The 72089-nt window shown below is 40.7% G+C and overlaps 2 protein-coding genes and 4 long non-coding RNA genes across 8 annotated transcripts; 4 read left to right on the top strand and 2 right to left on the bottom strand.

The window, feature by feature from the left end:
* The first annotated feature begins 23216 nt into the window (after positions 1-23216).
* On the top strand, positions 23217-24348 carry LOC143412803 (uncharacterized). The gene is made up of 3 exons (XR_013093336.1): positions 23217-23290; positions 23978-24066; positions 24265-24348. It is a non-coding gene; the product is annotated as an uncharacterized LOC143412803 (long non-coding RNA).
* A 28-nt stretch (positions 24349-24376) lies between these two features.
* Positions 24377-26892, bottom strand: LOC143412804 (uncharacterized). The gene is made up of 3 exons (XR_013093337.1): positions 26806-26892; positions 25548-25642; positions 24377-25428 (listed from the first exon to the last, which is right to left on the bottom strand). It is a non-coding gene; the product is annotated as an uncharacterized LOC143412804 (long non-coding RNA).
* A 5609-nt stretch (positions 26893-32501) lies between these two features.
* LOC112436001 (uncharacterized) lies at positions 32502-33972 on the top strand. Its single transcript, XR_003024861.2, has 5 exons — positions 32502-32763; positions 33194-33272; positions 33471-33588; positions 33698-33759; positions 33912-33972. It is a non-coding gene; the product is annotated as an uncharacterized LOC112436001 (long non-coding RNA).
* Positions 33973-35145: 1173 nt separating this feature from the next.
* On the top strand, positions 35146-36910 carry LOC112436006 (uncharacterized). The gene is made up of 3 exons (XR_013093244.1): positions 35146-35241; positions 35337-35430; positions 35837-36910. It is a non-coding gene; the product is annotated as an uncharacterized LOC112436006 (long non-coding RNA).
* Positions 36911-37029: 119 nt separating this feature from the next.
* On the top strand, positions 37030-40234 carry LOC143412371 (uncharacterized). Its single transcript, XM_076873594.1, has 8 exons — positions 37030-37563; positions 38120-38237; positions 38312-38403; positions 38505-38619; positions 38986-39087; positions 39289-39456; positions 39582-39737; positions 39972-40234. Exons 1-8 carry the CDS (start codon positions 37030-37032, stop codon positions 40184-40186), a joined length of 1500 nt encoding a protein of 499 aa, XP_076729709.1. The 3' UTR covers positions 40187-40234.
* Positions 40235-42911: 2677 nt separating this feature from the next.
* On the bottom strand, positions 42912-47525 carry LOC143412802 (uncharacterized). Of its 3 annotated transcripts, none has more exons than XM_076874580.1 (7): positions 47342-47525; positions 46699-46905; positions 46083-46248; positions 44535-45116; positions 44331-44398; positions 43777-43820; positions 42912-43046 (listed from the first exon to the last, which is right to left on the bottom strand). In XM_076874580.1, the coding sequence occupies exons 3-7, from the start codon at positions 46117-46119 to the stop codon at positions 42995-42997; spliced, it is 783 nt and encodes a 260-aa protein (XP_076730695.1). In that variant the 5' UTR covers positions 46120-46248; positions 46699-46905; positions 47342-47525; the 3' UTR covers positions 42912-42994. The 3 variants fall into 3 exon arrangements, 2 of the variants coding, with proteins under 2 accessions (XP_076730695.1, XP_076730694.1); XR_013093335.1 differs by having other exon boundaries at positions 42917-43046; positions 43172-43820; XM_076874579.1 differs by lacking the exons at positions 46699-46905; positions 47342-47525 and having other exon boundaries at positions 46083-46633.
* Between the last annotated feature and the right edge of the window lie 24564 nt (positions 47526-72089).

Below are 72089 nucleotides of genomic sequence, written 5' to 3'. Positions count from 1 at the left end.
AGACCCCCATGAAAAGAATATCGAGGGAACAGTTTACCCTGCCCGGGATAGGGTTACCGGGGCCCCGCCCTGGAGCCAGGCCCGGGGAGGGTGCCCGAGGGCGAGCGTCTGGTGGCCGGGCCTTAGTCCATGGGGCCCGGCCGGGCACAGCCCGAAGAGGAGACATGGGCCCATCCTCCCGCAGGCCCACCACCCGCAGGAGGCGCCATAGGGGTCGGGTGCATTGTGAGCTGGGTGGCGGCCAGGAGCGGAGGCCCTGGCGGACCGACCCCCGGCTGCCAAGACTGGCAATAGGGACATGGAATGTCACCTCTCTGGTGGGGAAGGAGCCTGAGTTGGTGCGTGAGGTTGAGAGGTACCGGCTAGATATAGTTGGGCTCACCTCTACGCATTGTCTGGGCTCTGGAACCAGTCTCCTGGAGAGGGGCTGGACTCTGTCTCAGTCTGGAGTTGCCCCTGGTGAGAGGCGGCGGGCTGGGGTGGGTATTCTTATATCCCCTCGGCTTGCTGCCGGTACGTTGGGGTTTTTCCCGGTGGACGAGAGGGTTTGTTCCCTGCGCCTTAGGGTCGGGGAACGGGTCCTGACTGTCATCTGCGCTTATGCGCCGAGTGGCAGTTCGGAGTACCCAGCCTTCTTAGAGTCCCTGGGGGGGGTGCTGGAAGGTGCTCCACCTGGAGACTCTGTTGTCCTGCTGGGAGACTTCAATGCTCACGTGGGTAACGACAGCGAGACCTGGAGGGGCGTGATTGGGAGGAACGGCCTCCCTGATCTGAACCCGAGCGGTGCTTTGTTATTGGACTTCTGTGCTAATCACAGTTTGGCCATAACGAACACCCTGTTCGAACATAAGAGTGTCCATAAGTGCACGTGGCACCAGGATGCTCTAGGCCGTAGGTCGATGATCGATTTTGTAATCGTATCACCAGACCTGCGACCATATGTTCTGGACACTCGGGTAAAGAGAGGGGCTGAGCTGTCAACTGATCACCACCTGGTGGTGAGTTGGATCAGGTGGCGGGGGAGGACGCTGGACAGACCTGGTGCACCTAAACGCGTAGTGAGGGTGTGCTGGGAACGTCTAGCAGAGGCCCCAGTCCGCGAGATCTTCAACGCACACCTCCGGCAGAGCTTCAACAACATTCCGAGGGAGACTGGGGACATTGAGTCCGAATGGACCATGTTCAGCGTCTCCATTGCCGAAGCTGCTGCATTGAGCTGCGGCCGCAAGGTGGTTGGTGCCTGCCGTGGTGGTAATCCCCGAACCAAATGGTGGACACCAGAGGTGAAGGGAGCCACCAGGCTGAAGAAGGAGGCCTATCGGGCTTGGTTAGCCTGTGGGACTCCGGAGGCAGCCGACAGGTATCGACAGGCCAAGCGGAATGCGGCTCGGGCAGTGGCTGAAGCAAAAACTCGGGTGTGGGAGGAGTTCGGAGAGGCCATGGAAAAAGACTTTCGGACTGCCTCGAAGAGATTCTGGCAAACCGTCAGGCGTCTCAGGAGGGGAAAGCGGTGCTCTACCTGCACTGTGTATAGTGCTGGCGGAGCGCTGTTGACGTCGACTGAGAAAATTGTCGGGCGGTGGAAGGAATACTTCGAGGACCTCCTTAATCCCACTGACACGTCTTCCGGGGAGGAAGCAGAGTCTGGGGATGAGGGGTGTGACCCACCGATTTCCGGGGGCGAGGTCACTGAGGCAGTTAAACAACTCCTTGGTGGCAGAGCCCCTGGTGTCGATGAGGTCCGCCCCGAGTTCCTGAAGGCTCTGGACGTTGTAGGGCTGTCTTGGTTGACACGTCTCTGCAATGTTGCGTGGAGATCAGGGGCAGTACCTGTGGACTGGCAGACCGGGGTGGTGGTCCCCATCTTCAAGAAGGGGGACCGGAGGGTGTGTTCCAACTACAGGGGGATCACACTCCTCAGCCTCCCCGGGAAAGTCTATGCCAGGGTGCTGGAGAGGAGGGTTCGTCCGCTAGTCGAACCTCGGATACAGGAGGAACAATGCGGTTTTCGTCCTGGTCGCGGAACACTGGACCAGCTCTTTGTCCTCTCGAGGATACTTGAGGGTGCATGGGAGTTTGCCCAACCAGTCTACATGTGTTTTGTGGACCTGGAGAAGGCATTCGACCGTGTCCCTCGGGGCGTCCTGTGGGAGGTGTTGCGCGAGTATGGGGTGTCTGGCCCATTGCTACGGGCCATTCAATCCCTATACAACCGTTGCAAGAGCTTGGTTCGCATTGCCGGCAATAAGTCGGACTCGTTCCCGGTGGGTGATGGGCTCCGCCAAGGCTGCCCTTTGTCTCCGGTTCTGTTCATAATTTTTATGGACAGGATTTCTAGGCGCAGCCAAGTGGCGGAGGGCTTTCGCTTTGGTGGCCTCAGAATCTCATCTCTGATTTTTGCGGATGATGTGGTTCTGTTGGCTTCATCGGGTGAGGGCCTCCAGCTCGCACTGGAGCGGTTCGCAGCCGAGTGTAACGCAGCGGGAATGAGGATCAGCACCTCCAAATCTGAGGCCATGGTTCTCAGCCGGAAAAGGGTGGAGTGCCCACTCCGGGTCGGGGATGAGTTCCTGCCCCAAGTGGAGGAGTTCAAGTATCTCGGGGTCTTGTTCGCGAGTGATGGGAGAAGGGAGCTGGAGATCGACAGACGGATTGGGGCTGCGGCTGCAGTAATGCGGACGCTGCACCGGTCAGTCGTGGTGAAGAGGGAGCTGAGTGTAAAAGCGAAGCTCTCAATTTACCGGTCGATCTACGTCCCTACCCTCACCTATGGCCACGAGCTGTGGGTAGTGACCGAAAGAACGAGATCGCGGATACAAGCGGCGGAAATGAGCTTCCTCCGAAGGGTGGCTGGCCTCTCCCTTAGAGATAGGGTGAGAAGTTCGGCCATCCGGGAGGGGCTTAGAGTAGAGCAGCTGCTGCTCCACATCGAAAGGAGCCAGCTGAGGTGGTTTGGGCATCTGGCAAGGATGCCCCCTGGGCGCCTCCTGGGCGAGGTGTTCCAGGCATGTCCCACCGGGAGGAGGCCCCGGGGCAGACCCAGGACACGCTGGAGAGATTATATCTCTCGGCTGGCCTGGGAACGCCTTGGTATTCCCCCGGACAAGCTGGAGGAGGTGGCTGGGGAGAGGGAGGTCTGGACCTCTTTGCTTAGGCTGCTACCCCCGCGACCCGACCTCGGATAAGCGGATGAAGATGGATGGATGGATGGACAGTTTAAAATATTTTACCTATAAGTAGTAAAAATTTACTTTGAGAAACACACAAGCTTTTGAAAGAAGTTTAACCCTTTGGGGTCGACCGACGCGCCGGCTCTTCAAATTGATGTCAGCAATTAAAGATGAATTATCGATTAATTATATTCGGCATACTTTTTCCCGTGCACTGCTGTAACGTTTACTGCAAGACGAGCCGATAAACACCGGATTTTCTAAAGAAAGCGCTCGCATTGCAAGTGAATCCGCACCCACCCACACCCCACCCAACAACACAGCATCCCCTTTCCTATTGGTGGAAAAATTAACCACATCAACCAATCAAAAAAAGATATGGCAACATTTGGTTGCTGAGGCTGAGAGGAAGATTGTGGGAGTTAAGGCGGCAAGCGATTGACAGCGATATTGATTTTGAGTTGTGAAAATTTGAGAAATTTAGGATATTTAGCGGTTTTGGAGTGTGTAGTTAGTGTCTTCTGTAGTTGTTTATTTGTTGTTGTTTGACGTGTCACGTATCAAAACAATGAGATGGCTACTAAATGTTGATCAGGCACTGAAACTCTTTTTTGAGCTGGAAGAAAATGTGGAGGCACTCTGAGCCGGAGAGTGACGAGTGTGACGATGAAGTGGATGATCCACTTTTTGTTCTAGAAGAGGTAAAGAGAGAAGGAGAGGAAGAGCAGCCTCTGACATCTACACAGAGTGTTAGTAGGAGGTCTGCAGAGAGATAGGGAAGGCGTGACACGCCCACCAGGTCCAGATCTCCACTGCCTCAGGCAGCGGAGCCACATCTCAGCTCTGAGCCCTGGAAGTCAGAGGGGGATGCTGACATTACCCCAGAATGTAGCAGGTTTCAGCCACGGAGAACACCAGGAGTCCAGATAGAGACACTTTGTCCCCAAAGCCCAAAATATCTTTTCTTATTGTTTTTTGTTACTGACACAGTCAGTACAATTTGTGCAAACACAAACAAAAATGCTACCAAAACAATCAGCATTTAGGCAAAAAATACAAATGGACTGGTGTAGAGACAGAACATCTCTATCAGTTTTTTGGTCTCCTGATTTACATGTCACTTGTGTCACTTCCAAGTCTCAGAGATCATATCTTGTCTGTGCCCCTTCCATCCAAAGTGATGATGAGAAACAGGTTCCACGGCATATTTTGGAACATCCACCTCAGTGATCCTGAGGAGGATCTAAAAAATGACGCAAAGAAGGGAACACCAGGCCATGACAAGCTTTTTAGAATCAGGCCTCTGTATGATGAGATCCTCAGTGCCTGCCAGGCTTATTACCACCCAAGGAGGGAGTTGTCAGTAGATGAAAGGATAGTGGCAACCAAAGCAAAAACTGGGATGACACAATATATGAAAGACAAACCGACTAAATGGGGGATGAAAATGTTTATATTGGCTGAATCGAGAAGTGGCTACACCATCAGCTTTACCATATACACTGGCAAGAATCAAGCTGCAAGTGAGCATGGGCTGGCCTATGATGTAGTGATGAATCTTATTCAGCCTTCCTGTCTTGGCACTGGATACCATATTTACATGGACAATTTTTATACAAGTCCCAGACTGTTCCTGGACCTGACAAGCGTGAGATTTGGTGCATGTGGCACCTACAGGGAAAACAGAAAAGGGTGTCCCAAAGACAGGGCAAATGCTCTGAACAGAAAATGTCCAAGGGGATCTATGAGATGGATCAGTGAGGGCCCACTTGTTTTTGTGAAGTGGATAGACACACGGGAGGTGTCTGTGTGCTCCACCATCCATCCTGCATTTTCAGGGGAGACGGTGAGGAGAAAGGTGAAGGATAGAGATGGACACTGGGCTACGAGAGAAATCCCCTGTCCCACTCCAATCATGGCATATAACAAAAATATAGGTGGGGTTGACCTGTCTGACCAGCTCATTCAGTATTATTCCACTCACAGAAAAACTGCCCGCTGGTACAGGACCATGTTGCTGCATTTTTTGGACATTGCAACCACAAATGCATTTATCATGCATCATGAGATGTGCAGTGCCAAGCAGGTTCAGCCCATGGCACACAAAGATTTCATGGTGGAGCTGGTGTGTGAGCTTTGTGGCATGGATAAGACAGGTGTTCGCCACAGCAGGAGAGCTGAACACATTCCTGTTCCCATTCTCACAGACACATATGCTGTCCAGAAAGCCACTAAAGGCAGACTCAAATGTAAGCGCTGTCTCCAGGAGGACAACAGGAGGAGTGACACACCCTGGAAGTGTCAAACCTGTGGTGTGCCCCTGTGTCTTGTGGTGGACAGGAACTGTTTTCTTGAATGGCACAAATTATTTGTGTGAAGTCTTTTTGTGACACCTGGTCATCTTGTAAATAGATGGACAAAAACACCTGAGGCATTGGCTGCATTTTTAGGCAAATAGTTCCATATAAGTTTGTTGTTTCAAAAATTGTACATAGGTTTTTTAAAGTTTACTATTTATATTTGCATTTTAAGTTCTGTTTGTGGTTTTTACAATAAAAAATATCACTTTTTTCCTACTCTGATTTTATTTTATTTTTTGTCTGATTTTATATCAATTGTGCCAATACAGTTATTCAAAATGAAAAACTAACTGTAAATTCAGACACGTGAGGTTGTGCTGAAAAAAAGATGCCAAACAAGGCAAAGTAAATAGTTAAAGGTGAAATATAGAGGTAAAATCAAAAGTAGGTAAAAACGGCCAATTATACCCTGGACCCCAGAGGGTTAAGAAAAGACCTCAATGTAACCTATATTAACATAATAAATAATAAATGTCAAGCATTTCTCTATATATGTTATTTTCTTTATTTATTCTCCACTACAGTCTTATAGTCAGTATATGACAATAAAATACATACATGAACAAGATTTGGAGTTTTTAAAATGGTAAATGGCCTGTATTTGTATAGCGCTTTTCTAGTCCCTAAGGACCCCAAAGCGCTTTACACAACCTGTCATCCACCCATTCACACACACATTCACACACTGGTGATGGCAAGCTACATTGTAGCCACAGCCACCCTGGGGCGCACTGACAGAGGCGAGGCTGCCGGACACTGGGCCCACCGGGCCCTCTGACCACCACCAGTAGGCAATGGGTGAAGTGTCTTGCCCAAGGACACAACGACCGAGACTGTCCAAGCCGGGGCTCGAACCGGCAACCTTCCGATTACAAGGCGAACTCCCAACTCTTGAGCCACGATCGCCCTTTTAAAACTTTTTAAAACTAAACTGTGGTGGTGTATAGAGACAACGTAAAAATGTGTTTCACTTTCCAAATACTCAGGTACCCACAACTGTAATTTTATTTATTTATTTATTGTTCTAGTTGTTTGTTCTTCACTGAAAACATGAGTGCCTATCCACAAAACTGCTGAGTGATGCTGAAGATGCAACAGAATGACCTGAATGTCAGCAGACTGAACTGAACTTTACAGCTATATGGATGAGACATCTCTACTGGAATTAGTGTGTTTCCAATCTCTTCTGGGTGAATTCTCTCCCGGGACAAAATTGGGCCACGTTTCACAACTCTGAAAACAAATGTCATGCCTCCCCAGTTTTAAGCAAGAAAGCAATTATAAATAAAAGCAATTCAAAAATATTAATGTAGGGAGCATTTTAAGAAGTGACTGTATATCTCACAGTCAAATTTAGATTTAATCTTCACCTTTTGGATCAAATCTACCCATATGGAAAAGAAATAGTAAAAACTTATATGATTTACTCATGAAAGCGGCCACTTTCATGAGTAAATCATATAAGGCTTACATGATTTACTCATGAAAGTGGCCACTTTCTCATTACTTTCATATATTGTTTCATTAAGTATCCAAAACATACAAGTTTCCTTATATAAGTTTTGTAGGGATCTTATATCTGTTTTCCCTCTTGTATGCTTTTCATACAAGTTTCACACAAGACAGATACAAACTTTATAAGATTTATATATATCTTTTCCATATGGGTAAGCTTGAGCACACTTTGACTGGTGACTCCAAAGAGCGCTGTTTGCAGCACAGTATCACACAGTCACATGGCAAAAGAAACTAGCTGAGACAAAGCCTTAAAATAAATAACCACAACCAAAATATGGACATTGTCTACGATACCTGTGTGTATTTGGTTGTTGGCTGTCGTGCTCCACTGCTCATTTGCATAGCTGAATGACTCTAGAGGACTTCAGGATTTATACTGTGGTCAACCAAAACTTTCTGCTGCAGGCTTCACTGCACTGTACTTGTGTATTTGCAGCCAAGGCAACCATCCAAGAGCTGTTGTACTGCAGCAGAGCAGATCCTCTCAAACATACTGTAAATATAATTCTAAAAAACAACAACAGATAGCACTTAACTGTACTCTGATATATTATTATTATTATTTGTACAAAAACTAAGTTTGCTGAGCACAAACTTCTGATTTATTTTCTTCAGATACTCACTTTGCAGTACAAATTACACCAGGGTACTGGCTGCCATAGCCACTGCTTTAGAGTTTCCCTATTTTATAGTTTTCACCGGAGCAGTTGGAGGCTTATTTTCTTTTTATAAAGGAGAACTCCTTCACAACCCAGATTGTGATCCTAGGGAATTAAACCAGCAATCATTTGATCAGATACTACTTAATCTTCAAGCTTCTGCTGCTTTAGGAAATTAAAAATGATGCATTATACAATCATTGTCCTATAAGATATTTCTGGTTTACAAATATTGCCCTAGTGCATGCAAATAACACTTGGGGTACACAGTCTGCCATCAGGGAATGTTCTGTGGCAAACTTTTCTAATCAAAAGCAGGCAGGTAAAAAAACAACAACTAACAAATAGAAAGAAGTTACACATTACTAAGTGATGAAAATGTGGAACTGTGATGTTTGCAGCACTGTCATAAAAACTGCTATGTATCAGTTCTGTATCTGTCGCACATGAGTTAATTATAACAGCCTTTGAGGAGGCTGTGGGGTCCACTCCCCTTTCCTCTCATTGTGTCACATTCAATTTCACTTTACCAAACATTTAAATGGGTAATATTCTTGTTGTCTTTGTAGCTTTGGATCACTGTCGTCTTGCCAAACAAGCACAACAAATGCACTCTTCTCCCAGTCCCGTCCAGCCCAAGCTGTGTTTTGCATCGACACAAACTCAATTATTGTCAGTAATTACAAGTATCTTGGGGTGTTTGAGTGGAAGCTGAATTACAAAAGCTACAAAACAAGGATTAAATTGCTTGAGCTCTTGATAGGAGCAAAGGGAGCCATAAAACTGTCTCTCAGATACAACTGGCCCAATCTGTCTAAAGCTGCTGGTATAATCAGTAGTGTTTGGTTTATTGTAAGTGCTCTTGTGGTCAGTTTGTACAAATATCCCTTTTCTTCTTCACCCAGGGGTCATGAGAAAAGTCAAGTGTGGATGACATTAGCTTCATGCTCCATATGCCCCTTATGCATACATAAGAATCCAGCCAACCATTATCCAGCCAACATACTTTCTCCCGTTTAGCTACGACAGGTTATGAGGTGCTTTTAATGTCTCTCTGTTAATTTGATTTTCCATGAAACCATGATAAACAGGTTGTTGTTGTTCTTTATTACTATACCAACCCTTTTTAGCTATGTAAGTATTGGTTATATTGAGAGGTCGCATTTTATTCTTACTTCATTTTGCAAATTTATTTGAATATTCCATCCAATTGAGATAGATTTTATATTGTTGGTTGTAAAGATCTGGATGGATATTTTCTTTTATTGTTTATTTCTATTTTTCAGTTTTATTTTTCAAGACTTTGTAAATTCTCATTTTTAAATAACTGGGCCTACTCTTTTTTAGTTTTGTTAATATTTGCAATAGTGAGAAGTGTTATTGTTGGTTTTGAATATATCCGATATAGGCTATCCAATTAAGGTAAATGTTCTGTTTTTAATTGTTAGAATGTGATTAGCAATATTTCATTTTATTATTTGTATGTTTAGTTTTTTTTGCTTTTCTGTTTTCCCCCTGAGGGATTGCCATTGGTCAGGGGGTTTGCCTGCCTTAGTGACCATAAAAGCTAGACCAGAAGAAGCCTAGCCTTCAGGTGGGATACCGAAGTTTGTCAGGTCTTAGGGTAGTGGCCTAAAAAATTGCAATCCAGTTACATGACAAAAACAGTTATCCAGAGTAGGGCAGCCACAATTAGTCCAATATTCATGATTACGTCGACTATAAAAATCATCAATGGCTAATTTAATAGACGGCGCGTCGTTTGAAGCTTAGTAAGATCCTGAAAGATGAGGAATAAGCAGTAGGATTTAAGAGTGTAATAAGGGACAAAAAAAAAAAAAAGATGGCAGCAATGCATGTACAAGGATGCCAACTGCCGTTAAATGCCAAAGAAGAAGAAGCGGTCTCCGGTATCGTAGCTATGTCCAAATTTAGGGGCTGCATCAACATTACTCTTTCTGGTCCACAAAATAAACTTTCAAGATATTTTCAGGCAAGAATGTAACTGTGTAAATGTCAAATATCTGCTTGATTTATCAAGACATCACATATGTGCAACAGTGCTCCGACGTTTTCAGAGACGTCTGTTACCCACCAGCTCAATAGCTAGCCGGGGGTTCAAGGCTCACTAGAGCCGGCAAGAACAGTGAACTCCTGGCACATTGTTTTCAGACCTCCGCGGTCTTTGGCTACTCAGGTTAAACATGATATATAAGTCACTTAGATAACTTAAACATGTTATTGTTTGCCTTTTTTCTGTGTTTTATTTGTTTCTGAGTAAATCGGTTTGGGTGATATTAAAGTTATTGTTTTCACACAGCTGAATAAACGTCACACAGAAAACTGACTAAACATAAGTCTGAGATGGTCGAGAATTTACTCCAGTGTCCTGTATGTTATATTTTAGATAGCAAGGAGCGGACGGCTGTGTTTATTAAACTCCAGCGAGACAATCTACAAATTTTATTAAAAATTTAATAAACTATCATCTTGTCTTTATTTTTAGTTAGCACATACCTTAAACACTTCAAGCTGTAAGCTAATGATATTTATACAAGTACAGATGCATGCTAGTGCAATAAGGTGTACGTTTTACGTCCAATGGATGCATGATCTGATTAGTCGACTAATCGCAAAAATAATCGGTGACTAGTCAACTATCAAAATAATCATTTGTGGCACCCCTAATCCAGAGCACCTCATCCAACCCCCACACCTTTCTCGCTTCCATTGCCAAAGCAAGTCATAAATATACTAAATGAAAATGCTTCCTTGGTTATCTGTCCTAGAATATGTCACTTTACCAGACTTTACCAGACAGATTTTTAGTTACTTGTCTCCAAAGTACGGGCCAATGCTCGGTATCACAAGAACAGTTGACAAGGTCTACTACAAGCTTCTAACGCATAAATCTCATACAGGTTAAAAACAACCCTCAGTATCAAAGTCCACATTGACCAAAGTAAAATATTTTTCTCTAGGTGGATGTCTCTTCAAGAGGGGGCTACGACACTGATCGTTACAATCTGCCTTTAGAAAAAAAAAGGTTCAGTACACCACTCTGCAGGAACTGCCACACACAGTTTGATGTTCAATCAAAAAGAAGAGATAATTACCTGCACCTGTGCTGATAAATATAAAAAAAAACCCCACCTGACTCTGCCTACAAGAAACAGCAGTTAGACCCATGTTTCACTTCTTACATTACCCCTCCAAATTCAAATTCATAGTCCTTGCTATAATAGTGGATGTGGGACAAAGAACTCTGGGTGCCATAAATCTGTAGTGAGTTGGACGGACAGTCTGCTGTTGACTTTAGCTGTACATGTACATGCCTATTTACTATGAAGCATGCTGTAAAACCACAATATGTCCAATACGAGTCAATATGTCAGTCAACTCACAAATATCCAAATTGCTAATTGTAGTCACCTGAAATGGTTTTCACTTCAGGTTTGCCTTGTCAGGGTTCATTTGTGGAATTTCTTGCCTTAATGGAGTTGGGACCATCAGCTGTGCAGAAGTCAGGTTGGTATACAGCTGGCAGCCCTATTTGACAACTCTTAGAATTCATATATTCAAAATATGACTATCCAGAGTTGGGACCAGGAAGCAGAGTTGCAGTCTTACACGCCTCTCTGCAGCTTCTCTCCTCCTGCTACCCCCCCAAAAACCCATCTCCATAGAGACTGTGTCAGCTTCCAAAAAGACAAAAAACAAACTAAAAACCAGCAACAAACAACTTAAACATAAACAATTACAAAGAAAGAACAATACAGTATCCACATCTGAACCAAAGAGTAAAACAGTGAAATGTGGATTATTAAATATTAGGTCTCTCTCCTCCAAGTCTCTGTTAGTACATGACTTAATAATTGATCAACAAATTGATTTACTCTGCCTTACAGAAACCTGGTTGCAGCAGGATGATTATGTTAGTTTAAATGAATCAACACCCCCGAGTCATTCTAACTACCAGAAATCTCGAAGTACAGGCCGAGGGGGCGGTGTGGCAGCAATTTTTCACACCAGCCTATTAATTAATGAAAGACCAAGACAGACTTTTAATTCATTTGAAAGCCTGATGCTTAGCCTCGTCCACCCCAGCTGTGAAACTCAGAAACCAGTCTTACTTGTTATCATCTATCGTCCACCTGGGCCTTACACAGAGTTTCTGTCTGATTTCTCAGACTTTATATCTAATTTAGTTCTGAGCTCAGATAAAATAATTATTGTGGGTGATTTTAACATCCATGTAGATGCTAAAAATGACAGCCTCAACATGGCATTTAATCTGTTATTAGACTCAATTGGCTTCTCTCAAAATGTAAAAGAACCCACCCACCACTTTAATCACACTCTAGATCTTGTTTTAACATATGGCATAGAAACTGAACATTTAACAGTGTTTCCTGAAAACCCTCTCCTGTCTGATCATTTCCTGATAACATTTACTTTTACAATAATTGATTACACAGCGGTGAAGAGTAGACTTTATCAAAGTAGATGTCTTTCTGAAAGTGCTGTAACTAAGTTTAAGAATATAATCCACCCACTGTTATCATCTCCAATGCCCTGTACCAACACAGAGCAGAGCAGCTATCTGAATGCTACCCCAACAGAGGTCGATTATCTTGTTAATAATTTCACCTCCTCACTACGTACGACTCTGGATACTGTAGCTCCTGTGAAAACTAAGGCCTCAAATCAGAAGTACCTGACTCCGTGGTATAATTCTCAAACACGTACCCTAAAGCAGATGACTCGTAATCTGGAGAGGAAATGGCGTGTCACAAATCTAGAGGATCATCATTTAGCCTGGAGAAATAGTTTGCTGCTTTATAAGAAAGCCCTCCGCAAAGCCAGAACATCTTACTATTCATCACTGATTGAAGTAAATAAGAACAACCCCAGGTTTCTCTTCAGCACTGTAGCCAGGCTGACAAAAAGTCAGAGCTCTTTTGAGCCAACCATCCCTTTAACGTTAACTAGTAATGACTTCATGAACTTCTTCACAAATAAAATTTTTATCATTAGAGAAAAAATTACCAATAATCATCCCACAGATGTAATATTATCTACAGCTACTCTTAGTACCATTGATGTTAAGTTAGACTCTTTTTCTCCAATTGATCTTTCTGAGTTAACTTCAATAATTACTTCCTCCAAACCATCAACCTGTCTTTTAGACCCCATTCCTACAAAACTGCTCAAAGAAGCCCTGCCATTAATTAATTCTTCGATCTTAAATATGATCAACCTATCTCTAATGATCGGCTATGTACCACAGGCCTTCAAGCTGGCTGTAGTTAAACCTTTACTCAAAAAGCCATCTCTAGACCCAGCAGTCTTAGCTAATTATAGGCCAATCTCCAACCTTCCTTTCATATCAAAAATCCTTGAAAGAGTAGTTGTCAAACAGCTAACAGATCATCTGCAGAGGAATGGTTTATTTGAAGAGTTTCAGTCAGGTTTCAGAGCTCAGCACAGCGCAGAAACAGCTTTAGTGAAGGTTACAAATGATCTTCTTATGGCCTCTGACAGTGGACTCATCTCTGTGCTTGTCCTGCTAGACCTTAGTGCAGCATTCGATACTGTCGACCATAATATCCTATTAGAGCGATTAGAACATGCTGTAGGTATTACAGGTACTGCGCTGCAGTGGTTTGTATCATATCTATCTAATAGACTCCAGTTTGTGCATGTAAATGGAGAGTCCTCTTCACACACTGAGGTTAATTATGGAGTTCCACAGGGTTCAGTGCTAGGACCAATTCTGTTTACATTATACATGCTTCCCTTAGGCAGTATCATTAGAAGACATAGCATACATTTTCACTGCTATGCTGATGACACCCAGCTCTATCTGTCCATGAAGCCAGATGACACACACCAATTAGTTAAACTGCAGGAATGTCTTAAAGACATAAAGACCTGGATGGCCGCTAACTTTCTGCTTCTTAATTCAGATAAAACTGAGGTTACTGTACTCGGCCCTGAAAATCTTAGAAATATGGTATCTAACCAGATTCTTACTCTGGATGGCATTACCTTGGCCTCCAGTAACGCGGTGAGGAACCTTGGAGTCATTTTTGACCAGGACATGTCCTTCAACGCACATATTAAACAAATATGTAAGACTGCTTTCTTCCATTTGCGCAACATCTCTAAAATTAGAAATATCCTGTCTCAGAGTGACGCTGAAAAACTAGTTCATGCATTTATTACTTCCAGGCTGGACTACTGTAATTCATTATTATCAGGATGTCCAAAAAACTCGCTGAAAAGCCTTCAACTAATCCAAAATGCTGCAGCAAGAGTCCTGACAGGGACTAGAAAGAGAGAGCATATTTCTCCTGTTTTGGCTTCCCTTCATTGGCTTCCTGTTAAATCCAGAATTGAATTCAAAATCCTGCTCCTCACATACAAGGTCTTAAATAATCAGTCCCCATCTTATCTTAATGACCTTGTAGTACCATATCACCCTATTAGAGCACTTCGCTCTCGCTCTGCAGGCCTACTTGTTGTTCCTAGAGTATTTAAAAGTAGAATGGGAGGGAGAGCCTTCAGTTTTCAGGCCCCTCTTCTGTGGAACCAGCTTCCAGTTTGGATTCGGGAGACAGACACTATCTCTACTTTTAAGATTAGGCTTAAAACTTTCCTTTTTGCTAAAGCATATAGTTAGGGCTGGACCAGGTGACCCTGAATCCTCCCTTAGTTATGCTGCAATAGATGTAGGCTGCCGGGGGATTCCCATGATGCATTGAGTTTTTCCTTTCCAGCCACCTTTCTCACTCACTATGTATTAATATACCTCTCTGCATTGAATCATATCTGTTATTAACCTCTGTCTCTCTTCCACAGCATGTCTTTATCCTGTCTTCCTTCTCTCACCCCAACCGGTCGCAGCAGATGGCCGCCCCTCCCTGAGCCAGGTTCTGCCGGAGGTTTCTTCCTGTTAAAAGGGAGTTTTTCCTTCCCACTGTCGCCAAAGTGCTTGCTCATAGGGGGTCATATGATTGTTGGGTTTTTCTCTGTATCTATGAAGCGCCTTGAGGCGACTTTTGTTGTGATTTGGCGCTATATAAATAAAATTGAATTGAATTGAATATTATAGTAAGAACAAATCAGCTAAGTAAAGAGAAACAACAGTCCATCATTACTTTAAGAACTGAAGGTCAGTCAGTCCAGAAAATTGCTAAAACTCTGAAGTGCAGATGCAAAAACCATCAAGTGCCACAATAAAACTGCTCACATGAGGACCACCCCAGGAAAGGAAGACCAAGAGTCACCTCTGCTGCTAAGGATAAATTCATCCAAGTCACCAGCCTCAGAAATTACAAGTTAAAAGCACTTCAGATTAGAGCCCAGATAAATACCACACAGTAGCAGACACATCTCTCCATCAACTGTTATATATATTAGTGCTGTCAATAGATTAAAAAAATTAACTAATTCATCTCACAATTTTCTGTAATTAATCTGTAATTAATAAACACAAAGAATGTATGCTTAAATTCAAAGAGAATTTGATTAGTTTTCTTCAAACTTTAAACACAGGTTTTCTCCTGTGAAATACAACTTTTTAAAAAATCTATATACTAATAGATAAGTATACAATAATATATTAGTGCTGTCAAACAATTAAAATGTTTAATCAGATTCATCACAGGATTACTGTGGATTAATCACAATTAAATATCATTCATTTTTATTCTATATCAATCACATTTCATTTTGCATGAGCAAAGAGACTCAAGAAAAAAGGAAAATATATGCACTTAACATGTTTATTGAACATTTTGTACATTCATGTTTTTTTTAAAACATAAGATAAGATAAGATAAGATAAGATAACCTTTATTAGTCCCACACGTGGGAAATTTGTTTATTGACTTTTATATTACAGAACAAGCAAAGAATAATAGTACAGTTAACATGAGATTTATATTAAAGAACATAGTCCCCAAAATAAACAAATATAAATTAAAAGAAACAACAATAATAATAATAATAATAAAAATAAATAAATAATAAAATAAAACAAAACCGATGCACAGCATGGGTAAAACAAACAAAGCAGGACGCGAACGAAAAATAAAAACAACAAAAAAGATAACAAAGAAAACAACAACAAAAAAACAAAACAAACAAAAAGAAAACCACACACACACAAAGAAACCCAAAACTCAGCACCAAGTATCACTTTCTAAATTAATTCCCTTCATAATGTCTCAGAAACTCAGTTAAAGGTAACCATATTTCTTCAAAATCTACTCCCTTTCCTCTGACAATATAAGTAAGTCGTTCCAATACAATACATGATGCCATCTCCTTCACCCACATATGACTTGAGGGTACATCCACTTTCTTCCAATACAAAGATATTAAGCACCTAGCTTGCAGGAGGCCAAAGTCAATTAATTTTAGCTGTCTGGTGCTAAAGTCACAGTTCTTTGGATATATACCCAACACACACATTTTTGCTTCAACAGGTATATTTACTCCAACAATCTTAGATAAAGTTTGCGTGATTAATTTCCAGTACTGTTGTAATTTTGGACAGCTCCATACACAGTGGAGCAGAGTGCCCTTCTCGTCTAAACATTTACTGCAGCTATCTGGGATGACAGGCGACCAGCGATTCAGTTTGACTGGGGTTATGTAAGTTCTCATCAACCACTTATATTGGAGGAGTTTCATCCTTGTATTAATTGATTGTCTTTGGGCTTTTAAACATGCAGTTTCCCAGTCCACCTCGTGTATCTCCTCTTGGATGTCAGCCCTCCAACTTGTCAGTGGCAGAATCCCCATCATGTGTTAACAGAGCTGTATAAACTGAAGAGATATGACCTCTGCCCACTGGCTTTTGAAGTATGACATTCTCCAAGTGTGATAATGGTGGCTCAGATACAATCTGTTTATATTTTGACATAATGAAATGTTTAACTTGTAGATATTTAAAAAAATGTTTTTTGGGGATGCTGTATATTTGGCATAGCTGATCAAATGTAAGAAGGTTGCCATCCTTATAAAGATCTGCCACCTTCTGTACACCTTTATCTGCCCAGATTTTGAAACCCCCATCCGCTCTTCCTGCTTTAAAACATGTGTTGCCCCAAATAGGTGAAAAACGAGAGATAGAAGACTTATCTCCCATATACTGATGGGCCCTATACCAAACATCTATTGTGTTTTGTAAAAAAGGGTTATTTGTCATTTTTTTTAATTGCTCAGGCTTGCAGAATATAAATACAGATTTAACTGAAGATTTGTTACTGATGTTTGTTCAATTTGTAACCAGGTCGGGGGTGACTCAGTGGAAAAGCAGAACATGGCTGAGCGCAGCTGTGCAGACCAGTAATACAGTCTAAGATTAGGGAGTTGTAACCCCCCTCTTTCATATGGTAGGTACAACAAGCGAAGTCTTAGTCTAGGTTTTTTATTATTCCAAATAAATCTATTAAAGATACCGTTTAGTTTATCAAAGAATTCTTTTGGAAGAGGCAGAGGAAGTGACTGGAAGAGATATAAAAATGTGGGCAATATATTCATTTTAATCATGTTTATATGGCCAATCACTGATATGGGCATTGTCATCCATTTATTTAAAGATTCCTCCACTTCACTAATCAGAGGATCATAGTTTGTTGCTACAATGGTATCAATGTCTGGGGTGATTTTAACTCCAAGGTACACAAATCCTTCTTTTGCATTAATAAACAGGGTTTGTATAATAGGATTTAGCCTTTCATCCTTGTTCAGAAATAGGATGGAGGATTTTGAATCGTTTATATTATAGCCAGAGAATTGTCCGAATAACTCCATTTGTTGCATTAATTTTGGTATACTAATGGACAGCCTAGTCAGAAACACTATCAGGTCATCAGCATACAGAGCCAATATATGCTCCTGATCTCCAAACTGGACACCAAATATGTCAGTTCTCATTCTAATTGTCATCGCCAGGGGTTCTATAGCTAAGATAAATAGCATTGGAGATAATGGACACCCCTGGCGAGTGGAACGCTCCAATGTAATAGGGTTAGAAACTATGTTATTTGTTAAAACACTAGCTTTGGGATTTGTATACAAAAGTTTAACCCATTTGAGAAAATTGTTTCCAAATCCATATCTTGGGAGAACAGTAAATAAATATGACCACTCTATCCTGTCAAAAGCTTGACAAGCGTCAAGTGATAATAATGCTGTATCTTTAGCATCAAATTTCTCGTGAATTATATTTAGAACCATTCTTATATTGTGAAACCCTTGACGTTTTGGCACAAAGGCATTTTGATCATTATGAACTAAATGTGATATATAGGGGTCTAATCTCCTTGCTAAAACTTTACAAAGTATTTTAGTGTCAACCCCCATCAGACTTATTGGTCTAAATGGTGAACGCTCATTGTACATTCATGTTAACAAAAAACTCTGTAAACATTTATCCACTCTCTCTCTGTCACGTATGGGGAGGCAGTTCAAGTCCTTGAAGCACGGAACCAAAGCTATGTAAACCGGGTGTTCTCAACGATATTAATAGGTCTGCAGTTTGTTGCAATCCACTTGGCAATTGTGTCAGTCAATATGTCCGAGGTAGACTTACTGAGCCCCCGATGCTCCGTGAGTGGTTTGTAGCAAGCTGGGTGACGTGTTAGCCAAAGTGCTAGCAGCATCCCCAACTAACGTACAGTATGCTTCGCATCAATGTTATATTTTAAGCTGGAAGTGCTTCGGTGAAAAGAAAATTTGTTCTTGCACAATGTTTCGGTGTCGGACGACCGATGTATTAGTGCTGTCAGCATTAATCTCGTCTGTGTACAAATGAACAACATAGTAACTTACATATAATTTGGAAAAAATAGAACTTCAAATATAAAACAAGTAATAGAAGTCAATAAATGGTAAATGGCCTGTATTTATATAGCGCTTTACTAGTCCCTAAGGACCCCAAAGCGCTTTACATATCCAGTCATCCACCCATTCACACACACATTCACACACATAAGAGATACATATAACAATTATTATATTAAATAAGTATAAACGGAATATACAATTAAAATAAGGCATTCCTAAATTGCAGAATTAACATGATTGTACAACTTATATATAATGAAATGCTTGCATCCGAGCCATTCCAGGGCTTGGTTTTTTAGTATGAGGGGGTCTAGCCAGGACCCTCACTGGATACCAGGAGAGAATTGAACTTGCAACTCCAGCTCTAAAGATGTGTAGTCTTACCACTATACTATCCAGCTGCTAAGTCAGAAGCAGGACTTTTCTTGCCTCCGTTGATCCAAAGTCATCAATAATGTCATCATATGAAATCTGGCCAGCAATTGCATGATTGATGCTGATGATGGCAAGGCCACTGAGGCGTTTCTTAAGACATAGTGGACCTCAGATATCTCTTCACAAGTTTCAGCTTTGAAAAGCTCCTCTCTGCTGAAGCCACAGTTGCAGGTAGAGTGACTGAAATTCTCAGAGCAGTCCACAAATGTGGCTATATTTCTGAGAGTTCACTGTTGACGCACAAAGCTCAGCAGTTCCAGAGGAGTCATAGATTTTGATGGCAAGTCAGGCAAATTCTCCTGTGCAAGCTCTCTGGCATCCCAGTCGGACTGGTCCTGAAAAAGCAAAGTAGCACTGAGGGCCTTGCACTGTTCAGTGAGGTTATCATTTAAGAGATATGTGTCAGTACTCCCACATTTTTCAACGTGGTGAATCTCTCTTGGATGGAAAACACTGCAGTATCAACAACAACATTAAAAAAGGTAACGTCCAGCTTCTTTGGGGCATCACTCAATGGCTCATCAAATGATACATAAAGAGAAGTGCCGTTTTGTAGATCTCAGTCTTTTCTGTTTCAGAACAGCCTCTACGTTCATGTCCTCATACATATACTTGGCTGATATTTGTGCAGATGCAAAGCCTATTGCACTGTAGTTGTGGAGACCCTGTGGCCTGACAGAAGTGGACTGAAACTGACTTTGTGGACTGAAACTACACAGCACCCATGCTATCTTGCATAGATGGAGCGCTTTAGGTTGAAGTTGTAAAATGTTGCTTTTTTAAAGTGATGACATCCTTGCATTACATACTTTAGGTTCATTTTCTGCAGGCAGGTTTCTGACAGAGAACAGGCAGATTTACACTATAACATGCAGCGTTCTATAGATGGACACATAAAGAAATGAAAAATTACATGTATGTGCTAACTTTCTAAACACTTTGTTACATTTATGATAAAGTAGATAAAACACATTTATGTCGGCCTTGGCTCATAGTTCTTGTCTTTAAAGGAACTTTGTGTGTGTTTCAGGTCCTGCACTCTCAAAGACTGAATGAAACAGCATTGCAGCCATGGGTCACTGTGAGCATCACAGGGAAGGTTGAAGCCACCCACTGCACCTGTAAGGCCGGAGTCGCGGAGACCTGCACCCACGTTACTGCTCTTCTGTTTAATGTAGAAGCAACAGTGTTGATCTGTGGCACAAGGACTGTTACAGATGAACCTGCATACTGGGTTTTGCTGGGTAATGTGACGGTTGGCCATAAGATAGACGTCTCCTCTTCAGCTGCCCAAAAAAAGGCTCTCGATCAAAACATAAACAGACATCCATATTGAAAGGTAAAAGGAGCCGTCCTCAAAAAAGAAAAAATCCCACCTGCTACTGTGGAGGAGTTGTCACTGCTATAATGCCATAATGTTTTATCTAGGGGTCTAGATTTATGCCTGTAGTGCACTGCCGTGTAAATAATTTGCATTTACTGAATATGTACTGACTGAGTCCCACTGTTCAAAAGTTGAATAAAGAAACAAACTAATTTTTGCCTCTTTTTTTTTTTTTATTAAAACCACTTTATAGAACATCACATCAGTTACAGTGTAGAATCCATGTCATTTATAGTTTATAAAAGACAAAATGTTTACATAAAATCATGACAGTGTTTACATGATATCACCCACTACTAACATTACTTTATTTACTGTATCTTTTGGGGAAAAAAAATACCGCTATTTATACAGCAAAAGACTTAAGAATATTTAACAGGAACAGGTTTCATTTTTCCCTGGTTTTATTATCACACTGTTCACCAAACGCAGCAAACCTTCAACATCTTATCCTGAAGGGTCACCTCTTCACCCTCACATGGAAGAAGTACCGTATTTCCCGGACTACAAAGCGCACCTGAATATTAGCCGCACAAGCTAAAATCAGGGGAAAATCCTGTTTTGTACATACATTAGCCGCACCTGACTAAAAGGCGCAGGTGTTTCAATGTTGACTTATCATATGTAAGAGAATATGCACAAAGGGAATTGTCAGGAAAGAGATGGCTGTTTGGAGACACACCCCTTTTATTAATATTTTGAAAAACAAGTTATGGGTACATATTTGCATAACTTTTTAGGTATATGTACAAGTACCGGCAATTACAAGTACGAAACATGTACTGTGCTTCATAAATGAGTAACAAATTTAGTACATAACAATAACCTACGGCACACCAGAAAAATAGATTCGGACTACCTTTTAGGCTCAGGTGCAGTGACACGGCTTTAACAAGAAGAAAAGTCAGTCATTCACCACCATCTTTCTCTTCTTCCTGCACACTAAAACCACCAAAGTCCTCTTCTCCAGTGTCGGATATGAACAGGCTCAGGATGGCTTCGTCATTCACTCTCAGCTTCTTTCCTTCGTTGTCACTTTCAAAACCAAACAAATCCTGGTTGTCAGTGTCAGAGTCGAACACCCTCTGAAGGCGGTGTCCTCCTCTCCATCATGCAGCAGTCCAGCCCTTCGAAATCTGTTGGTGATCAGGGTTTAAAGCTTGTGCAAAAAGTAGCGGCTTATAAGCCGACAATTACGGTAATCTGATTGGCATGGTGGTATGTTTGAAGCAGGTCCCTTGTGTAGCGCTGGAACCCAGTCATGATGTTTCATCCATTTCATAGGCTGGTTTGCTGCAATAATGCTAAATAATTAGCAACTCTATAAATAGAAGGTAGTTCTGCAAAATCACTCAGTAGGATGTTTGTTCTAATTTGCTATGAGCTCAGAGCGCATCGAAAATAAGACTAATAGGCTATAAAGAGTGATATGAACATATTTAGAACTTACCGGAATGAAAATGTCTGAAGCACCAACAGATATTAGGAGATGGAAGAGAACTGGATATCAGCTTGTCTCACAGCTGCTATCCAGGCTAGACGCCTTCGTTTGGTAACATCGATACACGAGCTGCCTCATGTTGCTTCCAGGTTGGGAAAGAATGAAAAGACAAACCTTTTTCAAGCTTATTCTCTTGCTGCGATCGAACATTGCAGCAGACCACACAGCAAATACGAACCATGGCTGTTGTGTGTGCCTTCGCTCCTTTTTCGCTTGCGCTTTGTTTAGACCCCCAAAATGGCGGATTGGGCCAAAATCCTTTTGACGCCCACCCCCGTGACATCACGCTCCAAAGCCCTATATGGGGTACAATGATAGTGGGTCCATTCTTCATCAATGGAAACCTCAAGGCCACTGGATATTTGAAATTGCTACATGATGATGTGTTTCCCTCTTTATGCACTGAAGCTGGCACGTTCCCTGAGTTTTTCCAGCAAGATGGTGCACCACCACATTATGGGTACCAGGTCCGAGCATTCCTAGATGAACAGTTTCCTGGAAAGTGGATTGGTCGTCGTGGGCCAGTTGAATGGCCCCCAAGGTCTCCCGATCTGACCCCCTTAGACTTTTATCTTTGGGGTCATCTGAAGGCAATTGTCTATGGTGTGAAGATACGAGATGTGCAGCACCTGAAACTACGGATACGGGATGCCTGTGCTGGCATTTCTCCTGCGGTGTTGCTATCAGTGCCCCCTCACATATACTAATGTGCCACAAACAGGACTTTAATATCACCAACCATTCCCATTTTATTACGGTGTATCCATATAAATGGCCCACCTTGTACATATCTGTGTTAACGCAGATTAAGCCGTCTAATCTGAGCTGCTGTTAACGTGTAATTTCTAAGGCTTGTTATGGAATCAGAACGATGCCACCTTGAAACGAAACCGAAAAATGGATTGAAACCGAAAAAAAATATTGTAACTGAAATAAATGTACTGAAAAATCTTGTATTGAAACCGAAAAAAAATTTGATAGTGAAAAACAATTAATTGAAACTGTAATTTTTTTGTTTTCGCTTACAATTTTTTTTTGTTTTCGGTTTCAATCCATTTTTCGGTTTCAATCCACTTTTCGGTTTCAATCCACTTTTCGGTTTCAAACCATTTTTCAGTTTCACTCTGCTGGCACTGTTTTGGCGTATGGGGGCGCGCTGGGGGGCGGGGATTCCGACCCGCATGTATTTGCATATATTATAATGCTGACCAATGACTGGAGAAAACACTGACGACGCGGCTGCGGTCACGGACAAACTCGCACGTGTCTGTTCGGGAATGGCAGATGCTGAGAGGTCCAGCGTTTACATTACCAACTATTTCAAAGTGACAGCCTGAGGTGTTCTTCAGTAAATTGGACTACCGGACAGGAGGACCTGAGGCCCCACCGCATTATTTTTGGTAAGTTAAATGTGTTTGTAAGCTAATCCGTAATTTAGGTCCTTAGCTAGCTACCTAAGGACCTAGCTAGCTAAAATGAAAACTCGGCTGTCGGGGAAACATGTTTTGTAAAGTTCGTTTAGCTACCCCGTGCAGGTGAATGAATTTACCCTGACTAAAGAAATCAAGAGAAACGCACCGGGCTGCTCAGTGACTAACCACAGTTACTGTACTTTTATTATGAGTATTATACTGTAAGAGCAACAGGCTGGACTCTGCTTCTGCTCCTGTGCAGAGCTGATTATTAAATATGTGCAAACAGCAGCATGTTTTCTGTCGCTTTCCACATGTGGAAGGACATTAAAGCCAACTTTTAAATTCCCCTCATTAGTCAATAGCTACGGATTAAATAGCAAAGCCCGATACTTATGTACTGAAACCAACTACTTCCGCTTGTCAGCTTAAGTTAAAATGTTACATTTTTCCTCTGATTATTTTTTTTAGGTTTTTTTTTTTTTTTTTTTTTTTACTGAGTTTGTTACAAATATTCAGGTTAAAAAACTGTCCAAATTATTTTTAATGAATTATGTTCACAAAGTCACATGTTCAGTACTCTGTACAGCTTGCATTCTTTAGGACAAATAATTTGAAACGTTAATATTTCTTGTTCAATACTGAGCTGATAACACCTCTGTATGTTGTGACCAGGATGCAGCAGCAGACTGAACCTCGACTGAAACCTGCTCCATCATCTCATCTTTGCAGATGTCCATTTATAAAGCATCAACAACTCAAAGGTAAACATGATATTAGAAAATGTGTTAGTAAAGCCTTTAAAACAAATAAAAAAATAAACAGCTGTCGGCAGAACTGTAGGACTGAACAACTTCAGATCCCGAGTGTGTGAGGCCGGAGAAGGATCAGCTCTATTTCAGATTTGAGAGATAAACTTTATATTTCAGTTTGTGATGATTCTGTTCTGTTTGTGATTACAGGAGCTGTCCTCAGATTCAGACCTCAGCACCACCCAGTGACAGCAGACAGATCATCCTATATCTCCAAAATTAACTGAAGAAAACAGTACAAAGGTTAAAGTACCACATGTGCTGTCAGTGAAAGCTGCAGCTGTTTTATTGATAAATTTAAAGACAAAAAGTCAAAAGGATTAATCACCCCTGTAACTGTGTCACTATACATCAGCATTAACAGTACCTCAGTTTGGTGTTTCAGAAAACTGCTGATCTCAGACCTGCACAACTTCTGTTTTAAACACTGAATGTATTCAGCTACATGAAGAGCACATGATGTTTTCTCTGACACAATTAAATAAAACCTGATTAAAAGTCAAAGGTTGTTACTTGTATTTGAATTAAAAACTTGTGATCTGGAATTCTTTCACTGTTTTTTGACAATAGTGTGTTATTTATCATAAAGTAATTCAGAGTCATTCATACCAGAGTAACCAGTGAGCACAACATATATTTAACTTTCTACAGGACTCAAAGCTATTACTATAGCTTATAGCTATTACTTAACTGCACTACTGTATAGTTCTGTGTAAATAATCATTCTGTACATATGATGATTTTTAATCCTACAACTGTTTATAATTTGCATAGTTCACATTTCTGTATAACTGTATATCTCAGATTTCTGTAGTTTTTCATATTTATATCCTGTACATAGTTTGTACTCACTACAGCCTGTACATACTTATAGTTATAGAATATTCACAACATACTTCATACCGTGTACATTGTAACATACCATAATAGACCCATTTCTGTAATATACTTACATATCTATACTATTGCTAATATATATTGTAATATATCTATATCATGGCTAAAGGCACTTCTGGATGGATGCAAACTGCATTTCGTTGCCCTGTGCATGTGCAATGACAACAAAGTTGAATTCTATTCTATTATATTATGTAAAAGTCCAGACCCTCTGAGGATTATCTGAGTACTTCTAACATTACACAAAGCAAAGGTCTCCATCAGTGTTCATGAAATGCTGGGTTTATCCTTCTTGTGAGGGAGCTGCTGGTGAAGATCACGAGCCCTGCTTGATCCCGGCGATGAGTTTTAGTCTTCCTGGTGTTTCTGAAATGATGCCTCTCACTGTGGGTCAACAGAACTTCTGGCACAGGACAGCTGTAATGAAAGAAATTGAAGTTTTGGAAATGCCCTATATGTGAGAAGCAGATTTTGTATTTACTTTTCTTTTGCCAATCAAGATAACAAAGTATAATTTTCACCATACAATTACTAACCTTGTCATCTCCTGCACTGTCTGTTTTGGACTCTGGGCTCGTCCTTCCCAGCGCTCATGAGACTGCTTTGATGCACTGTGGTATGAGGTGCTAACCTGTTGACAGTGTTGGGAAGGTTAATTTTAAAATGTATTCCACCAAAGATTATAGAAGTAATGTATTCTGAATACTTTACAACTACATGAATGTGCTATTGCTGTGTGATTTATTACTATTACTGAAGGCTACTTGCCATACCAACACCAACTAGATGTTAAAATCTTAATATAAATGAGTAACAGTAGGTGGACATTAGGTAAGGCTGCAGCGATCTCGTATAGAAAACTATTCAGCGCGTATATAAAACAGGTCATCGGCTCCGAACCGTAGTAAAGGGACCTCTGGCTAATACGTCCAGTTCGTGTCGGGCTCATAGCTGAAAACTAGCTTTACTTTGTTGTCTGGGTCAAGTTTGCTAGCGAGAGACAGAGAGAGGCGTTGAAAGGCTGCTTATTGTTTCGGAGGAAAACACGAACACAGTGTACAGTCGAGTCTTAACAGTTTACTTACAGCTGGGCTCGTCAGGCACTCTTTTTGGCTTTAGTGGTTATTATTATATTTACATGCTTCCAGCTCCCGTTTCTGCTCCGTGACAGCTCGTACTTTTCCTTTTTCTCCCTCCTCGCTCACAGACACATAACGGGTATGGCAGTCCATTCTCCCTGCAGCACGGACTACACTGCCCATGAGGCTACATTGTTTAGGGCGATGCCTGTAACACTCTGCTATTGCCTTCATATTAAATCATTTTTGTATAATAATTTTTAGAGGCTCTTATTGTGTGTTTTGTTTGGGTTTCCACCGGCGTGGAATTACCAAAAAATAGAGAGACCATAGCCTAACATATGAAACAGGTAAATACCGCCATGTAATCCATTTATTTCAACAAACTAACTGTATTCTCAATATCACCTATTGAACAGTAATTGTAACGGATACATTTACTCATATTTTGTATTTTAAATACGTAACGCCGGTGCATGTATTATGTTACTGCCCAACACTGCCTGTTGAGATCCTGAGATCCACTCCTAGAACACCGGCCTCCAACTCCTGAAGAGACACGGGTGTCCCTAAATTTAGCAAATATTAGCTTCAGGCTAGCTTGCTACGACGAATAGGCTAATACCAGCATTTTACCACAACTTCACCAGATGTAGCTAAAAAAACTAAACTAATGCGGGACAGCAAGAAAAGATGACAAAAAATGATTACTTACTTGCGGTTTGGAGGTTCAAGCTGAAATTGAAGCAGCCATTGAAAGACGGGAAGAGAGAAAGATGGCAGCTTGGTCAGCACTAGTGGCCTCTATAATGTATGCAAATACATGCGGGCCGGAAACCCCGCCCCCCCCCCCAGCGCGCCCCCGGACGCCAAAACAGTGCCAGCAGATTGAAACCGAAAAATGGTTTGAAACTGAAAAATGGTTTGAAACCGAAAAAAAAAAATTGTAAGCGAAAACAAAAAAATTACAGTTTCAATTAATTGTTTTTCACTATCAATTTTTTTTCGGTTTCAATACAAGATTTTTCAGTACATTTATTTCAGTTACAATATTTTTTTTCGGTTTCAATCCATTTTTCGGTTTCGTTTCAAGGTGGCATCGTTCTGATTCCATACTTGTGACTTGGATGAATTTATCCTCAGCAGCAGAGGTAAGTCTTGGTCTTCCTTTCCTGGGGCGGTCCTCATGTGAGAAATCTTGTCGTGGCGCTTGATGGTTTTTGCACCTATACTTCAAAGTTTTAGCAATTTTCTGGACTGAATGACTTTCAGTTCTTAATGTAATGATGGACTTTTGTTTTGCTTTAATTAGCTGATTTGTTCTTACCATAATGTTCAATAAGCATGTTAAGTGCGTATATTTTCCCTTTTTTCCGAGTCTGTTTGCTCATGTTAAATAAAATATGATTGATATAATTTTTGAATTATTTTTAATTGTGATTAATCCACAGTAACCCTGTGATGAATCTGATTAAAAATTGTAATTGTTTGACAGCACTAATATATTAGTGTATACTTACCTATTAGTATATAGGTTTTTTTGTTAAAGTTGCATTTCACAGGAGAGAACCTGTGCTAAAGATTGAAGAAAACTATTCTAATTCTCTTTGAATTTAAGCATACATTCTTTGTGTTTATTCTCCATTTACTTTATTATATTGCATAAATGTCTGTTACAAGCTTAAATATAAAGTTGAAAAAGTATAATTTCAGCCAAAAAGTGTAACTGCTATAATACAGTACACAATGTAATTATTTACAAAAACAAACAAACAACCAACAAAACCCTAATCTAAACTAAACTAAGCAGTGTAGTTACATTCATTCTAAAGTGGTCAACTTGTCATGCCTCATAACCATAACCAATAACCACATTTCCTGGATATATTGGGACTCATCAATAAAATGATTAAAAAATATTCTGAAAGATTGCACCTGGTAAAAAAAAAGAATGCATCTCAACCGGTTCACTGAAGAAGTCTCATCAGAAGAGTTGCTTACAAGACATGAACACAGCTCTAGCCACCATCCCAATATCTCTAAAAAGAATCACATATGCCTCTTCCCCAGTAATCTTAGAAACAATGCATACTCAGAAACAGTATGAGCTCAAGGATGCATGTAAACAAACAATCTCCCAGAAAAGGACCCAGTCAACTTGACAAAAGCAGGTGTCCGACCACTAGTCTTTGGAATTAAGAGCTGGACAGGAGCAAGAAGTGACATGATCCACACCTATGGAAGAAGAAACTAATGGCACTCCATGAATGACTGGCAGCACAAATAGAGCAATTGGTAATTAGTGATGTGCGATACCACTGATTTCCTTTCCGATCCGATACCAAGTAAAATTCAGGGTGGTATCAATGATACTGATCTGATACAATACAATAAATAAAATAAGTTTTTGTACAAAGTATCTTTTATTGTATCTCAAATTGTAGCATCATAATGATTACAGGACATCAGATTACTTGTTCTCATCACTTAATAATGCAGAATTCATCATATAGAAATAAAAAAACTGAAGTTGTGCGCTATTTGAGCATGTTGCCTGCCTGCAGCACTAAAGGACTCCGTGAGAGACGTCTGTCTCGCCCTAGCAGCACCTGTCCCTGTCCACTCCTCCTCTTCAGTTCACCTCAACATACGCTTGTCATTTTCTGTGATATGATTTACTCTGAGATGTTTGACAAGGTTAGTGGTGTTGCCACAACACCTCACTTTCTTGCCACATGTATTGCAAACCACGTCTCGGCTGTTTGTGGATGTAAACTACGTCAGCACATGACTCCAATTACGCTCAGCCATTGTTGTGAGTGCGCATGCCAAGGGGCTGCGACACATTTATACAGCCATATTTTGCACATGACTATGAAAGGTGGAAGAGGAAGTAGTTCATTCCAATGTAGACAATCCGAATGACATAGTTTCTTTCCACTGTGTTCCTGTTAATGATAAACTACAAATTTACCCTAAATTACTAAAATATCGATATTTTAATGTGAGAATCGATTCCAGAACATAAATGACTGGTATCGGAGGAATCGATATTTCAGTATTGATCCGCACATCACTACTGGTAATAGGAGGTGCTCACCCAGATTGGCTCACAGTGTTACTGGAGCACAAGTATCTGGTTAGGCACCATGTTTCTAAATTTAGAGGCAGGAAATGTCTTTAAGACATTTCTGAAGTTTAACTAATTGGTTAAACTGCAGGATTGGTAAAAATGGTTTAAAAATAATATAGTCAACAGAATTAAATGCTGCACAGAAGTCTAGCAAGACAAGTACAGAGATTTGTCCACTGTTAGAGGCCTTAAAAACCTTATTTGTGACTTTTTCCAATGTTGTTTCTGTACAGTGATGAGTTCTGAAGCTGCATTCATCATATTTAATATTGAAGCATTAATTAACGGTATGACTCAAACAGTCTTGTAGGAATGGAGTCTAAAAGACATGTGATGGTTTGGAGAAAGTAATAACAGAAGTTAACTCATAAAGTTTCATTAGCTTTTTCCTCTACTCATTTCCAGTTAAGTCCTTTCTAGATTTTGATCCAAAAACACACATTATAAATATGTATAACGAGTAGAGAGTCTGCTTGTATACCTGTCTGCATTATCTCAGGTGCATTTTGCTGCAGAAGCACATCCTGCTGCAAACTGCAGCAGCAGCAGAAGCTGCATAGACTGACCCACTTTTAGAACTGAGTGGGAGTGCAGTGTTTGCTTCTCATCTGGATGGGAAGAAGGGGTGCTGAGTGCTGGATAAAGGAACAAATGTCATCTGTAGTTCACCAACATCCCCTCAGGTCACATCCAAACACATGTGCAACCACATCTGAGCTTGGCATGGAAAACGTCGGGGTGTCAGATAGTCTGACAGACGCACTGCTGGGCCCAGCAGTGTACTCTCTGAAGGCCTGTCACTGTCATAGCTCTTCTCACCGTTACTGCGCTAATCACTTAGCCTGTCCACCACCTAGCGCTCCACTATGCTGTTGATCAGCTTTCCATCTCTCGACATTCTTTACCACTTTGTTTTCCTTTTTCAGCAAGACATCAAATAGTTTTATCCACAAATGTGAATCGTGATAATTAATGGCACACAATGTTTCTCATTTAAAATCTAATCTAAAAGAGGTGGACACAAATTATCCAACCCTAATTGAAAAGCTAAAAGCAATAAAACAGCCTTCCTCTACGTTAATGTGATTCTTGAATGGGTGGGGAATGAAGTACTGTGCTTAGAGGTGGGTAGTATCAGTAGCGGTGAGGAAGTTTCAGTAACTTTGGTGCTGCTTTTTTACCCAAAGTTCCGAAACACCGTCAGTGGGCACATTTTCAGGGAGCAAAATTACAAGAGAGCTATTTGCGTTAATATTAAAATTGCTGTCCATATTTCTGCTGAGGATGGCTTACAAAACTGGATAATGCACATCTGTCTCAATAATTCACAATTGTTTATGATCCTTTTTACAGCCACTGTTCAGCTACGAGAGTGACTGAGCTCATGAGACATTCACAACACAAGAGAAATATTTGAAATTATTTTTATTTTACCCAAAGGGATGAAACTATTTCCAAAAGGTAAAAATAAAGTAGGGGCAGCAAGATAGTACGCTGGTTAACAGTATCAAGTCAAAGCAAGAAGGTCCAAGGAGGTCGGGAGATATGAATGTGAGCATGAAGGATTATCTGTTTTCTGTGTGTTGGCCAAGTGATAGACTGGTGACCTGTCCATAGTGTATCCTTCTTCTTGACCCTATGACAGGAATTAGTGATAGGAATTCCGGCTCTTTTTAGAGAACCAGCACTTTCGGCTCGGCTCACTTGTCGCTTTAGTTAATTTATTATCAACAACAATATAAAAATATGCACAAAAGAAATTACTAATGTAAAAAAAGGGTGGTTTTATTTATATATGTTTATATATAAATATATACGGTGGCCCCTAGAGACAAAGCACGTACAAACTCCAAAACACATTGCCAGCGTTAACTGAACTTCCAAAACAGAGCTACCTAGATCACTTAAATTACACAATTGAAAGTATATGTCTATTGTTTGTGTATTTATACACAAACACTCATATATACCCATATGAAAGTGGCCACTTTCTCATTACTTTCATACATTGTTTTAGTAAGTATCCAAAACATACAAGTTTCATTATATAATTTTTCAAGGGATCTTATATCTGTTTTCACTCTTATATGCTTTTCATACAAGTTTCACACAAGACAGACACAAACTTTATAAGATTTATATATATCTTTTCCATATGGGTATATTCAAATAATTAAAAAAAAATCCTCATTTACCTGTTACTACTACCAGTGTTGGTCAAGTTACTTGAAAAAAGTTATCAGTAACTAATTACTGATTACTTCCCCAAAAAAGTAATCCCGTTACTTTACTGATTACTTATTTTCAAAAGTAATTAATTACTTAGTTACTTTTTAAAAACACGATTTACAACCTGAATAGGTGATAAAGCGACAGATCTTTCAGCCCAATTCTACTTTTTCTACATACAGGGAGTGCAGAATTATTAGGCAAGTTGTATTTTTGAGGAATAATTTTATTATTGAACAACAACCATGTTCTCAATGAACCCGAAAAACTCATTAATATCAAAGCTGAATGTTTTTGGAAGTAGTTTTTAGTTTGTTTTTAGTTTTAGCTGTTTTAGGGGGATATCTGTGTGTGCAGGTGACTATTACTGTGCATAATTATTAGGCAACTTAACAAAAAACAAATATATACCCATTTCAATTATTTATTTTTACCAGTGAAACCAATATAACATCTCCACATTCACAAATATACATTTCTGACATTCAAAAACAAAACAAAAACAAATCAGCGACCAATATAGCCACCTTTCTTTGCAAGGACACTCAAAAGCCTGCCATCCATGGATTCTGTCAGTGTTTTGATCTGTTCACCATCAACATTGCGTGCAGCAGCAACCACAGCCTCCCAGACACTGTTCAGAGAGGTGTACTGTTTTCCCTCCTTGTAAATCTCCAACCCGTTCTCACTCCCGACGCGTAAAATAATGACGATTTGTCACGTCCCTTAACTTCTCATGCTGACGCCTAAGGTACCCTTCCACGTTTTTATGTGACGCTGTGGGTTGTCAATTCATTCCAATATGAACCCGCTCGCGGCGATCAGAGACGCTTCGAGCAGAGGCTCCAGCCATCCATTTACTCCAATAATAACCCCGTCACGGCGAAACATGACGCCGTGAAGCACAATCTAACTGGAGAACCGGGGACCCTCTCCGCGAACGGGTTTTTCTCCCTAATTTAATGCTTTCTTTTAATGACATCGTTAACATTTCTCAACAAAAACACGAAAGTATCACTGATAATTCAACAATAAAATTGCTTCATGTTGTGGCCATCACACAGTGTTTTCCAAACTGATTCACGATCTGAAAGTGCGCAGATTTAACGTACATAATCCTTTGTTAGGTTTATTATTTTCATTTCACACGTAAAACACATTTATAGATTCATTCACCACTCCTGTTAGTTTTGGACGCGCTCGGCTCCAGCCAATCAGACGCAACCTGTGTAAGCAAAGGCTGATGGGAGAACGGAGAGACCCATTTATAAGAATAAGAAAATGAGGCGGAACTGATTGATTCTAATGCAGGTATGTAAAAAATACATATATTTAAAGTAATACCTTGATGTGTGTTTCAAAGTTTGTTTTTTCATAAAAGCTTCAAACAAACAGAGGTGACTGATCTCGGAAACGGTGTAATGTATTTAAAAATGGCTACAGCTACCGTCAGCATGCTTGCTAGGTAACGACTACACGTGTCTACTGCAGCATTAGCCATTTAATCCAACGATGATGGATTAAATCTATTACAAACGTTAAAGGACTTGTGTGCTGCAAAATACCCTCACATGGTGCGTAAAGCAGTTTTTGCGCTAAGAGTTCTGCTAGCTCTTTACAAACTGATGATGCTAACATTAATTGCTAACATTAACCGGAGCGCCAAGACTGAAAATCATTTGAATTGCGTTAGTTATGTGTTTATGTCACTGAGTTCTGCAAAAATCTCTTTCCTCTTTAGCTTGAAAATGAGTGATTCAGAGGATCCCGAGCTGGAGGAAGAGCTTCAGGCTGCTGACGAACTCCTTCAAGATATGCAGGTAACATTTTTAGTGGAAACAGTTGTTAAAGAGGGAACACGCTTGTCTAATATTTTGTACGGAGTAAATGTTATGTTATTTGAATTTTTTTTAAAGTTTATGTCAAATTAAGTTGGTTAACTTAAGATGTTTGATAATCTTTGCTTTAATCATAGACTGTATTTTAGGTGTTCCCTTTTTTCCTTGTTAATTGCGTAGAATGATGCACAGAGTGAACCTCAGCCAAGACCAGTGCGCTGGAAAAAACGTGACAGACAGGGAGCTTTTATTCCTCAAAGACCATCAACCAGTCAAAGTACTAGTTGCATGCCACGTGGTCAGTGTTCACACAACCATTGATTTTATCTCACAACTTGTTTTCACCAAAGAATCTCAGTAAGTAAATATTCTTCATTCCCCCCCCCCCCCCCCCCCTCCCTGTCCAGAGAGCAGCATCAATGTCCACGTGAAGAACCTAGTTATGTTGCCAGTGTCAACCCAACAAAAGGTACTTTACCTTCTTGTATATATTGTGATTTCTGTTTACTTTTATATTTGTTGTTATAGTTGAGTTATGCAGGGCTTTTGTGGAGTCCTAAGAAACATACTGCCTAGAGTGTTTTTCAGAGTTTCTTCCTTTCTTTATTTTTTTTCTGTTAGTGTATGGAACTGAGGTGCTTCGTCAGGAGCTCCTTCAGTTGTTGGAGGATGGAGAAGAGGATGCAGCCATGACTTGTGAGACGTCGTCTGAGTCAGCTGCTACTCACTGGGCGATCAGAAATATGGTGTCCTCGCAAAAGTGGAAAGAGGCCAGGCCTTGTCTTATAGACAATATGTTAGCTACTCTGGATCCACAGTCACACCGTGTGTGTCAGTGTGGCAAACAAGTAGTTGTGAGGTGTCTGGACTGCCTGCCTCTTCCATTCCTTTGTGCTGACTGTGATATTGCAGTTCACACACGCTTTGTCCTGCACAACAGAGAGGCAGTAACAGGAGGGTTTTTGCAGCCTTCATCAGAGTTTCACAAGCCAATAGGTACAGTTTTTAAGTCTTATGCATTTCTTGCTATGTATGAGTATGAGTGGGTGCTGTTATTGTATATTTATTGTGTATCAGTTAATTTCTAATTCTTTTTATATATATTGTGTGTTTTAATGTTAGTTCGGCTGTTGCCTGTGCAAAGGCCAGACCATGTGTGTGACTGCCCAGCAGGTAACGTTGAGGTTTCACCCGGCGCAATTGTGGCTCTTGTAACCATAAATGGTAAGTTGCCCTTTTGTCACACACTACATACACAATAGATGTGTTTGGAGGTTTTATTGCAAATTGTGCATTGCTATCTTGGTTTTAATTACCCTCGGCCCGCAGTATATGTGGGCACCTGTCAAAGGTTATTTGGATTTACCAGACCGATTTGAAAACAACATGAAAAAAATTAATGCTTTGAGCCATGACTGAATTTATCCTTATCCTTTCTACAGGGCGTTATAACCTTGCACTGCCAGTGGTGAGCTGCACCAGCTGTGGCCTAATGTGGTCCCCCTCAGTTAAGGACATCCTGGGTAGTGGATATTGGCCTGGCACCTTTAATTTCTGCACCCTGTTTTCAATGGATGTCTTTCAGTCTTTCTATGACATTAAGAAGGCTGCACCAGGGATGTCACTTAAGGCATTTGTCAAAATGCTGGATGAACGAACAGCCCATTTTGGAAGGGTGAGTTTCTAAATTTGCTAAGTTTAAGGAAATTGTGCAAATCAATGTTTATGATGACTGTCCTTGAATATTCTGTTGTATGTCCTCTATGTAAAAGAATGGCCGAATATCAGCTGATGCCTTCAGTAAAAGTTTCTTGGAGTGGAGTGCTGTAACGTTTGAGGTGGACAGGATGTGCAAGGAGCCATGCTTTAGCTGCCCTGCCTGCACTCCAGACATGCTTGCCGTCTCAGTTGATGGAAACCGCAAGCTTTATCGCTTTCAGTCTAATGCAAGGTACGTTATGCATTGTGTACATAAGTCAAATATGGATTTGTAGAAAAATGTATTTTAATGTTTCTTTTCAAACAACTGTCACTGTGTTCGTTCAGCACTTCAGAGCAGGGGAACTTTGAAGGTGTCTTCATTGAAAAAGATGAGGAAGTTGCTGAGTTTGTGAAATACATCCAGAGACACACAAATCATGTAAGATACACATATATATATTAGTGCTGTTAGCGTTAATCTTGTTAAAATGACGTTAATGCCGTAACCATATACACATACGTGTGTGTGTGTGTGTGTGTGTGTGTGTGTGTGTGTGTGTAGACATATATGGATGGGTCGATATTTTTTTTATTTTTCTCTTGGTGTTGTCGTAATACTATTTACTTTACTTTATCTTAATGTTTACTTAATTTTGTCACCATGTGTATTTAAAAAAAACAACATGATTTTTATTTTGTGTTATCAGTGCTGTCCTGGGGAGATCTGAGGTCTTGTGTGACTCGAGGCTAATTCAGCTAATTGTTATGCATTTGTTTTAAAAAGTTTGTCCCTGATAGGGCTTAATCATGTCATGTCTTTTATGTTAAAATCTTTGAGTGTATAGGTCCCGGGGAAAGGGTTGTGCGGATCTTCATCTTGGACTGCAGCAAAGGAGTCGTCCAAAAAGTCCACTGGGAAGTTGGATGAGGAGGGCATGGAAATAGCTGTTTGTCGCCACGGAGTCCTCTTAGCTGCATTGAACATGTTTCGAGGGGAGATCTTTGCTTACCCCCTTTTTCTCCAGAGGAAGTTGGCAGCTAGCATCCCAGGACATATTACGTTCCTTTGCTCCGATGTGGCCTGTAAATATTTCCCCTATTTAACCAAGGTGGCTCAGCAGTGCCCTGAGCTGAGGAACCTCTTGTCAATGCGTCCTTTTCTCTCCGTCATGCATGCAAAGGCTCACACTTGGAAATGCGAGGTATACTGCAGCTTGTAGTTTTGGATTAGTTTGAGACATTTTGTGTCACAGGCTGGGTCTCCGACCCAGCACTCTGAGTTTTCTTTGTATTTTTTGATATGTTATTAGTTTGTGTTATTTCCTATTTGCCTTTAGTTTAGGCAGTTATTGTTCCTGGGTTTTCTATGTTTTGGGGTTTTCTATTTATTTCATCACGTATTAGGTCTGTTAAGTTGTGTTGTCATTTCCTGTTTTATTCTGACAATGTCATGTGTTCTTTGTTCATTGTATTTAGCTTTCCTCTCCTGGTCCTGTCATTAGGTTTATGTCTGTCAGCTGTTTTCCCCCATGTGTCGCCACTTCCCCTGATCACCTCATGTCTGTATTTAAGCCTTTTGTTTTCTTCATGCCATTGTCAGTTCGTCTGTTTATTCTCACCAGAGTTACAGTCATAGTCATAGCCTGTTTATTTTCCACCTCGGTCATAGTTATAGTTTTTGGTCTTAGTACCTTTAGTGTTTTGTTTCTTAGTGTTTTGCCAGCTCAGTGTTTTGTTTCTTAGTGTTTTGCCTGTTTGCTTTGGTCTCTTGGTTCATTTCCTGCCGTCATCGCAATAAAGGTTCACTTTTCTGTTAATCATTACTATTCCTCGTCATCATCTGCTTTTGGGTCCTGTTTCCGCACACATCGGCGCACCCCGCCGTGACAGAACGAACTGACCAGTCATGGACCCAGCGGATTCTGCTCTCACCGAGTCTCTAGAGGAGACTGCTCGGATCCAAGCGATCCTCGACCGCTTCTTTACAGCGCCCGATTTGAAGAGCAAGCTGGTAATGATTAACGCTGCTGAAGCTATTATGGAGAGGGATCCCCGCCTTCTCCAGCTCCCGGACTCACCTGCCATAGTTGATGCCTTTACGAGGATAAAGGAGATGCTGCAGGCCCAGGGACTGTCGAGTCAGGAAATGGCTTCCAGCACCCACCAGTCACAACAACCCCACAATCAGTCATCTCCATTGCTGCCTCCGGAACCTGAGTGTGTTCGTGTCGGTTCGCTGAGATTCGCCGCAGCGTCACCACCTCTCAGCTCACCAGTTTCCACGCCCTCATCACAGTCTCGCCATACTCCTGTCACAGTTCAGCGCGAGGAAGCGCCGCACACCATAGACTTGGACGACGACGAGCGCCAGTCTATATTCTGCGCTCTCTTGGAGGAGGAGCTCCGGTGGAAGCCGTGGCTCATTCCGGAGCACGAGCACTCTTTCCGGGGAACTCGACTGGCTCTCGGGGGACCTCGGAGTTACCAGGGACTTCCACCCATCGCTCCACCGTCTTCCACTCCTAAGAAAAAGCGGCGTGCGCGCCACCGACGCTCCGTATCACAAACGCAAGTGAGTGATTACATTTTGGCTCCTCATGTTTTCTCTCAGGAAGTTGTTGAAATTGACACTACTTTTCCGGTTAATGAGCCCGGCTATACAGAGACTGTTTGCCCTGGAAAAGCTAGCCATCAGGCTCAGCTAAGCTGCTGTGGTACTGCTATCCAGGCCGGTTTGGAGCCGGAGACGGAGGTACAGCTGGTGCAGCCAATTTCAGTGTCAGCCGGAGGGCCTCATGTTTCGTCTGCTGGAGGTTCAGGAGAACCCAGCCAGCTTCATGCTTCATTTGCTGGAGGTTCAGGAGAACCCAGCCAGCCTCATGTTTCGTCTGCTGGAGGTTCAGGAGAACCCAGCCAGCCTCATGTTTCGTTTGCTGTTTGCTTTGGTCTCTTGGTTCATTTCCTGCCGTCATCGCAATAAAGGTTCACTTTTCTGTTAATCATTACTATTCTTCGTCATCATCTGCTTTTGGGTCCTGTTTCCGCACACATCGGCGCACCCCGCCGTGACATTTTGTTATAAGGTTGAATGAATTCAGCAGTCATGTATTGTGACCTCCTTTCTATAGATCAAATGGGGAGGTGCGTTTCAGGATGGGGCCGGTTCAACAGTTGGAGAAGAGGTGGAACAAGTAAACAGTTTCCTGTCTAGGGCGGCCATCACAACGAAGTACATGTCTAAAGCAGGTGTGTGTCCGTGTCTGAGATTCCACTCAGTCTCCTGCTCATTAATTCTAATTTGTATACTAACTGAAATGCAGGGCGAACAGACATGCTGACCCTCCTGGCTTTGGGGTGGAACAAAAGGAAAGTGGAACAACTGGGCCGCACTTTGAGCCAGCGATATCTAAAGGTCATTTTTTCAACACCCATTTTAATGTGTGTGGTAATGGGGGGAAAACACCAGTACTCTTTTAATGTCAATATGAATGACATTTATGAATGCATTCTTAGATCATAAGGATCCTTAGAGAACAAGTGGAGAGCCTGAATGCGACCAGAAATGAGCTGGGTGTGGATGACGACACACTGCAGCAATGGGTGGCCGATGTGCAGAAATGGGCTGAAGGTGAGTCTCAATATAGTGCACTCATGTATAACAATAGGACCCACCATTGCCTCATTAAAGAACTTAGAGTTAAGATCTTTCTGACAGTGTCAACAAACAATGAAAAATAAGCCTTGGAAAAGCAAATTTATGGCAGAGTTGTTGCGTTTCATCAAATTGGATAGAACCTGGGTTGAAATGATGTCGTACTAGTTGGTTTTATAAACCTGAACACCAACATACTTGTTATCTCATGATTATCATGAGATAGCAGCACATGAAGGCTCCAGATGTCTTATAATGAATGTCATCAAGTCATTACAGAGTCCACTGTAGTTTGGTGACTGTTACTCATCCTGTATTCTGATTAATATTCCTCTCACTTAGAAAGTGATCAAACTGATGGCAGCCTTGGAGCGTTGCAGGCACGAATAGAGGAGCTTGTCGTCATCATCAGAGTGCGAACACAAAGTCTTTACAGACAAAATGGTACGTCCCAGTTTCTTTGAAACGGACCGTTTGATGCTCAGTTTGTACAGCTTGTGCAGCTACTTTGTAAACAGAATCAAATCAGATCCAGGTTTGTTTAAGCTGGATGTGATTTGTTCTAGCAAACAAATTGATGAGTGTAGATTAAAATGAAACTATATACATTATGTGAAGGTGTGAATTTTTTATGATTATTTACAGATAGCAACAAGAGGCGACACAGAATTCGCAAGGTCATCTTAGTTGAGAAGAAACGCTTGGCGGCTGCTGTTGACGACTACAACAAGCTCGCTGAACCAACAAAGCAAATCGTATCCAGTGATGCCCTCATGCAGACCGATATTTGGCCCTGGCAGAGCACAAGTGAACGTAAGCTCTTGATTTATAAATATCCTTTTTAAACAAGCTCCCAGTATCTGAGCAGTAGTTGAATGTTTTGTTCTTGAATCATAATATGCTGCTATGTTTTCCCATCTGATGTTGTTAAACTGTAGCTGCTGCTGACCTCCGGACAAAGAGAAAGGTCTTTGAGAAGGTGATGGCTGTGAGGCGCCTGAGAGAGGAGGAGATGATCCTTTGCAGGGAGATGCGGCATCACTGGACAGTGTTGCGAATGCGTTCTGTGGTGTTGGGGACAATCTCCTCAGACTGTAAGCACTTTATTTATTTATTAATTTTTTGATGAATCGATTGAAAATAAGAGCAGATGCTAAAGTCTTACTGGATCTTTTACCTATATCTAGATTGCTAGCTAACACTGCCTTCTCCCTTTTAAAAAAATGTTTAATTACAGCATCCTAATTCCTTGTGTTTATGAGGTGATTTTTTTTTGTTGTTTGTTTTTTTTACTTTTCTCATATTTATTTGTTTTGTTCTTTTTACAGCCTCCTTTGTTGGCATGTCGGAGGATGCACAGAAGGGACTCTGTAGCCTGGTTTTAAAAAAACAAAGTGAACTGAAAGCTGAAATGCTCAAAGTAAAGGACGTGTACAAGAGAATCCTCAGCCACCAACCACTCCTGGAAATGGACTCGGAGGAGGAGGAGGACATTCCAGACGATGCCACTGAGAGTGATTTGAGCACTTCTGATGAAGACTGATTGTGTCATCATTGATGTTATGTTTGGTAAAATAAAAAGTTAATCACATCTCTGTTCAATGTGATTTTTCAACAGACATTTTACATTTTGAGAAGAAAAATGGAATTTCCTTGGTGCAGTTGTTTACCCTGAATCATTATTTCCCATCTAATTTAATGACTAGTGTACATGTTCAGATACGATAACATAATTTAATTTATGGGATGCTTTCTGGGCTGCTCAAATAATCACAAAATTTAAAAGCACCAGGCAGCACACTCACAAGTAAATTTTTTGTTCAGTGTTTTGTCGAAGAAATCAACAAGTACAACTGAGATGTTTGCTGTAGTGGTGTGTTTGTTAAGAAGCATGCCAGCACACTGGTGAACTGACAGTCCCAGAATGCACCCGTGCCATTGACTCGCCCCAGAGCAAATGAAATTGCTTATCTAGAAAGACAACCGTCATCAAAGAAGAAGTAAAAGAGTAGGAAACAAATGGTAAGGGAAGGTACTGTGGGGTAGGAAAGAAAGGCCAGAGCTGTGCAAAATGACCTCCAGCAGGCCACAAATGTGCACGTCTGCTCAAACGGTCAGAAATGGACTCCATGAGGGTGGTATGAGGGCCCGACGTCCACAGGTGGGGTTGTGCTTACAGCCCAACACAGTGCCGTATGTTTGGCATTTGCCAGACAACACAAAGATTGGCAACTTTGCCACTGGCGCCCTGTGCTCCTCACAGATGAAAGCAGGTTCACACTGAGCACTTGTGACAGTCTGGAGACGCCGTGGAGAACCTTCTGCTTCCTGCAACATCCTCCAGCATGAGTTTGGCAGTGGGTCAGTTTTGGTGTGGGGTGGCATTTCTTTGGGGAGCTGCACAGCCCTCCATGTGTTCGGCAGAGGTAGCCTGACTGCCATTAGGTACTGAGATGAGATCCTCAGACCCCTTGTGAGACCATATGCTGGTGCGGTTGGCCCCGGGTTCCTCCTAATGCAAGACAATCCTAGACCTCATGTGGCTGGAGTGTGTCAGCAGTTCCTGCAAGACGAAGGCATTGATGCTGTGGACTGGCCTGCCCATTCCCCAGAACTGAATCCAATTGAGGACATCTGGGACATTATGTCTCGCTCCATCCACCAACTGCACCACAAAATGTCCAGGAGTGGGCAGATGCTTTAGTCCTGGAGTCTGGGAGGAGATCCATCAGGAGAGCATCTGCCACTTCATCAGGAGCATGCCCAGGTGTTGTAGGGAGGTCATACAGGCATGTGGAGGCCACACAGACTAGTGAGCCTCATTTTGACATGTTTTGAGGACATTACATAAAACCAGATTAATGATTCTGTATTGCATTGATCAAGGAACCAACCCAATAGGAGCTAAAGGAATCCTCTTGACATTACTTCACTCAGTAAGTTTATACTATGTTTAATGTGCATTTTCTTCATCAGTTTAGAACATAACATGTTAGCGCTCCCTGGTCCTTTTTGGAGACAGATCCTGAGACAGCAGGCAGCTATGGAGAACTCGTGTCAGCTGTGGTAATTAAGGAATACTTTGATTTAATATTGATTTCATGACAACTATCCTCTGGCACATATTCCTGGATATATATAATGACATAAGTAAACTCCCATTTTAGAATCATTGCCTTCTTTGATCTGACTTATTGCCTCAGACTTTGGCCCTGTGTCCCCAAAAGTATAGAAAATCCATGACACTGAGTAAGAGGCCTTTATCATGTTATAAGTGAGAGAGTTTGGTGTAACAGTGGTTGAACATGCCAAATCAATCCACAACATACTGCCATTCCCCAGCTGTAACCTGCATATGCATCAAACCAAAATCCAGTATCATAGCCACAAAAAAGACATAAAGATTAGGTTAAAAGGGTTGTCTCATTTTGCCAGATAGCTTCATCCCAAAAAAGATAAACATTCTTCAAAAACAAAAGTTTGTGAATATTTGCTGTATTGCCAGGCCTAAACCAACCTGTTAAACTTATCAAATTATTGTCATAGATACAAACCTATTGATTGAAACAGAATAATCCATTGAAGCCTCCATCATCATCCACAATCACTGTTACTGTTCAGATTATTTTATCTCTGTTTTCCTCTAGAATGTTTTGAAAATCAGCATTTGATCAACAGACTTTTTAAAAGTTTATTTTGATCCTATTGTTTACGTGTGTAATTGCATTTTTATTGAAATTATGACAGGAAAACCCTCAATCAAATTGTATCTTTGATATCTAATAATAATATTAACAATAATGTTACATATGTAATATGTACACAATAATATTGTGCAAACAAACAAGAAAAAAAGCAAAAAATGTCAATTTTTTTTAATACCCTGTATATAAAGACCACATATGACCACAACTCCAAATGTGCAATTGTCACTGCATCTAAACATGACATATTACAAAAAGGTAGAAACATATAATATACAATATGTTCTGAAGCTGGTACTGGTGCAGTTAACTTTGCTTTAGGCTCCCATACACAGTAGGTGTTACTTACTATACGTGCAGTGCAGTATTACTTTACCTTGTAATATGTTATAATAAGCAAGTCACTTCTATATTTATGAGGATGTAGACAATAATGTTGGCTGATATGTAAAACTATGAGATGTCGAGTGCAGGGAAGATATTATTGATCGATCAGATTCGTGAATATGTTAGGTACTTAAGCCACAATTAGAGAGTGAAACAGAGACTGACACTGGTTGAAATGTATAGTAAATATTTTATTTTGAACTTTTATGCTGAACTACAAGCTGTGAACTGTGCGATCTCTGCGACCTGTGGTGCCTGGTTTACTGTGTGTAAAACTGCGCAGGTTCCCATGTGTCATCCCACACTTTGCCACTGTCAGGAGAAAAACATAACAAACAACAACGACAACCACACACAAAATAGGACAATTTAGGTTGTGACATATGACAATTTTTTAGGATGAAATATCTTCTATATTCATGTCATGCTTTATACACCTTCATTGTAATATAAATTAATCAAATCAAGTCAGAGAGTATTAATATATGTAGTAGATGTCAAGCAGGACCACAGCAGCAGCCACGATCCATTGGAACCTGCTGGATGAGAGAGCACAGAAACTCCAGGGAAGAAGTTTAGTTAGTAACATGCATGAACTGCATTACTGAGACATGTATGTTTACAGATGGTGGTGAGGGAGAGGGGGAGAGTTTTCAGTAAAAGGAGACGTGACTGCATCTTCAACCAATACTGAGCCTGCATAACCCTGAAAGAGACAGAGAGAGAGGGGGGGGACACTAACCCCCAGCAGTCTGGTCCTATTACAGCATAACTAAGGGCTGAGCTGAACCAGCCCTAACTATAAGCTCTATAAAGAAGTAAAGTCTTATGCCTACTCTTAAAAGTGTTGACCATGTCCACCTCCAAAACTCATAATGGACTTTGGAGGTGGACAGCTATCAAGCTCCTCACAGAAGAGGAGCTCGATAGCTAAAAGCTCCCAATTTACTTTAGTCCAAATACATGAATTCAAATTGAGTTGATAACTATTTATCAACAATATGAATGTCTGTTCCCGTCCAACAAAGTTGTTACTACATACCATGTTGAGCAAGGCTTCCACTTGACTTTAACTTCTTCTTTTTCCTGAAAAACATAATATAAACAAACAATTAATTAAGAAAGACATGCAAGTTGCATACAAAAAGGAGCTTATAAACATTTGTGTACTATTGAATGGCTCAATATATTATACAATTAGTTTACAAAAACATAAGAACCACTACAATGCTTGTACTGCCAGCATCGAGTGCATGTCAGCAAAGCAACACTGCTTACATTGTGGCTCACAAGCAAAACTAACTGAAGCAGATGTTACTGAATGGGAAGGAGCACCTCCACATCAATCACTCCTTCTGAGCATGATGTCAGGAGGACTTTAAAGAACGTAAACATCAGGAAGGCAGCATGACCAGGTCGTATCAGGTGGTCTGTTCTTATTTAATGTCCTATTTGGAGTGAAATCCTGACTCAGTGGCTGAATTAGTGTAGATTCATCAAATACAAAAGCTTATGGATATTCAGTCAGGCACAGTTCAAATCCGGGAAGTCCAAAGACGCAAACAAATCTGCACAACAGCAGGCTAAATTACTTACATTTACAACTCTCCTGTCTACTATCTCTTCATATTTGAAAATCTTCTGTGTACGGTGTTTTCGGCATTCTGAAAAATAACAAATGAAATATTTACATGAGTTCTGTAAAACTGGAAAAAATGCAAAAATTAAGAAAAAGAAATCTTAACAAACTTAACGAACATGTCATGTGTTTCGTACATTTACAATACCATAACGTCTAACCTTTCCTTGTCCTTTTTTTCTTTGGGACATCCGAGGTGTACACCGTAGAAATTGAGGGAGATGCAGGATGTGGAGATGGAGAGGAGGATGCAGGAGAAAGCAGAGATGAAGAGGAGGATGCAGGAGGAAGCAGAGATGGAGAGGAGGATGCAGGAGGAAGCAGAGATGGAGAGGAGGATGCAGGATGAAGCAGAGATGGAGAGGAGGATGCAGGAGAAAGCAGAGATGAAGAGGAGGATGCAGGAGGAAGCAGAGATGGAGAGGAGGATGCAGGAGGAAGCAGAGATGGAGAGGAGGATGCAGGAGGAAGCAGAGACAGAGAGGAATATGCAGGAGGAAGCAGAGATGGAGAGGAGGATGCAGGAGGAAGCAGAGATGGAGAGGAGGATGCAGGAGGAAGCAGAGATGAAGAGGAGGATGCAGGAGGCTGACAGAGGGAAGATGTTGGTACAGGCTCTAAATGAAGAATAAATTCCTCGTTTAGAGCCTCTGGGTCTGGGACTGGTCCAGCATCGACACTGTCAGCAGAGGATGGTCCAGCTGCTGGTGTAGAACTTTTAGCAGGAGGTGAAGCTTGTAATTCTGAAAAATTTTAAATATTAAACATTCATTAAAATGGGTTGAAAAAATGTACAGTACACATAAACACATAATAAGTAGTGATTTGCATGTTTTCAGTTAAGTTTTTACTAAAGATACAACTGGTAAATATTGGCATCAAATAAGTCATCTCGCACACTCACTGACCCAAATAATTCAGTACAAGTGCCCTCTAGGGTAGTGTGACATCTGTAGTGCTTTTCTACATTGTACATTAAAAAATTAATGAGTGTGACTATAAATCCAGATAGATAATGACTTTTTCCTCTGATGACACTACTTTCCTGACTTTGTAGTGAATAACATTTGACACTTCAAGCTAGTACTGTGACTTAGGAGTTTTGTACAATGGTGATGCTAACTACCTCAGGGAGGTAATCAGGTAACCTCTTAAGAAGTATATAAGTTATTTAAGAATCTTGGTGTTCATATTGGTAACATTATATAACATTTGTTATACTAGAAAGTCTCGAAGAGAATTATCAGGTCTGGTTTTCGTGAAGATTTTTAAAATTACATTTGTATATACATGAGTGTGAAAGACCATACTATACACACACACATACAAAATTGTTCAGGTGGGTAACACCAGAGGTTCAGTATGGCTAGCTTTGGTGATGTGACCGACACATGGGGAGGTAATAAGGCAGATATAACACTATTTTCATGTTAGCAACAGGACATGTAGGGCAGCTGTCACCTCACAGCAAGAAGGTTACTGGTCTGAACCTTGGCTGAATAATAGAATAGAACAGAATAGAGTAGAGTAGAACAGAATAGCTGGTGACTGTTAACTATCCTCATCCTCACCATCTTGTTTGTCTCTATGTACCCCGTGATGATCTGCCTTCTTATCTAGGGTGTACCATGAGTATCACCCAAAGACAGCTAGGATAGGCTACCTGATAAGGACACCTGGTTACAGATAATGGACAAAGCATATCTTACTTCTCAGAAGGTGTTCATAAAGCTTACTCATCTTCATGAGGATGTCACGTGCAGCACCTTCCGCTGGTTCGATCTGAGTGATCACGTCCCCTACTATACGGCCCTTACGGTCAAACTGTCCAAGAAACAGAATTGGTTGGTAGCCCAGGGCATGTAGCTTTGAAACCTGCAAGAACAACAAAGAAAAACATGCAGCCAGTCTTTCATGTAAGCAAATTGATGTATAACAAACCTTTAAGTTTCACATCTTTGTTGTTTTATTGTTGTCGATAGTTAAAAAGTATTTATGGTGACCAAACCTGTAAATGTATGATAAAATCCATCTTGAAATGTTTTGTCTCTCAGTTAATAGCCGATTAAATTAAAAATCAGAAGTAGCTTGAATAAAAATAGTTTTTAACAAGTTTTTTCTAGTTGGATGTCTTTAGTGTGATGATGTTATTCTGATGTGAATAACTTTTTTATTTATGCTCTTTTATAAATTAATATTTTATGTGTATATACATGTCTTGTTAGTTTCTTACTTCATGATATACAAGAAAACATTGACAACTGTGATTAATAAAGAATTGTCTACCAGACTAACCACTTATTAGATCAGAACTTTTAAACTTACTGACAACTGGGCTGAATTAACCACCCTGTTCGCATTTCTGTTTTTTTTAACAGAGGCAGCCCAGTTACTGTTTTTAAACTGTTCTTGTTTTTTTTTTCAATCCCTCCTTTAGGTTCAGGCTGCCCAGGCATCCACTGCATGTCTTCCTGTTGCAGGTGTTTGGGGCCTGACAGGAAGGGCATGGTTTGGTTTTTGGCTTTGTCATTTCTGCAAATGAAAATGGAACATGTAGGGATTATTTCAGGTCTGTTTTGGTGAAACGATTACAAAAATAATTTATGACCAAAGAAATAACTTATATTACGAGGCAGTATTACACCATATTTAGAAAAAAAAATCAATTACGAGATTAAAGTCATTAATATTGAGTTAATTACGTGAATAGGGTTAAAAAAAACCCTGAATTGATTACAGAAAAGATACATTGCTAAAATAGAGCAGTACTAACATTAGCTGGGTGGCCAAGCAAGTGTCTTACACATGAGAATACATCACAAAAAAATTTAAATAAACTTTTGCAGAAGTAGTTCTCTTGGTACACAGACTGCTCTGTGAAAACATTTCAAGTTTAATATCAGTTTAATATCACTGAAATTAATATTTCAGTGAACATGCAAATTACCCACAGTTTATCACAACTTACTTAGCTAGGATCTGCCTCGTGTCCAGTCGAAAACTTCGCTGCAGGACCGTGAGTTGAAAGATACATTTACTACGATTCCCAAGATGCATTGCAGTAAAAACCATCCAATCGCCTTGCTTAAGATCTGTTGACGTGTCGCTAAAGGCGCGCTGTAGATAAATATTGCAATTTGTAAAAAATAAAATACTACAATTTGCATTTTTTAATTACATAATTAAACACTGGGCCAGTTTAATTTCGTATTATCGCTGGTTATTATTTTAGAGTAAATAAAGGAATAATGGGTAGCACCAAGCTGTTGTTATCTTCATTTCCATAGCGACGGCGGTTGAGGATTATGGGTAGTGTGCAGTTACGGTATTAGTGCGTCTGCGTAAATTGGTCTGATTGGTTGGAGCCGAGCGCATCCAAAACTAGCAGGAGTGGTGAATGAATCTATAAATGTGTTTTACGTGTGAAATGAAAATAATAAACCTAACGAAGGATTATGTACGTTAAATCTGCGCACTTTCAGATCGTGAATCAGTTTGGAAAACACTGTGTGATGGCCACAACATGAAGCGATTTTATTGTTGAATTATCAGTGATACTTTCGTGTTTTTGTTGAGAAATGTTAACGATGTCATTAAAAGAAAGCATTAAATTAGGGAGAAAAACCCGTTCGCGGAGAGGGTCCCCGGTTCTCCAGTTAGATTGTGCTTCACGGCGTCATGTTTCGCCGTGACGGGGTTATTATTGGAGTAAATGGATGGCTGGAGCCTCTGCTCGAAGCGTCTCTGATCGCCGCGAGCGGGTTCATATTGGAATGAATTGACAACCCACAGCGTCACATAAAAACGTGGAAGGGTACCTTAGGCGTCAGCATGAGAAGTTAAGGGACGTGACAAATCGTCATTATTTTACGCGTTGGGAGTGAGAACGGGTTGAAATCTCACATTTGATGATGGACCACAGGTTCTCAATGGGGTTCAGATCAGGTGAACAAGGTGGCCATGTCATTAGTTTTTCTTCTTTTATACCCTTTCTTGCCAGCCACGCTGTGGAGTACTTGGACGCATGTGATGGAGCATTGTCCTGCATGAAAATCATGTTTTTCTTGAAGGATGCAGACTTCTTCCTGTACCACTGCTTGAAGAAGGTGTGTTCCAGAAACTGGCAGTAGGACTGGGAGTTGAGCTTGACTCCATCCTCAACCCGAAAAGGCCCCACAAGCTCATCTTTGATGATACCAGCCCAAACCAGTACTCCACCTCCACCTTGCTGGCGTCTGAGTCGGACTGGAGCTCTCTGCCCTTTACCAATCCAGCCACGGGCCCATCCATCTGGCCCATCAAGACTCACTCTCATTTCATCAGTCCATAAAACCTTAGAAAAATCAGTCTTGAGATATTTCTTGGCCCAGTCTTGACGTTTCAGCTTGTGTGTCTTGTTCAGTGGTGGTCGTCTTTCAGCCTTTCTTACCTTGGCCATGTCTCTGAGTATTGCACACCTTGTGCTCTTGGGCACTCCAGTGATGTTGCAGCTCTGAAATATGGCCAAACTGGTGGCAAGTGGCATCTTGGCAGCTGCACGCTTGACTTTTCAAGTTCATGGGCAGTTATTTTGCGCCTTGGTTTTTCCACACGCTTCTTGCGACCCTGTTGACTATTTTGAATGAAACGCTTGATTGTTCGATGATCACGCTTCAGAAGCTTTGCAATTTTGAGACTGCTGCATCCCTCTGCAAGATATCTCACTGTTTTTTACTTTTCTGAGCCTGTCAAGTCCTTCTTTTGACCCATTTTGCAAAAAGAAAGGACGTTGCTTAATAATTCTGCACTCCCTGTATAATCCATCATACAAAATGTAATGAAATGGAAAAGTCCCTTTTTCAAACTTGTTTTATTAGTTTTAATCTTTTAACTTTATGCATCAAGCAAACATTTAATTATATGCAACATTCTCTGACTGGAAGAAATTTGTTTAATATTTAAACCTATTTTCTGCACATTCCAGCACATAAAATATATTTTTTTGGTGTGTTTACACTCACTCTTTCAAATAGATGAAAGTAAAACACAGCAGAAAATAAATAAAGTCAAAGACTAGCGGTCCTGTTGCTCTATTTTCACCTGTAAAGCAGGAGTAGCGTAGGCAAAGGTTTACCCTGGTGCAGGTGTGCTGCGGTCAGTTGAAGAATCCGCGAGTTTCTCTGTGAATTTCCCATTACGTCAAAGCGCACTCGGTGCTTGCTTGGAAGTTTAGGGGTTTCTTTTCGCTGTAAAAAGAAGTTTTCTTCCCATGCACAACGCTAATGGACGCTAATGTTTTTGTCACCTTTTATGGAATCAAACTTAAAGTAAGGTCAGTACTTCCACGCTTTAAACGCTGCACGCCCATACTCTCTCCCGCACTCGATATATGATCCACTGTTGATCTGCACACAGCTGTTGTCATGAATGGCGCACTCGCTTACGTCACTGTCATGAGACAGTCTCGCAAAAAAATCACGGTTTTAGTAACGCAGTAACGCAGCGTTCCTACGGGAAAGTAACGGTAATCTAATTACCGTTTTTGCAATAGTAATCCCTTACTTTACTCGTTACTTGAAAAAAGTAATCGGATTACAGTAACGCATTACAAGTAACGCGTTACTGCCCATCTCTGACTACTACACACCAAATCCTGTCGTTGGTACCTTTTGTAGCCACTAGGTAACAAAAGCTCGACACTGCCCCTAGCATCCTGGAGCACTTCTGTTGTGCTTCGGAGTTTGTACGTGTTTTGTCTCAAGGGGCCACTGTAAATATACTTTTATTTATTCACTCCACATAAAATGTAATAAATAAACTATAAAACACTGCAAACCAACAATTTACATTTCAACTTTTAACTATTTAAATTTTCAGCTTTTTCCTTTTAAACAAATTTAAAGTGAAACAACACAAAACACTGCAAACCACAACACAATACAATATAAATTAAAATATGCAAAACAAAAAGAAGATGCACATTCTCTGTCATATAGCCTGGGATGATTTTTTGGGAGCAGGGCTCGCAAAATTTCACAATCCCTGGTAGCCCTTCGGGCAGGGACTCTTCAGTATTTGGTAGCCCAAAATAAATTTAAGTAGCCCGAATAAAAAAGAGAGCAATTTTTTGATTGATGTTTTGTTTCCTGTTTTGTTTCCTTTACAATATTATACATTAAAGTATAATATTGTAAAGGAAACAAAACATTAATCAAAAAATTGTTGAAACACAAATTACAACATTGTATGAAAATTACAATCATCAACTCAAATACTTGGTTCTAATTGAACAGAAATTTCTATGAACTTGTAAGAACTGTGTAGGGGAGGGTCTGTGCTGACGGACGTGGGTTACTGACCTGGCAACCTGGCTGCCCCTGGGTGGGTCCGGGATGGGCGTGAGGTTCTGGGGGCGCTCCGTCTCTGGGCTGGGGCCCGGGCCGGGCCTCGGGGGCTTGGGTCCTGGTTGGTGTGTTGCCGGGGTTGTGGGCGGGTGGGTGCATGGGGGCCCGGCCCTGGAGCAGGGTGCCGCTGGTGCGTCGAGCCGCTTGGGGGGCTCTTCAACTGGTGGGGGGGGATGGTCACATCTTGCAGGAGCTTTCTTCTCTTCAGGAACTCTCTGCAGGAGGGGGAGATACAGGAGAGGTGGAGGAAGATCTCAGCCTGGGCGTTTACCGTCTTATGTAGTCTGGAAGATGTGTGGATGGTGGGGTGGGTGCAGTTTTCTCTGTGGTGGGGTTGGGTGGACTGTCCAGGGCTCTGTGGAGCCGGGGGGCGCTACTGCACTGGGCCCCGGTCTGATGGGCCTGGGCCCCCCTTCCCTGGCGGGTCGCGGAGGGTGGGAGTGCCTACTGGGGTCAGCGGGGGAGCTGGCCCCAGGGAGGGGTTACCTGCCCCTCCCTTCCTTCCCTCCCCATCTCCAGCTGCCTCCCTCTTCCCGCTCCTCCACAACCACCCACACATGCAGGGCCTTGGAGTGGGGGTATGTCACCAGGGTGCAGAGGAGGCTATCCCCCCCCCCCCCCCCCCCCCCCCCCCCGTCCCCTTCTGGCTGCCTCTGCCTCAATTTTATCCCACAACTTAGACATTCACATTCACGAGCCCTCATCTGGGACTCTCCTCAGCTCTTACTGGAACAGTGGCGCGGCTGCCCCTCTGTTGGTCTTCCATGGTCTCTTGTGTTCTGGGGGCCTCTGGATGTCTGGAGTTTTGATCTCCTCCATACCCGCTTCACACCCTGGAGGACGGGGCTGTGGCCCCCCCACACTCCCTAGCAGATCATTACATGGAGAAACCTTTGGAATGCAAGCATGCTGATCCACACAGGTATGCACACATGGGTATTCACAGACGCGGACTAAAGCTTTCTTGGCTGCTGCCTCAAAGCACACTGTGCGCTGTCTATCTTGCGTGCTGCACAATATCGTTTATTATTTAGTAAATATTGATATCTATGACTAGCTAGTTTATTGTGATGGTGCTTTGTTTTCTCTATTATTATGTTACTCTTTGTTGTTTGCTGTCTCCTCTGTTTGTTTTTTTTTTTTTTTTTTTTTTTCCTCCATACAGGTGACCCAGGAGTTCTTTTTTTTTTTCTCTCTCTCTTCCCCCCCCTTCTCACCGTCTCTTCTCCCCTTTGGTTTTCTTTCTTTCTCTCCCCCTCTTTCTCTCATTCATTCCCCCTGTCCTATTTATTAAAAAAAAAAAAAAATGACAAAGGATGAACTGAAGCTCTGCCATCACGTAATGTCGCATACTGCTGTTTCTGATGTCATTTAAAAAAAAAAAAAAAAAAAAAAAAAAAAAAAAAAGAACTGTGTAGGACATGAATCAGTCTGTGTCAGATCCTGAATTTGAAATTTCCACTGAAGTCACGGGTAAGAGGCAAGTTGAACCAAGATCTAGGACATTTGCTTTTTGAAGTTTGCAAAAAATTTTGCCAGTGGTAGTTCACTCTTTGCAACATAGTACGCTGTTCTAAACAGATTTTTCAGGTTTATTTTTAGTATGTTATTTGCAATTGGTGTTTGTTCTTGGAAAGATATTGCAGACTGAGCAATAATGCATTTCTTGCATTTCTCATGGGTTCTAATGGGGGCCTTTCTTAAAATTACTGGTCCCAGTAACAAAGTCGCTTGTCGACTCAGAAATCGAGGGAAAACCAACAACACACCCGGCAGAACATTATGTTATTTACACGGGTGCACATAAGTGGTCCGCAGGTGCGCATTCGCTGTCAAAATAAAAAATGCACCCAAGATAAGAAGTTGCAACGCGTGTTTGCATCCATATAAAAGGCAGTGTTTTTGTCCGCTAGAGTGGGATTTTCATTGCACATTCCGCACCAAATCTCTGTGCGTTCATCATTTGTTTGAAGCCAGCTCACCTCCTGCAACCATTTTTCCGAGAATACGCGCTTCTTTTGTGGTTCAGACTCCTTCTGACATTTCTTTGGAGGTGGAGGAAAACCAAAGTAATTGCTTAAAGGAGCTTCTTCGACATCTTTAAGAGTTCTAAGCAAATGTCTGTCCTCCTCCAATAATCCTATGTACACAAACACGCGTTGCATCTTCTTATCTTGTGCGCGTTTTTTATTTTGACAGCGAATGCGCACCTGCGGACCACTTATGTGCACCCCTGGTGATATACAGGGAGTGCAGAATTATTAGGCAAATGAGTATTTTGCCCACATCATCCTCTTCATGCATGTTGTCTTATTCCAAGCTGTATAGGCTCGAAAGCCTACTACCAATTAAGCATATTAGGTGATGTGCATCTCTGTAATGAGAAGGGGTGTGGTCTAATGACATCAACACCCTATATCAGGTGTGCATAATTATTAGGCAACTTCCTTTCCTTTGGCAAAATGGGTCAAAAGAAGGACTTGACAGACTCAGAAAAGTCAAAAATAGTGAGATATCTTGCAGAGGGATGCAGCAGTCTCAAAATTGCAAAGCTTCTGAAGCGTGATCATCGAACAATCAAGCGTTTCATTCAAAATAGTCAACAGGGTCGCAAGAAGCGTGTGGAAAAACCAAGGCGCAAAATAACTGCCCATGAACTGAGAAAAGTCAAGCGTGCAGCTGCCAAGATGCCACTTGCCACCAGTTTGGCCTTATTTCAGAGCTGCAACATCACTGGAGTGCCCAAAAGCACAAGGTGTGCAATACTCAGAGACATGGCCAAGGTAAGAAAGACTGAAAGACGACCACCACTGAACAAGACACACAAGCTGAAATGTCAAGACTGGGCCAAGAAATATCTCAAGACTGGTTTTTCTAAGGTTTTATGGACTGATGAAATGAGAGTGAGTCTTGATGGGCCAGATGGATGGGCCCGTGGCTGGATTGGTAAAGGGCAGAGAGCTCCAGTCCGACTCAGATGCCAGCAAGGTGGAGGTGGAGTACTGGTTTGGGCTGGTATCATCAAAGATGAGCTTGTGGGGCCTTTTCGGGTTGAGGATGGAGTCAAGCTCAACTCCCAGTCCTACTGCCAGTTTCTGGAAGACACCTTCTTCAAGCAGTGGTACAGGAAGAAGTCTGCATCCTTCAAGAAAAACATGATTTTCATGCAGGACAATGCTCCGTCACACGCGTCCATGTACTCCACAGCGTGGCTGGCAAGAAAGGGTATAAAAGAAGAAAAACTAATGACATGGCCACCTTGTTCACCTGATCTGAACCCCATTGAGAACCTGTGGTCCATCATCAAATGTGAGATTTACAAGGAGGGAAAACAGTACACCTCTCTGAACAGTGTCAGGGAGGCTGTGGTTGCTGCTGCACGCAATGTTGATGGTGAACAGATCAAAACACTGACAGAATCCATGGATGGCAGGCTTTTGAGTGTCCTTGCAAAGAAAGGTGGCTATATTGGTCGCTGATTTGTTTTTGTTTTGTTTTTGAATGTCAGAAATGTATATTTGTGAATGTGGAGATGTTATATTGGTTTCACTGGTAAAAATAAATAATTGAAATGGGTATATATTTGTTTTTTGTTAAGTTGCCTAATAATTATGCACAGTAATAGTCACCTGCACACACAGATATCCCCCTAAAATAGCTAAAACTAAAAACAAACTAAAAACTACTTCCAAAAACATTCAGCTTTGATATTAATGAGTTTTTCGGGTTCATTGAGAACATTGTTGTTCAATAATAAAATTATTCCTCAAAAATACAACTTGCCTAATAATTCTGCACTCCCTGTAGCTTGTCATATTGCAGCCACAGAAATTCTTTTGTCCATGAAACCATAAAGCTGCACTTTCTTTTTGCCTTATAGTCTGATTTGTCATAACTTTTCCGTTTTGTGGTAAGCTTTTCTTTGGCTGTCCCTTCTTCACCCTGACCTGTCTTATTTGGCTCAGCAGAACTAAAATATATATCCTGCTGCTTTTACACACGCACTCAGCGATCCTCTGTGCGATCAACCTCTCACATGTTTAAGCTTGCTGCGGGAGATTTCACTTGTCATGTTTGCATAGTAAGCTAACGATTGATAAGACGATGTCAGAGGAATCGGTGCGCAAATTATCGTCACTCACCAATCAGTACTGTCGCTCTCTATACACAGTTCGCACGATTGCAAAATGAGAGCAAAAAATATATTGACAGTGGCTCACCGATGCCAATGACATAATTACCCAGCTACATTTCCGAAAGAATGCAAAAGCATTGACATATATTTTTCATTCCTACGATAGCCCGACGGGCAGGGCAGAGATAGATTTTGGTAGACCGACTGGAAAAATCGCTAGCCCCAGGACGTCGGGCTAGTGATTTTGTGAGCCCTGGGGAGTGTTTTCCTGCTTGGAATTGCATACATAGGATTCACTGCATGAATAAACTTTCTGAATCCTTTATCATCTACAACTAAAAACAGTTGTAGATTACTATACCTTTCTAATGTGACGATGTTGTCTCTTGTTGTTGTCCCTGGCTCTCTTTCTCTCTCTTTCTCTCCCCCCTCTGCTCAGCACAAGCACAAGGCTCACGTGCGGAGTGAAGCAAAAAAATGTGCGAGAGAGAGGGTGAGAGAAAGAAAAAAAAAACCATGGCTCCCAATAAGGAGCCGGCTCGCGTCATTCACGTCGAAGATCCGTTTCGTTCGCGACCAACACATCACCACTGACCAGAGCCAGACAGAAACACAAGGGTAAGGCAAGGTAAATGGACTAATTCTTATATTGCACATTTCTGTTCTACTTGATCACTCTTTAAAACTTGCATCATTTTACACAAGCTCTTTTTTTTCTAACCCTTAATGCAGTCTAACCATGAGACTCTAACGACCTAATCAGAGAACAACTGGGGGAACAATATATTGCCCAAAGATACTTTTGCATGCAGACTGGAGAAGCCAGGAATAGAACCTCAAACCTTCCAATTACTAGATGAGCTTCAACCCCCTCCCCCCACCCCCAACCACCTCAGGTACATAACAAAAAACAAAACACTAACTAGAAAGAAACAAAAGCACCCTTTTAGTTAAAACAAACTAAACATTATTAAAGATAAGCTTTTGTGGATAGTATTTCTCTTCATAAGAACTTTTTATGATTTTTTTATTTTAAAATATGTATTTAATAATTTAGTAAGGAGCCCTGCAAGGGAACACTGTTTAATGTGGAAGAAGTGATAAAAAGGTGGTGCTGAAAAGCTAAAAGAGAAAAAGAAACAAAAAATAAATGCAAAAAATGTGTCAAATTAACCGACATGTTGTTTATTTATTTGATCAATCATGGTGGGTCATCTGGACCAAAAACGTCAAGCCCAAGGCCATTTTTTGTCCTAGTACAACCCTCGAAACAACCATAGCTCACCTGCGGGAGAGATTCATAGATTTTTATTTTGAGCTTGGCCTGAAGTATGAAGACATTGAAACAATGTTTTGCAGTGCAAATGGTTTTTACATAAGTGACAGACATCAGAAGAGCGTTCTTGGTGTAAGGGGACACACTCATGGAAGGCGTATTCTGACATGGTGGTTTTGGTTGAATTCAGTGACAACCAGCTGCAGTACCCTGGACAGCTTCACAGGTTTCAGATGGAAGTATGATAAATGCAGGGGAAAAGATCTTTCTCAGGGTCTGGCAAACCTTTTCAGGATTGCTCCAAAGTACTTCTTTTTTTCCCCAATGTCCATTGTGAGGCTCCGTAATTTAGGAAAGGGAAGGAAAGTGAAATGTTTTCATTGAATTATCTGACTAATATTGTGGCTTCTGTTGTGGCCAGTACCATTAAAGAAGTGTGCCTAGCAAAATTCTAGTATTTTTTCAGCACTAATATGTATGTATGTATGTATATTTGTATGTGACAGAGACACATACAAAAATAGCCAGAGACAGAGTAATAGAGTTGTGATGACGCCATACCACTCCACACCTGCCATAGGCAGATGTGGATGGAAAGAGGGGGGAAAAAGCCACTGTGAAGTTTCCCACGGGGCCCAGGGCTGTCCACGGGCAAGAGTGCAGCTGACAGATAAAGCATTTGACAGTGACACATTGCTATGCGATGACAACAAAAATGACTAGAATTTTAAAACACACTTTGTCTATTCCCACTATTATCCCTTCCCTCTCGCTCTTATCCTCACCAGCTCCTTTGAGTCACTTTGCTCTCACTTGATTTTACATAAATAAGTGGAGAAGAAAGGAAATCACATAAAGGGACTGACATTAAGGGTCTGTCTGTGTGAATTATTCCATCCTCGTTTCCTCTCACAGACATAATTTGCCTGATTTTCTTTCAGGGAAAACTACTTTACACTCATTCACCCTCCATAAATTCTCCAATTATTGATCATCCAAATGCTCTTTATTGAGGTTATATTCCACTCTTTGAAATAATCTCACCACTAGACATGACTAGAAGTAACACTGCAAATTAAAGACTCACATTACCTGGGTTCTTCTATTTAAGACAACAGTCACAATGAGGGTTGGGAAGGTTACTTTCAAAGTGTCATCTGCTACACAGCACTGAGTATCGGCTTCAAATGATGCTTGGTAATTGAATAGAGAGAAGAACTAGACTAAATACTAGTGCAATCGTATTGTCTCTTTTAGATAGCCTGCCTTTCCAAATGCATATAATTGTGAATTTAATGAAACATAAAATTCTAATTTACAAGCCTTATTTTGTCGCATATTAACAAACTACAACCACTATTAACTATGGGTAAACTTGCACTGGAACTTACCAAATTAAGACATTTTATATCATCACTAGGCAAAGACACAGTACCAAACAAAAACACTGAACCAACAATTTACAAGTGCAAATAAATTCTATAGTATGTGTATATTATACAGGGCTCTAGAGTGTGACCAAATTGGCCAAACTGTTCGGGTAACAAAAAAAAAAAATCTCTGCAACTCTCCGTGTGGTCAACAACAGACACACATTATGCCCCTATCGTGGACTAAACCAATCAGAAATAGTCAGGGGCGGGACCTCTCTGATTGGCCGTGGTCCAGTTGGAAGTGCAGGTGGAAGAGAGAGGTGAGTAGTTTGAATAAGGCGATATCAATTCATTAACGGATTCCACACAAAGACGTAAACACAGAGCGGACCCGACGCATCAGAATCAGCTTTGTCTTTCTCGGCTTTCTCACCCGACGGCCCGGACACGGACACGCTGAGCTGCAGGTTTTGTCTCTCTCCAACCAAAATTCGCAGAGCCAGCAGCAAAAGAAGCAGCAAACTGCGCTTCACTTGATCAATGTCGTCATGAATTCCCTCTGACTTTTGCGGTTTTGCTTCCACCACGATAAAAATTACACTTCATACACAGCTCTCTGTGTGTACTTCAAGAACAGTGTCCTGTCTCAAATCGCTTATTACCCACCAGTCTATCGTTGTTTACAGCGCTGTCTTTTTCTTTTTTCACTTACATGATCTCGGGACAAGAAAGCCTAATTTTTGCTGTTCAATACTGAAGAAATTTAAACTTCTTAAAATTATGCAAAATTGCAGAATATTTTTAAGGTTATCTGCTATAAAAAGCCAGACCAGGAAAATCTCCTTCATGTTTTTCTGTGTTTTATTCTCAGTTACTTTCACACAAAGGCATCTGCTGTGATGTTCACAATTCTGATGAAGTCTCAGTATCAGTACCGACAAATGATCAGAATTATAATATTTCTGACTGTCTGAGGCTAAATTGAATCTAATCAGGACTTTGAGAACCGGAATCGAATGGATTATAGAAATCAGTGATGATACCCATCCCTAGTGAGCAGCCTACGCCCGACAGAAGTGGATGTAGCTGTGGGTAATGAGAAAAGAACGATTGATAACTTTTTTGTTAAGGCCTGAACCATCTGAAATTCATAGCCAGTGCTCTGACACAGTGCCATCAATCTTTGAAAGCTGAAAAAGCACAGTATATCCAGAAAACACATTATATGCTGCAATAAATGCACTGCCCAAGTGCATGTCCCCTCTCCCCAATGCCTTTCAGCAGCAGACAGCAGCAAACAGGTCGTCAGAGGAGGCCGAGATGATGATTAACTTTAACATTTTCTACAATATTGACAAAGCACTTTAAGCACAAGTTTGTTACTTAATAATTTAGAAATGAATATTGTCTGTATGGACTTCCCCCCCAAAGAAAGTGCACATGTAAAAGTGCAGTGATAAGCGATGCAGTTGAAAAATTTGAGTGTGCCTAACTTTTGTGCCGGTACGCCTAACTTAAAAAAGTTAGGCGTACCGGTGCGCCCATGTCAAAAAGTTAGTCTAGAGCCCTGTTATATATAATATGTATATTAACTTATGCGGTGTTATAAGGAATTTGCTCACATTAAAAAACAGGAACTTCTAAGTTTACCATTACTGGATACATTTGCAGGTAACAGCCCCCATTCCCAGTCTAACTGAAAATGTTGATCATCCTTATACCCTACCCTTAACACACTCATATGAATGGTCAATGCAAAACCCCTGATTAGTGACTTTTCCAATTAGTTTCTCTGGCTATGCATGCAAACCTGTCATGCAGGATTACGTATTATTGTCAGTGGAGCATTTATATATTTACAGCAATCAGATGGGATGTCTTCTCTCTAGGTGCACACATTTTCCCCTTAAGTCTGGTTTAAAAGTTCCCAACTTTTGTGTGGGCAGTACATCACTGCCATTTCTCTGGCTGTGACAAAACTAAAACAATTTTCTTTAAACATACGCAATCATTGTGATTGTTTTCACTATGTCACAGAAGCATGTAAAAACGATTAAAATGGAAATGGAAAAAGAAGCAGCAAAATACATGAAAAACAAACTTTTTGCCACTGCCAAAACTTTTGGCCATGACTGTAGTGCATTCACACATAACAGTTGTAAATGAGGCCCCAGAGTACCTTTTCAAATAGGATCAGTTTCACTGATGCCAGCAGTTAATCAAGGATGAATACAGCCATACAGCCATCTATTAATGGGAGGACCAAAAATGCTTCATATGGCTTGAGGGCTGTTGCTGATGTTACCGGCACCAGACCTACGGGAATCTGGACCGGCAGCAAGTGGCACACAGGCTAGAGAGCACTGCGTAGCCAAGTTTGAACAAACTGTGGATTAATAGAGAGGACACCGAAGTTAGCGTCTTGCTGAGGCCAGAGTTCATTTATTTCTGCAACATATACACAGTACCATTGTTGGGAAGGTTACTTTTAAAATGTATTCCATTACAGAATACATGCCCCAAAATGTATTTTGTAACGTGTTCCGTTCCGTTACTCAATGAGAGTAAGGTATTCTGAATACATTGGATTACTTAATATATTATCATGCTTTTTTACAACCACATGAATGTACTATTGCTGTGTGATTTATTACTATTACTGAAGGCTACTCGCCATACCAATACCAACTACAGTAGGGCTGCCACGATTAGTCAACTAGTCACGATTACGTCGACTATCAAAATCGTCGACGACTAATTTAATAGTCGACATGTCTATTGAAGCTTTGTAAGATCCCAAAAGACGCAGGAATAAGTAGTAGGATTTAAGAATGTAAAAACAGACTGAAACAGAAGATGGCAGCACTGCATGTACAAGGATGCCAGCTGCCGTTAAACACCGAAGAAGAAGAAGAAGCAGTGTCCAGTATCGTAGCTGTGTCCAAATTCAGGAACCGCATCCTCCTGTGCCCGCATTTGTATTCGAAGACTCCGACAAATGCACCCTTTGTTTCCCCAGATTTGAAGGATGGGTCGGGTGTATACTTCGTGGCCCAACCTATCCCAGAATTCATGGCGTGGCCCTGCTCAGTTTCCAACAATGGCGGGCTGCTAGTTAGTTTTAATATTACTCTTATTATTCTTTCTGGGTCACAAAATAAACGTTTAACATATTTTCAGGCAAGAATGTAGCTGTGTAAACTTCAAATATCTGCTCAGTTTATCAAGACACCACATATTTCCAAACGCGTCTGTTACCCACCAGCTCGATAGCTAGCCGGGGTTCAAGGCTCACTAGTAGTGATGTGTCGGTCGCGAATAAAATGGCTCTTTGACGTGAACGACGCGAGCCAGCTCCTTATCGCGAGCTGTGGGTTTGTTTGGTTTTTTTCTTTCTCTCACCCTCTCTCTCGCACATTTTTTCCGCTTCACTCCGCATGCAACCCTTGTGCTTTGCGCTGGGAAGAGGGGGGAGGAGCGGTAGTTACACTCGCAGTAGCACAGGAACAGAGCGGGAGGGAGAAACAGAGAAAGAGAGCCAGGGACAACAACGTCACATTAGAAAGGTATAGTAATCATCCACAACTATTTTCAGTTGCAGATGATAAAGGATTCAGAAAGTTTATTCATGCAGGCCCATATGACAGAGAATATGAATGTTCTTTTTGTTTTCATATTTTAATTTATATTTAATTGTGTTGTGGTTTGCAGTGTTTTGTGTTGTTTCACTTTAAATTTGTAAAAGTACGTGCTTCAGCGTTTGTACGTGCTTCAGGGTCTGTACGTGCTTCAAACTCCAAAACACGTAAAAAAAAATCAGAAGCACATAAAAACTCAAAACATGTACAAAAGACCAGAATGCTAGGCGCAGTGTTGAGCTTTTGTTACCTAGTGGCTACACAAGCCAGCCAGTACCAACGACCAGATTTGGTGTGTGGTAGTAACAATAATAATAATAATAATAATGGATTGCATTTATATAGCACTTTTCGGGGCCCTCAAATCGCTTTACAATTCCACTATTCATTCACTCTCGCATTCACACACTGGTGTAGGCAAGCTACAGTTGTAGCCACAGCTGCCCTGGGGCAGACTGACAGAAGCGAGGCTGCTATATCGCGCCATTGGCCCCTCTGGCCATCACCAGTTGGCGGTAGGTGAAGTGTCTTGCCCAAGGACACAACGACCGCGACTGTCCGAGCCGGGGCTCAAACTGGCAACCTTCCGGTTACAAGACGAACTGCCAACTCTTTGAGCCACGATCAAAAAGTTGGCAGGTAAATGAAGATTTCTTTTTAATCATTTGAATATATATGAGTGCTTGTGTATAAATAAACAAACAATACACATGCTTTCAATTGTGTAATTTAAGTGATCTAGGTAGCTCTGTTTTGGAAGTTCAGTTAATGCTAGAAATGTGTTTGTACATGCTTTGGAATTTGTATGTGCTTTTTGGAGTTTGTACGTGTTTTGTCTCTAGGGGCCACCGCATATATTTATATAAACATATATAAATAAAACCACTTTTTTTTTTACATTAGTAATTCCTTTTGTGCATAATTTTATATTATTGTTAATAATAAATTAATTAAAGCAACAAAACAACCTGAAGAGCTGGTTGGAAGCCGAAAGCCGGCTCTTTTTAGTGAGCCGAGCCGAAAGAGCCGGTTCTCTAAAAAGAGCCGGAAATCCCATCACTACTCACTAGAGCCGGTGAGAACACCGGACGCCCGGCAAATCATTATGAAACCCACCGCCGTCTCTCGCTACTCAGGTTAAACATGTAATATAAGTCCCTTAAATAACATAAAAATGTTACTGTTTTGCTTTTTTTTGCTGAGATTAAATTTATAGTTTTTACACAGATGAATAAATGTCAAGCAGACAACTGATTATCAGAAGTGTGAGATGCTCGAGAATAGGGCTGGGCGATCCCATATGGAAAAGATATATATAAATCTTATAAAGTTTGCATCTGTCTTGTATGAAACTTGTATGAAAAGCATACAAGAGTGAAAACACATATAAGATCCCTTGAAAAATTATATAATGAAACTTGTATGTTTTGTATACTTACTAAAAAAATATATGAAAGTAATGAGAAAGTGGCCACTTTCATGAGTAAATCATGTAAGCCTTATATTATTTATATATGATTTACTCATGAAAGTGGCCACTTTCATGAGTTTGGAGGCTCTCTGAATATTATCTTAAAATGTATTTCTAAAGAAATCAATATGTTTACAGTAATTAGATGTCCCCCATACCAATTCAATAATTTTACATAGAAAAATGACATAAAATCACACATTTTTACTCTCTTAAATCCTGAAATGTAACTAATGAATGAAAGCAATCTTGTCATTTTTCATCAAAAATTTTGTTTAACTAAGAATTGTAATCAAAATCAATGATCAGATGATAGTGCTCAATATTTTAGACAGAAATCCCCAAACATTAAATTATTTTTTCAACATTTTAACAAAATAATATATGAAAATGTAGGTGTGACAGGGTTGAGACTAGCATAACAGGGTTGAAGATGGTAACAGGGTTACAATTAAACTTGATGAACTGGTTGAAGTAATAACAATAATAATCAGTTAACGATTTCAATGTGTCTGTGTCAGAGTGTTTTTGCATGTGTGTGCCTGCATCAGTGTGTGTGTCTGTATATATGCATGAATGTGCCTTTTGTTTCATGAATTCATCTTTTGAGTCAGTTCCACACCTCTTTCAAGACTTCCACACTTTGTCACAGCCCATGGGGGTGGAATGAGTTCAAGGACATCATCAAACAGGTACCAGAAGATATCATCCTGATGCGGCCAGAACAATCGGTTTGACCCAACACGATGCATGCATTTGACCTGGACTTGTGTTGTTTGTATGTTTAGAATGATGCCTGGATACTGTTAAGGTTCAAAATTGAGGAAGGAGAGTACAAACCACCCATGGTCCAGAAGCTCTTGGTCAAACAATGATTTTAATGAACACACACGTGTGGGAAGACAACTCTGTACGCAGACAGCAAGTGGTCTTCAACTTAATCAAAGCATACACAGATTTTTATACTGTCAGGGCTTAAATTTAATGACGCCCCTTTAACGTCACAGATACATTTTATACATAGATCAGATCAACACCACAATGACTTTTAACCCAATTTGAAAGAACATCATCTTCTATTTTCATAGCCGGCACTTCCTTTCTACCTTTCAGTTCCTCTTTCTTGCCGAGACGACAAGGACGGTTCCTCTTTTACCGAGACACTTTCGCAGTTCCAACCAGACATGACGAACCTTTTTCCTATAAATAATTCTAACTCATGTGTGTGTGTCACGACCTCACTCAGCCTCTATGTCACCTCTCGCACTTCTGACCTTTTACCAGACCAGAGGCTCACTGAGACTATGTGTATGTCTTCTACTAAATAAATGTTTTAACCAAGAACCTCTACTAAAAGCTTAATACAAGAATGTGAACATATAAAAGATATTAAAATGAACTGTTGTGTAAGCATGTATTGCAATTCCTTCTATGTTCTAGTTTTCCCTCAGCATGGATCATCTAGACACTCTCACTAGTGAAGCTTTAGACCATTAATGAACCTGAACATCAACTCAAATAAGCACAGATATGCAATATGTATAAAATAGCCATAACTGCACCTGAAATACAAATTTAACATCATCATAAACATCTTAAGGCCATCTTAAAGCTATCTGTTACATTGTTAAAGCAATGATCGTCTTAGCCTGCTGCTCAAAATAACTTCCTGCTTTCACTTCTGCAAACTCTCTGCAACTTCCTGTCAGCCTGCCACTTAGTCTTTCTGAAAGACACACACTGTTCAACCCGTGAATGCAATATAAACTCCAGATTATATTATTAATGTAATGGTAATAATGATGATTATTTAACAATAGCAGTAAAATAATTTCCCTGCTCCACAATACAAATCATCATCATATCTGAGAATACACCATTTACCAACCAGCTCTGGACTTTCCCACTGGATTTCTTTTTCCGGATCTCCCCCCCCCCCCCCCCCGCCCCCACTGCCTGTCTGTAATACAGCTGTGTTGAAGCACTTGCAGTTAAACTGCTTCCGTGTTGTGCAAATGCAGCTTACATCACGAACCATCAGTTCTCCTGGAGCTACAGTAACGACCTGGTGAATTGTCATGGTTCCAAGAACAGCTGGTATCTGCTTTGGCATTTTCTTCATAGCTTCCTCATCATCTTCACTTTTCACAAAGAACAGTTTCACACTTGTGTTTGTTTCAGACAAGGCCCTGAATAACTCTTCTGCATCTGGGATGTCATGCCCCTTTGCTACCATCATGTCAGCTGCTCTTTTTAAGGCTCCCCCGACACCATCTGGTGCTCCTTTTCCATGACTGGCCTCGAAAAAATTTCAAGAACCAGCCTTGAATCCTCTTCTGTAGTGAAAAGGTAGAAGTTTCTTCGTTGTTTGTATTGCGTACAGGCTTAAAAAGTGCAGCACAGACACTTGTGGATGTTGGCCTTGAAGGTAATCTAGCCCAGGATTTAGGTGCTGCCATATTGCTGGAGGGTCTTTAAGTCTACTGGGGGAGATGGTGCTAAAGCACACAGGCTCTGAGAGTCCACCAACATACAACACACCAGTATGACGGGTGGCCTGCTGATGTGAAGCCCTAAAGTGGACCACCTGAACTTGAAAACTGTATTTACAGCTGTAGTTTTCTGAGAAGTCAACAGGTATCAAAGTCTCCTCCCCTGACATGTTGTTCTTCAGCGCACGGCAGAAGGCATACCGCTGCTTGATATTAAAGTGATGCATTTTAATAATAGTTTTATATCTTTTTTTCATGTTACGGTGTTGAGTCATTGAGGTTGACGACCACAATATCCCAAGATAAATGACTAAAATAAAGGAAAAGATGGGAGCAACTTCCCTGTCTCTGTGGTCCTGTTGTCCAAAAGACTTCAGTGATGTCACTTCCTGATGTATATGAAATTCTGGATCACACCATTGTATTTATGGGGGTGGGATCATTCATGTAACGGGGTTGAAGGGTTAGTCAGGTACAGGAATAATTGTGATTTTAATGAATAATTAACAATTAATTTGAAAAAAAGAAATATCAACAGCAAAAGAGCACAAATAGATGTTTAGGTTGATACCAAAATTTATTGACTTTTTAAATTGTTTTATTTGGTATTTTCAAAGTAAACTTTCATCAAGGCCATGAGGGACATGACAAAATAGGTGGTGTCAAATGAAAAAACTGTATTATTTCCCATGAAAAGATAAAAATTAGTTCAGTTTTTTTACACTGTATTAAAGGGTAAATTTCAATATATATGTAAAGCTGTTTAAATAGAAAGTTTGGTGACCCAATAGATGAAATACACCATAAGAGGTGAGAGGGACTCAAATTGTGCCATTTTCATGGAATATTCTTTTATTCTGTATAACGTATTTTACACACTATAAGGCACACTTAAAAGCCTTTAATTTTCTCAAAAATCGACAGTGCGCCTTATTTGTGAATTCTGGTTGTGCTTACTAACCGATTTTATGTAGTACACCGCTCGCAGAAATCTGTCCAACATGTTTCAGTACGACTTTGGTAAGATATGAAGGTGCACCGTTTGACGGATTGCCGGAGCATTACAGCTAAGGTAGTCAGGAGTCTCGCGGAGTAATATAGGTCCAAAACTCCATCTGTTTCAGGTCCCAAAGTCAAACGAACACTGCGGCATCACTGAGAGTTGAAAACTGTCTAAATTCTTTCATCTTTAATAAAATGATCAACGTTGCTGCTTCACCAGGTGTAACAATTAAGTTTAACATCCAGGCATCCATGAAAACAGAATTTATTAAATTTAACGGAGTTAGAAGTTAGCAGAAAGTTAGCTTGCTAGTTTCCACCTAAACATGATATGCCATGTTCTGACTGAGAGATTTCTGAAAAAATTAAAAAGTACAGCTCTGCTGTCACTTCCAACATAAATGAAGACAGAAGACTGAACAGCAGTGACATTTGTAGGGTTACTGAAGTTGAGCTATATATATAATGATGTGCTACGTGATTGCTAGCAAAACAGCCATGTTAGCATAACATTAGAACAGTGAAGCTAAAGGATGGCCGCTAACCCTTTTGCACTTGATAAAAGTTTTTTTTTTTTTCAATTCAATTCAATTTTATTTATATAGCGCCAAATCACAACAAAAGTCGCCTCAAGGCGCTTCATAGATACAGAGAAAAACCCAACAATCATATGACCCCCTATGAGCAAGCACTTTGGCGACAGTGGGAAGGGAAAACTCCCTTTTATTTATTTATTTATTTTAATATGGTTAAAATATATAAAAGTTAACGTGAGGGTTTCTCGTGGTTAGGGACAAATGTAATTGCATGGCAGGATGCTATAAACGGACCAAACTTAGTCAGGAAAACAACTAAGATAATCCATCCACAATACGAGGTAGCAAGATAGCAAGGACCAGACGGCTGAGTTTATTAAACTTCACCGAAACAATCTGCAAATTTCATTAAAACTTAATAAACTATCATCTTATCTTTATTTTTAGTTAGTACATACCTTAAACACTTAAAGCTGTAAGCTAATGACAGTTGTATAAGAGCAGATGCATGCTGGGGAATATAAGCTGTACGTTTTACGTCCAATGAATGCATGATCTGATTAGCCAACTAATCGCAAAAATAATCGGTGACTAGTCGACTATCAAAATAATCGTTTGTGGCAGTCCTAAACTAGAGTTTTAAATCTTAATATAAAATGAGTAACAGTAGAGTGGACATTAGGTAAGGCTGCACGTTTTGCAGCGATCTTATATAGAAAACTATTCCGCGTGTATATAACAGGTCCGTGGCTTTGAACCGTAGTAAAGGGACCTCTGGCTAATGTGTTGGGTTATGTGTCGGGCTCGTAGCCGAAAACTAGCTTTACTTTGTTGTCTGGGTCAACTTTGTTAGTGAGGGATAGAGAGAGGCGTTGAAAGGCTGCTCTAATGGAACTTATTGCTTTGGTGGAAAACACGAAAAAAGTGTACAGCCTAGTCTTAATAGCTTACTTACGTACTTCTATGCACAGAGCCTATAGCTAGAGTCTCTCTGGTAGTTCCACAGCAATGCAAGAGCACCATCTACTGGCATAATGAGATATAACCTTGGTTTGGCAATGCATAACAATGTCAAAATAAGTCACAATAATAAACAAAAAATAAGGGGGTATTTGGTTTCCTTACAAAGATAAACATGTAGCCTTTTCCAACCTGCTACACTAACAGTATGCACTTTAACTGATACGGTCATCTACACAGTGACAGAGAGCTGACAGAGAGTAAACACCAGATAATTCTTATACAGACAACTTTTCAAACAGTATTTGTGTAACAAGTAATTTTTTTAAGTCTTTTTGTCAGTCTTAAAAAAAAGTTCATATACCCGTCCTTTACTGGAAACTTGCTTGTGCTTCCTGCTCGGCATGCTAATACTTAATTATTTTTAAAATTTATTAGAGTTAACTATCATCCTTAGAGAGAAAGAAAACTGCTGTCCATTTAGTGGGAGGTGGCTGCGTAAAATCGATGTCAAATCAAGCAAAGTGAAAATTGAGAAAAAAAGATCTCGATCCATTTTTGAAATTAAATGGTCGTTTGTAAGACTGTATTAGAAGTTGTAGAAGTTAGATTCAAATCTGGGTAAAATTGTCTCAATGCTGAGTCTATGGGTCACACAAATGGGACCAAGAGGAGGGACACTAATGAGTTAAGTGGATGGTTGGCATTTTGGAGTCTAGTATGTATTTGTTGTCTGTGAAGGTTCTCTGTTCTCGCAGTCTAAGGAGTCTGGATTTCTTTAAGTTTCATGAGGATGGTCCACCTTTCATCTTTAAAGCTTCTTCAGTTCTAAAAGCGCCACAAACCAGTTTATGTCTGGAAAATATTTTCATGGACCAGCCTTTAAGGTGTCGCGGATAAATACAACAAAATAAAACCAGTACCGGTACCAACAAAAAAGAAGATTAATTCATAACACACAGGAAAAAACCCAAGGGAAACCAAGTTAATGATAAAAACGTTTTAAAAAAAATAATGATAAAAAACAATAAAACCCCTGAAAACCATAAATTTCACACCCGACCCTCAACTCTCATGGCCCAGCACCGAACGACTCCTAGGGGTTGGGGACCGCTTTAATAGATCATACGGTGTGTTATTATCCTTTTTGACTCTGTAAATGAATATCATGTTGCATTCACACTGAGATTATACTAGCAATCATGAACTCATCCAGTAAGTCTTTTCAGCAGTCACAGAGCAAGGGAGCTGAGACTTCAACACAAGATGACTTATTTTTCCTGTCACAGAAGTTCACCCTCTCTGGCTAGTAGGAAAAAAATGTTTGCCTTTGCTAAATGACTAAAATTACTAAATGATTTTCATACTCATTTAGTACTGTACAATGACTTTAGTAGTCATTGTACATTTGAGCATTATATGCTATTTTACAGATACAACGTACAGTTACTTACTTTTGTTGGAATGACTGCTCTCTTCTTGGATTGACCTCGGGTGGTGAAGTCCTCCATTTCTCAAAATGATTTTTGGCAATACCCACAGGGTCTCTCTTTAATCTAGGAACATAATAAGTTATACCAGTTGAACAGCCAAAGAAAAGAGAATAATATTTGGAAGTGTTAAACAAAAAACATTTTTAAAAAGACATCAATCCTAATTTGCTGTTTGTAAGAGCAGCACAACTCCTTGTGGAGAGTTTTCCTTTAGTTCCAGCAGAATGTAAGTATCTGTGTGAAAAAGAGGTAAGTTGTTGGATAAAGTTTTAATTCCATTTCAACCCTGTCAAATGAACTCTGTGTGACCAATCAGTCAACAGTTGCATGACAGAGTTAGTTCAACTTGGCATTGACAGAACATGAGTTTTCAGTGAAAAAGTTTCTCTTGCCAAAATGTAATCAGTTTGGAATTTATTTAATCCTGGATTCATAGGGCGAATAGTAATATGTCTTTTCCTTAATCATTGTGTCTCCAGCAGAGTCCAATAGCAAGCTGCATTCCTCCTCCCCACATCTCAGCCTGTGTGCACAGAAAAGCCTTTCATAGCCTGTCACATCACTCTGACAACAGTATAAAATGCATGGAAACATCTAAGTACAGCCCAGCAGTCCTACACAGTGTTGGTTCAGCCCCAACAATAATCCACCTCAGATCCTCCTAATTCTGTTAAAACAACAGATCAGGGCAGCCACGTCTGACGGGAAGATTTCAGAAGCTTATCTCCCACCTTTCCAGCAAAAGAAAAAATATATTCTTCTCTATATGGGATTTTTTGATTATGTATGTCTGTTTGTGAACACTTGTGTATGGTGTCTGAAAGTACTGCATACATTCAGTTCAGTTTACATGCTTTTCTGTGGGAGTTTCTTTAAGGAATACTCTGTTTAGTCAGTACTCAGCTGCAGGTGACTCATACGTATCTTTTGTTTTCTTTGTTAGGCAAATAATGTGACTGTGACATCAGACTTAGATACTGTCAAAGTGTAAATTTATTATATTTCCGTAACTTTAAAAAAAGAATGGTCTGTTCACATGTATACTGGACACAGAGCATTTTAGTGTTCATTCCATTCATTTCTGGTGACGTTTTTGATTTCTTTATCTAAAAAACAAACTGACTGATATTAGTTCTTTGGTACTCTGAACTAAACACTCAAAACATGTTTGCTACACCAAATTGACCAATTCATTATTTTAGTATGGCTTTAAGTGCTTTTTTGAATTGTCATACACATTCAAATTTTGGTTGATGCATCAGGAACAATTTAGGGATATTTCGTGTAAGAATTCCCTTGGATATGAACAGGAGAAACCAAGGATCAAATCACTGACCTTCTGATTACAGTGAACAAGGCATGTCATTGACATAATGCTTTCCCTAGCCACTTACCTTAACCCTAACCATCAAAAATGAATGCCTAATCCTAGCCCTCACCCTAAAGTCTACAAGAAACAACACAATACAAAAACTAACAAAAAACAGGGCTCATCAGGAGGAGATGAGCGCCTCACAGTGGACCACGGTCTGCCAAGGGAAGAACTCTTCCCAGAACTTTTTCTGGGGTTTTGACGGGGCAACCCATTGGGGGCACGGACAGTGCCCTTCCTGTCTCTGGCTGGAGACAGGCTCAGTCCTCACTTCCTAAACCTAACCATAACCTAATTGTAAACCTGACAATAAAACCACATTTTAAGCCTCAAAATTGCCTTAAAACACGGGCACTTTGTCCCCATAAGTGACTGTTGGTCCCCACAAATATAGTAGCATGCCAATTTTCTGTCCTCAGAAAGATGTCGAAACATGTACACACACACCCGCAGAGCTTATACTGCCCAGCTTAACCTGCACATGCTCTGTTGGTTTAACAGATTGCATACATATTTTAACTCAAAGCTCCTACAATTTTGGCTCACCTCCACTAGTGGAAGCATTCTTATTGTCTGCATTTAGTCACAGAGGATCCTGCATCCCCTCCGTTCTGCTTGCATCATGTATTGCCTTCATAAGCTTGGGACCTCTGAGCTGAATAGCACCTGACTAGATATACTGTGGTTAGACAGAAAACACTAGTCTTTTATCAGTGTTTGTACTAAAATCCAGCACTGTTAAGAACGCTCCATCCTTACTTCTGAAAGTCAGATTATGTATCCTAAGGGGCCACTAAGGCTCTAAACCCCAATTACTATCCTACCATTTGATCTATGGGTTTATTTTTAATGACACATTAAAATGCAATTAGCATTTGTAACCAGAACAAATCATGTGCATCCAATGAAGGTCTTTGAGAAAAAAAATGACAGATTCCTTTTCACTATATCTCCAGAAGTCTTTTTGGCACACTAGCCTCGCAGTATTTTAGCACTTACTTGAATGAAACTGCTCTGCCTTTAATGGGAGTCTATTAAAGCAACATATACTGACTCCTTAAACAGTACAGCAGGGTAGAGAAGTTCTTTAGATAAAACTAGCCCTACACCGCAAAGTAAGTCAGACTTGATTTCTCTTTAGTTTGCAAACATTCCTTGATGTCGTTCATGGCATTGCTTTGTTCAGTAACAAACCTATCCACAACACTTGCATGCAAACATACTGTTGGAACATATTAGTTTTAAAATGGTTATCATCCACTCTGACAAGGATGCAGTGAATTCTCCAACCCTTGACCTCAGGAACTGTCACTGGATTTAATACGCTTGAACACGTTATCAGTCAATACTGCCACAGACGTAAACAGAACATATAGTGTTCTTTAGAAAGCCAGCTTTAGATGCATCACAAAAGCAGAAATAGCAGCATGATCAGCAGCCTGCATTCCTGCATGCTGTGCTGCATGCTGATTGAGCTGCCAGTATTGTAATCTCATAAAAAATGGATTAACTTTACACAGGCCAGCAGACAAACCATCTTTGACAATCTTCCTATTCTCAAGCTTAAGAGCAGTTTTATGTGTCT

The sequence above is a fragment of the Maylandia zebra genome, linkage group LG15, assembly GCF_041146795.1.
Source record: "Maylandia zebra isolate NMK-2024a linkage group LG15, Mzebra_GT3a, whole genome shotgun sequence".
NCBI lineage: Eukaryota > Metazoa > Chordata > Actinopteri > Cichliformes > Cichlidae > Maylandia > Maylandia zebra.
Note: the sequence above shows the minus strand (reverse complement) of the source record. Positions and strands in the feature narration are given on the sequence as shown.

Bases quoted from the DNA above. Each gene is read 5' to 3' on its own strand.
- LOC143412371 (XM_076873594.1), top strand. From the start codon at position 37,030: ATGGAGAGGGATCCCCGCCTTCTCCAGCTCCCGGACTCACCTGCCATA. The intron at 39,088-39,288 runs GTACGTCCCAGT...GATTATTTACAG, and splicing joins AAGTCTTTACAGACAAAATG to ATAGCAACAAGAGGCGACAC. The intron at 39,738-39,971 runs GTAAGCACTTTA...TTCTTTTTACAG, and splicing joins GGGGACAATCTCCTCAGACT to CCTCCTTTGTTGGCATGTCG.
- LOC143412802 (XM_076874580.1), bottom strand. From the start codon at position 46,119: ATGAAGATGAGTAAGCTTTATGAACACCTTCTGAGAA. The intron at 45,117-46,082 runs GTAAGATATGCT...AAAATTTTTCAG, and splicing joins TTATGAACACCTTCTGAGAA to AATTACAAGCTTCACCTCCT. The intron at 44,399-44,534 runs GTTAGACGTTAT...GTTATTTTTCAG, and splicing joins GAAAAAAAGGACAAGGAAAG to AATGCCGAAAACACCGTACA.